Here is a 70,140-nt window from a genome sequence, read left to right on the forward strand (position 1 = left end):
CTGGAGTCTGTACCCGACCGAGGGCAGGCTCTGGGTGTTTGGCTTTACAACCTCAACGTCTACAAGGCCCCGGGCAATGCGAACGGCCTTGGTCACCGGTGGCGCCTTCTTCCTCCGGCAACAAAGTAGCCCAGTTCCAAAACCTTAAGTCTCTCGCAGTGTTTCAGGGAGCAGGGAAGCACCGCCCTCTCGCTGGGGTAGGCCCTCCCCAGCCTCCAGGGTCACCATCCTCCTCTGCTCTGTGCTGCCATCTACCGGTGAGCGGGAGCGCGACAGCGGCATGGTAGAAAGGAAGTGCCTGAGTTTCGAGGGCGCAGACGCGAGTGCACGCTGCCGTCCCCCGCGCCTCCTAGCCGTTCTGCGCCTGCGCACCGACTGCCAGCTGCAAGGACCGAAGAGGCAGGTATAAACCCGCTGAAGCGGTTAGGTGGCTGAGGGAGCCGCCCGGGAAGTAGCTTCCGGGGTTCGAGCCCTGCAGGTTCGGGGATGTCAGCGTTCGCTCCGCCTGGGTGACTCTGATGAGATCGAAACATCGCTTTTGCAGGGGGGCGTGACCTGAGCCCACTTCTTGGGGCTGGGAGTGGAGGAGGAGGGGGTTCGCTAAGGCCTGTTATTAATTTGGTTCACCTGTTTGTTCAGGAAGGTTTTTCTCGAGGAAGATACAGAGTCTGCAGATAGTGGAGAGTCAGGGGCGAACTGGACCAGGTGGCTGGGGCAAGTCCCAGGGCGGTGAGGAGCTGGACAGATGGGCAGAAGGCAGGCCCCATTACCCCTGCTGTATGTAAAGGGGAGAGCAGTGCTACAAAGTGAGTGTCCTGGTAGACATTGTGAGGTTGTTGGTCTCACACTCAGGATGGCAACCCTTAATTTGTGTGTGTATTCACTTTTCTTACAGAAAGAAGCAATGTGTTCTGTCGTGGCCCAGTGTGGACTCTAACTTGCACTCACTTGCCTCTTTTTATCTAGGACATGACACGCGTGGCACATCACGGCCATGGGATCTCAGCATTCTGCCTTTGCACATGCTCCCTCCTGCAAGCGAAAGAAAGAAGATGACAGGGAGGCTTTGCTGACTGATCTAGAACAGGAGGAAGCCATTGCTCAGTTCCCATATGTGGAGTTCACAGGGAGAGATAGCATCACCTGTCTCACGTGCCAAGGAACAGGCTATATCCCAACAGGTTTGAATCTGGTGATCAGGGAAGGACTGATTCCTGGTTAAAGCAGGGGTTCTTATGTCTGCCCTAACAGCTTATCTCTGAGGCATTAGTACTTTTATAGTCCCAGAGTGCCCTGATTTGAAACCAGCTCAGCTGACTTGATACACTTGGGCAGATTCCACAACTTCTCTTGGTCTCTTTATATTTGAAACCCTTTCTTTTCTTTACTTCCATTCTTTTATCCCCATGCTCCCCGCCTCTACTGTGGTTTGGAATATTCTTCTCATTCTATGTTATGGAGTTGTTTAGTATATGTCTTATTGTTCTTACTCATAAGGACTGGCACAGCTTTGTAGGTGGACCATCTTGGAAACTTCTTAATAAAGAAGCAGTTAGTGAATTAATAGCCCAAGGTCAGCAAAATGTGTCAGGTGAGGAGAAGTAAACAAATGTTCAGAAGAGGAGCCTGGGCTACCTTCAGGATTATCTATTATTAAGTAAGCCCTCAGAGAGTCTTTTAGAGTTTAGATGGAGAGTCACAAAGAGCTTAAAAAACATTTACTCTAACCCTTCATATTAAAGGTGAGTAAACAGTGGCTCTGAGAGGTTGATGACTTTGCCAAGTTGGCCATGCATTAAAACAGAATAAGATCCCAGGTTTCTCAACTTTATGCCACTGACCTGAAAGTACTTACAGGTGTTTTGTAATTTATAATATTCTTTATTAATTTATTTATTCTTGTTCATTAAACCTACCATATGAAATTAGTACTTTTTAAATATCTAATCCCAGGAAAATATTTGCTGTGGCAGGCTGCAGTGAAGTGCTAAAAAAAGTATTGCCAAGTAGGTGAGATTTACAAAATATGTGTTTCATTCTTTTCCAGAGCAAGTCAATGAATTGGTGGCTTTGATCCCACATAGTGATCAGAGATTGCGCCCTCAGAGAACGTGAGTTAATTGCCTCCCACCTGCTAATACCTACTCCTGTCCCTATTTCTTTTTATATGTTATGACTATAAGTTAATTCTGTGAAAACTACATCTGTTCTTGTAAATGACCCATTTCCTTTATTACAATTTGCTCAAGAAGGATATTTCTGCCCCATCACAATCTGGGGAAAGAAACTTGAAGCTACAAATGTTCTTGAGAGCCAAGTGAAGGGGTGAGATTGAAAGGAATTGGAGAAGTAGGGTGTCCTAGGAGTGAGGAAATTCTTTGTCCACGTAGCTCCTCCAAGCTTCACTTAACAGTGTCCAAACTGGTTTTAAAAGGCTTCTTCTGCTCCATCCCTTCTTGCTTGGTTTCTGGTTCCTGGCTATTTGTATTCTTTCACTCTCACCTTTGCTCCCCCATTTTTACATTTAATCTCTGTCAGTTGCACCTTGATCTGACTGCCCATTGGGGCATTTGTTATGTCATTTGCAGTAAGCAGTATGTCCTTCTGTCGGTCCTACTCTGTCTCCTGGCATCTGGTTTGGTGGTTTTCTTCCTGTTTCCACATTCAGTCCTCGTGGGTGATGATGGCATCAAAGTGGTGAAAGTCACATTTAATAAGCAGGACTCACTTGTAATTCTCGCTATCACGGTAAGGCTTAGGGCTTCACTGCCTGGATTGTGCATCTGCTGGTCTTGGACCAGGATGCTTACACTTGTTTCCTCATTTGCCCTGATGCAGGCCACCCTGAAAATCAGAAACTCCAACTTCTATCCTGTGACAGTGACCAGACTGTCCAGCCAGGTTCAGTACATGAACACAGTGGTTGGCACATATGTGACCACTAACATCTCCCCCATTCCACCGAGGAGTGAGCAACTGGTAAGCTGTTTTTTTGGGAGTCCCTGTCCCATAGTGTGGGAGCAAAGTAAGTGCTGTGAGGACACACAGCTTGTTTTAGTCAGCTTTTCCACTGCTGTGTCTAAAGGCTCTGACCAGAACAACTACAGAGAAGTCTATCTGAGGGCTCATGGTTTCAGAAGTCTTAGTCCATAAAAGGCAGCTCCATTCCTCAGGACTAGAGGTGAGACTGAACATCATGGCAGGAGAGAGTGGCGGAGGGAAGCAGCTCACATCATGGTGATCAAAAAGCAAAGAAAGATTCTACTCTCCAGATACAAAATATATACACCCAAGCCATGCCCCAATTCCCACCTCTTCAGCCACAGCCTACCACTTCAGTTAATCCCATAAGGGATTGACTGGCTGATTTGGCTAAGGCTATAACCCAATCATTTCTCCTCCAAACCTTCTTGCATTGTCTCACAGGTGAGCTTTTGGGGAATACCACATCTAAACCATAACACAGCTGCATTTCTTTTCTTCTCCTGGTTTCCACACATAGGCACTGATTGATGAGAAAGATCTAATGGGCTCTGTAATTATGAACAATTGTGGAGAAGGAGGAAGAAAATAGTTAGCATTTAAGAATTTGAGGAGCGAAAGAATTTGTAAGAGAAAGACTTGCTACATATCAAGAAGAGGTGGTATTATAATCTGAAATCCATTGACCTCTCAAAGGGGAAGAGGTCAGAGTAGTAATTAGAGGCTTATAGGCTATATCTGGGACAGTCTCAGGGACATATTTTATATGTGATGGAACCATGGTCCAGGGTCTGAGGGTTTCTGATAATAGTGCTGTCGTTGACCACTGACTGACTCCAAGTATCTTGTTTTCAGGTGAATTTTACGGTGAAGGCGGAGATGGGAGGACCATTTTCTTATGTGTAGTAAGGACAATGCTCTTTATATGTGTGGTCTTTATCAGAGGAAAGGAATTCAGAGCCGTACTCAGTTGTCTGGTGCCAGGTTCTGCCTTAAGTCCTAGCCTTTGCCCTGTAGGCTTCCTAGCTTTGGCTATCTTATGTTTTATTTGGAAGAGATATTGTTTTATATGTGACTGAAATGCTGGAATTTCTAAAAGAAACATTACCAAGCTCCAGCACTTTGGAAAAACAGAAAAGGATCACAATGGGGAAAGATGAGAATGACCCTTGTTGGTGGCTCAGAACTGGTGGGCCTTAGCAGCATTTGGGTCAGAAGGGTGGGTGTTGGGAATCACCCTAAATAATTTAATACTCGTCTATTGATTCTTCTATTTTTTTTTCCTGTTTTAAATCAAACTGCCTGTCTCTGTATTGCTGCTTGGTAGCTTCTTCTGTACATTACCTGACATCCTGGTGCACAACATAGTGATCTTCATGCGGTATGTCCCTTGCTTCCTTACCCTGATGGCTTGAACTATTGGACCCTGTGAGCTTACTGCCCTTACTCAGAGACACATAGCCAGAGAGATCTCAAAGCCCCTTGGTGTTCTCTAGATGTGGAGCTCAGATCCCCTACACAGGTCACCAGGTTCACAGTGAACTGTTGAATATGTCATTTTCTCTATGAAGTGGGATCTAGTTTAACTAAGAATACGCGATCTCTTTAGAATCCTAATGAGACCAGTAAAGAACAGAAAAGCTTTCTCAAGGTATAAGTACTAGGTATTTGACCAGACTTACTCTCTAGCCACACAAATTATCATGTGTCATGAAACTTCAGGATTATTCATGAACCCGTGACGTGACAGGTTTGCACGTGACAGGTTCTGCTACTGACATCTGAAATGTGAGGATTAGAGCAAGGGTTCTCAGCGTGGCACTGGTGATATTTTGTGCCAGAAACAATTTTTGTTTTTGTAGACTGTTTAACAGCATCCCTGGTCTCTACCAACTAGCTACTGGTACACTCAGCCCCATACTTGGTTGAAACAACCCAAAATGTCTCCAAACATTGCCATAGTGTCCACAGGGGAAAATCATTCCTGGTTCAGAATCACTTATTTAGAAGATCACCTCATGACACAGTATCTTCGGGTATAGAAAGATCCTCTGACCTCCTGGTTACATAACAATGAAGATATGTGTCTCGGGGGTATTGTTGCTTGAATTTGCAAGAAACTACGTGGGCAAATTTCCTTGCTTATTTCATTTCTTCTTGGTTTTCTTTTTCCTAGAACTTCAGTGAAGATTTTATATATTGGTCACATGACCCAGAGCTCCTTGGAAACACATCACTATGTAGATTGTGGAGCAAATTCCACGGCTGTTTAGCATCTGCTCATGGTTCTCCAGTGGCAATACCTGTAGAAGAGAGCCCAGCATCTGTTCCTGAGTTTCATACTGATCCCAGGTGGTATAAGAAGAGGACAAATTTTTTTCTTAGCCCACAGCAAACCACCCTCCTACCCCTTAGGGGGAACCTCCTTCCTATAGCACCATGTATGTTTCTCAGAACCAGCAGAATCACTGCCCAGTGCCTAGCCTGTGCCCAGCAAATAGTTGGCACTCAATAAAGTTTGAAGAATTTAATTTAGATCTTTTTAGCTGTTCTTGAGGCATTATAAGCTGAATCTATACCATGCTTCTAGGTTATCAAACCACAGAGTGGCATGAAGATAGGACTGTTAGTGCATCTGCAGATATATCAGTGCCTCATCTTCACAGAGTGGCATCAGGGTACCCTTGAAATACCTGAAAGAAGAGGGCATGGAACCACTCAATGTGTGCATTTGTTTGATCTGTTTCTAAATGCCTAGAAGCTTTTAAAAGAAAGATTTTCTTTCTTTCTTTCTTTTTTCCTGTAGAAATTCACACTTGTTTCTACCCAAAGTCTATGTGGGGCTTGGTTTACCCTTCATCCATTGGCTGGAACATGGATTGGGGGTTTGATTAAAAAAATAAATAAACTCTGTTTTTGATTCCTCTGTGTCTCTAATTGTCTAGATGCCTTTGTATGTAACCCTGAGGAAACCATAGAATAGTAAGTGAGTCAGCACAGGGTCCACTATGGGAAGGAAGTAAAAGGAGCCCAGACAACTTGCTGTCCCCATGAGTGTTGTCACAGCAAACAGCCTCACTTCATCTGCCTCTCCAGGCAACTGACTGCCCTATTACTCTTCCAGAATAAAGCACACAGCGCCCCCTGGAGGCTGAAAAAGTCAGATATGCCAGAGAGTGAGAAACTGCTTCCTGGAGGGGTAACCCCAATGTGGCTTTTGTCTTTACTAAGAGGAATTGGTTTGAGGTTGGAAGTTTCCTCAACTGTCTCCACCCTCTGAACCACCAGAGGATGGGCTGCAGGGAATCTATCAAATTATGGCTAAATTTCATGACTGGCTGAGACTGACCATCATCAAGGGTTGAACACTGGAGTTTCAGTAATAACCAGGTGGTATGAAGGGTGTACACATTAGTGGTGACAGTGATAGATCTTAGTGAAGGAATATCACTACTTGGACAGGAGCAAGTCATTTCTGAAAATGTTGCCCTAATCAGAACATGCCTGAACTCATGATGTTCACTCTTCTGTATCATCTCTTTAGTTTTTCCATTTTCCAAATAGCCTCTGTAGCATATTTTCTTAATGATTTTGGAAAAGCTACTCATATTGGTACTTCAGTTTTGAGTAATTTATTTTTTGTGACCTTGTGCCTCAGAAACATTTCTTGCTTCTTGATATTAACTTAAAATCCAGTTAATAATATTTAAGTGAGAGCAGTTAAATTTTCTAGACATATAGCAATGAGTCTGGTCTTGGTGTTGTGAGCTCTCATACCTAATTTTATTCTTAGCATCTCATACTGCACTTTGGAATGCCCTGCATAATTTTATTGTGGTGTCTGTCCATTCTTGGAACAAATACCCAGAATTTTTCTCTCAGCAATCCAAAATTAGGGGAAGTTGTTGGCTCAGATGTCATTATCATCACCATTGTTTCCAGTGGATTGAAATTTGCAAAGATTATTTCTTAGAGATGAGGCTTGCTGGAGATCATTTCTCTGTAGCTTCCTCTTGGCCTATACTGTGACCTGTAGATCTCTAACTATATATCATGTCGCTTAGTTGAAGAGTTGCTACCCACAGAAATCTCCATTTATTTGTAATTTATTCATTCCAGAAAACGCATTGAACACCCGCTGTATGCCAAAGATTGCAATTTTTGTTGTGTTTTTTTTTTTTTTTGAGTGATATAGCTGGAAGTCTACACAAGCTTTTAATCTTTATCAGGCCCATGTAGACCACAGTTTACCTCCACTAACTATTCTGTAGCCCTAGATACCCCACAGCAAGACCCCATGATCTCTGGGTCAACTATCCTAGGGTATATAGCCCAAAGTATGGAATAGTTATTAAAAGAATCAGCTGGGCCTGGTGGTACATATCTGTAATCCTAGTGATTTCAGAGACTGAGTCAGGGGAGTCACACGTTTGAGGCCAGCCTGGGAAACTTAGTGAGACCTTGTCTCAAAAAATAAAAAGGACTAGAAATGTAACTCAGTGATAGAATGCCGCTGGGTTCAATCCTCAGTGCTGGGAGGGTGAGGTAGAATCAGCCTATTTTTTTAAAAGCTGTACATGAAATAGGGTCCCAGATGTGTCCCCCACCCCAAACTACTGAGCAGAATAATGTTTTCCTTCATAAGTAAAATTTGTCATCACCTTGTCAGCATTCCTTTAATATGCTGTGTTCCTTCACTTGTTTAGAAGTGGACATAATTTCAGAAGTTGTTCTGTGATTTATCCAGGATTCAAGGGACTTAAGAGTAAGTTTTAGGGCTGGGGATGTGGCTCAAGCGGTAGCTCACTCACCTGGCATGCGCGGGGCGCTGGGTTCGAACCTCAGCACCACATAAAAATAAAATAAAGTTGTTGTGTTCACTGAAAACAAATAAATAAATAAATATTAAAAACATTCCCTCTCTAAAAAAAAAAAAAGTAAGTTTTAGCTGGAGCTCAGGCACTGGCTCCTAGTTCAAAGGCTTTTAGTGCCAGACACTTTCATAGAGAAGAGGAAGTTAAACATAGGAAAAGTAACCTGGCCCAGCCCTCATAATCAGTGAGCCTGCTCTGTTCTGCTTGCTCAGGAACTTGCCTTACATGTTATTATTTCGTAGAGACCTACCTTTCCTGAGGCATCAGGGATCTGAGAAATTAGCAATGATTCCAGTTACTTGGCTACTCTCACTTTGCTCTCTGGGGAGAGCAGCTGTGGGTGACACAACACTCATCCATGCCCTGGTGAGGCTTGCATTTCAAGGGTTTCTGTTCCACATCCTTGTGTCCTCTGGCTGAGTCTCTCCATTCTTTGTAGAGCAGCTGTTATTATTTCCAGGTTTTACTAAGCACCGAGGCAGTGGGTGGGTTGTGAGGAGTCACCTGGATACCTGGGACTTCTTTTGCAGAAATCTAAGATGGAGGTCACAATCTACCGAATAAGAAGCTCTGCTGCTGTTGCCGTGAATGGAGTGAGCAAGGAGGCAGTATGGGCTGCAGTTGGATTGACAGGCTAGAACTGAACTCAATTCTTCAACTCCACCTATTGTCTAAGGAACATTTTTCTCTGTATACATATATCTCACCTGCTCTCCTTGCTCTCACTAGGTAAGATAGGTGGAAGGGTTACTTGTACTTATGATAACTATTCTGTATTTTTAATTAACATGTTATAATTTTACTCTATTTTTCCATGAGCTAACCCCGGTAAGATACACTTTATTCAACTAAGTTTACTTCATAAGTTAAGTATAAATATCAATAAATCCAGCAAAAGTGTCTTTTATTTATTTGTAGTATTTATTGAAAAGTTGTCGACCTTAATCTAGAGGAAGTGGGCAGAGATGTTAGAAGCGGATAGAGAAAGCCTTGGCTCTCTGGTTTGTTAGCCATGCCAGATCTTTTAAAATTGGTTTTATAAAAATCATCCCAGGGACTTGGGGGTTGAGGCAAGAGGATCACAAGTTCAAGGCCAGCCTGGGCAACTTAGTGAGACCCTGTCTCAAAAATTTAAAAATTAATAAGAAGTAAAAATAAGGGTAGGGTATATAGCTCAGCAATAGAGTGCCCTCCAGTACTACAAGAAAAAGAAAGAAAAAAAATTGTCATGGATTCTGATTGGTTTCCTCTGCTGTCCACTTCACACATCACCACTACTGGGGCCCTCTAGTGGAGAAAAGAACAACTTGCTCACCTCTACACTGAGGCACTGGAAAGCAAGGGACACCTGGTAATAGTGAGAAAGGGAATGCTGTCCATGTAAGATGGAGGTCACAATCTTACATCTGGTGTTCAGAGGAGATGAGTGGAAGCTTTAAGTGCAGGTCCAGGAAGTGAAGAATGGGGGCCAGAAGGAGGGGTGGGAAAGAGGAATAAGGAGGAGCAGGAGGGGTGGAGATAACCCACTTCTCCTTGACCTAAAATTCGTACTGAAAGGTGCAAATAACCACCCTGATTACTCATGTGCACTTGTCAGGGGTCCCTTCTTGCCCTCCTTCCTGATTTTTCATCCCACCTTCTCTCCCACTCAGCAGTATGGCCCACACATGGCCTTGCTCTCTAGGTTCATGGTGCACCATGCCTCTTGCTTTACAAGAGCAAGGCAATCCCTCTGGGGTGTCTCCCTTCTTGTGTTCATTGGTTGCTTTCAAGAGCAAGGCAATCCCTCTGGGGTGTCTCCCTTCCCAAACTGTCATGCTATGGTTTGAATATGTACAGTGGCCCTCAAAGTTCCACGTGTTAAAGGCTTGGTCTCCAGACTAATGCTACTAGGGCGGGGCGGGGGGTGGAAGCTTGGAGAGGTGGGGCCTCGTGGGAGATCCTCAGATCATTGGGGTGTGCACTCAGAAGGGACTGTGGGCCTGATGTCTTCCTCTCACTCTGCTTCCTGGCTCATAATGTGGGAACTCACTCTGAGACACACTCCTGCCTTGATGTGCTGCCCTCACCAGATGCCCAGACCAATAGGGCTGCCTGATCTTGGATTTGAACCTCCAGAACTATGAGCCAAAATAAGCCTCACTTTATTTCATAAATAGCCTGTGTCTGGTGTTTTCATTGTAGTAACACAAAGCTGACTAACAGACTTAGTCTTTGATCCTGGTTTACCACTGGGTTCCATGCAGTGCCAAGTTGACAAAAGAGGCATATGGGAGGTCACTAAACCAGGCAGTGTGGCTTCAACCTTGCTCTCAGTTGAAAAGTCCACAGAAGGCAGCCCCAGGACCACATTTGGGCATGCATACAGAATCAAGGACTAATGGAAAACAAACTAAAGAACAAAGCACAAAGCAATGTGTACTTTCCAATAATTTTTTAATATCAATTGATGTTTTAAAAAATACAGAGGTGTTTGACACAGAATAGCACCATTGTGTAGGACACACACAGTTCCTGCGCCCAGCACCTTCAGGGGGTCTTTTTGCCTGGGCTGGGGGCAGTCACTCAGGGGGCATTTGACTCACACCAGTTAGTTTCCTGTCTCTGCCTTGACCCAAAGGTCTTACAGGAAGACAATAAATAAATAGAACATGAGATTTTATTTTGCAGTCTGCCCAGTTCAGGTCTCTTAGAGAGGGGAGAACAGTCCAAACTGTGAGAGGGGGAAATGAATGGACATCAGGTCAGGTCAGCCATTCAGTGCAGAATCCTAGAGTGACTGGGATTGGAAAGTACTTGGGTCCTTTGGGTTTGCAATGGATTGTGTTGTTTCTGGGTTTGGGTTTTTACAAGAAGCAGACAGGCCCTATGTCCACACCAAATTCTTGTTCAGGCCCTCCTATGTCCATGGGTGCAATGTCAATGATGGGGAGGCGTGAAGTCTTCTGTGACCGGTACTCGATGACAGTCTTGCCCCACTTACCGGTGTGTTTCTAGAAGGAAAGAGAAGAGATGCTATTCAGTAGATGTTTTGCAATCCAGTGATAACTTCCTAGGAACCCAAAACCGAACAACTACAGTGTGAAAGATACTCATGAGGCTCCCTAGACCTGTTCTTGGCTTGCTCAAGCCCTCTCTGCTTCAACTCCTATCCTTAGCAGCAGAGATCTCCTCCACCTTCCTGTCCTGTCCCTTCCTTCCCCATACCACAGTGGATTCCCCACCTGTGATTCCCTCTTTACTTGCTCTTGTAGGGCTGCCTATACACATTACATGAGCACTTCTGCAAAAGTCACTGAGCAGGCCAGGTAGGGCCTTATTTCTCCTAAGCCAGGAAGCAGACAAGCTGATAGAACAATATGTACCTTTCCCTCACCTGTCATTCAACTTGTCTTCTCAATACAACCCCTCAAACTCACATTTCTGATAATCTGTCACTTTAAGACTAGGACACTTGTTATAGGCCAACCCTCCCTCCATCCCACACAGGCAACTTCCAGGTTCTGGGTAGCTCTTCTCTCTGGCAGGTCCAGTCAGCCCCACTCACCGTGCAGCCATCCTTCAGGGCAGTGTACGTGAACCTGCTGTTGCCCTCAGCCCGGATCTCCACATCATTGGAGCCCTGGATGAGCAAGGCCTTCTTGAGGTTGCCAGCTGTTTCGTCCAGGTAGGCGATGCTGTTCTTACAGTGGTAGGTGATGTTCTGGGAGCCCTCAGTTGACAGGAGACGTAGGAAGGTCATCTGAACGTTGGCGGTGTTGGGAGCCAGGTTGTCATCTCCATAGCTGAACTGTGGGGCAGAGAGCCAGGGTATGAGGCCTGTGAGCTGGCATTGACTGGGGTCAGGGGCTTCAGAGATGTTAACTATTCAGGGATCAGAGGAGCTGAGGGAGATGTTGGGTGGTGGGAAGCTGAGAGGACATTTCTGCTTCCAGGGAATGGAGCAAGCTCAGAGGATCTATTTTCAACTCCAAATGGGGAAAAAAATAATCTTCCTCCTCTCTCCTTTCCCTCAAGCCCAGAGAAAAACTGATGAATGTGGGGAAGGTGCTGACAACATCCAGGGAAAAAGAAAGACCAAGGAGCCAGCTCAGGCCTGGAGCACCCAGATACTCACATGGAAGCCACCATTGATGGTTTCTCCAAACCAGATGTGCTTCTTGTCCTTGCTCTTGCTGCTCCACCAGTTCTTCTTGGGTACGTTTGCTGGGTTGGGGTAGACGCAGGTCTCGCCTGTCTCCATGTTGCAGAAAACCTTCATGGCGTCCAAGGTGCAGCCCTGATTGGGGTCAATCCAGTAGTCTCCTACAAGAGAAGAGGCAGCACCCCATCAGGCTAGGCAGACTCAGACTCAAAAGCCCAGGAGGGCCAGACTGACTGGGAGAGACAGAGGGCCTACAGGGAAATCGGGAGTTGGTGGGGAGGCTTGTGTGTGGCCTAAAGGGAGGGGAGACAGAAGAACATGTGAGGCAAGGAGATTGGGATGGGCCATCTAATAGTAAAGAAGTTTACAGGCATAAAGGTCAAGACCAGAGTAGGACAGAGTCCACCCTGAAGTCACTTCTGCCATGGTAGGACAGGTGCCAGGGCTGTAGCTTCTCAGCTGTGAAATGGGAGAGCAACCATCTGCCAGAACCTTCCAGGCCTGATTCTGCCCTGCACCAAGGGATGTCTGCCTTGCCACTGAAGGTGGCCATGCCCAATGGGCTGACCCTTCACTCTCTGGGGCAGGGGACTCTGTCCTCCAGGCTCACCGCTCTTCCATTCAGGGTGGCAGAGTTTCAGGTCCCGGCAGGTACGAGCAGGGTTCTTGCGGGAACCCTCGGGGCTGCGGATGCTCTCAATCTGGTTGTTGAGGGACTTGAGTGTGGCATCCACCTCGGCGTCATGCTGTCTTAAGGTTCCAGCTGCCTGGTCAGCCCGCATGTACTGCAGGGGGTCAGGGCCCTTCTCTCTCTGGCCTAGGCCAGCAAAGGCAGACATGTCGATGCCAGGGCCAGGGGGGCCTGGAGGGCCAGGGGGTCCAGGATTTCCAGGAGGACCCTGCAGTAGGGAACAGAAAGATCAGCCAGGAACCCAGGGGAGGAGTTTCGTGTCTATCTCTATTTGCAAAAGTAGACTAGAGCGTCCTCTTCCCAGTCCCGTGGCAGGGGTAAGGGAAGAAGCCCAGGACCAAGAAAACCGTAGCCTCTTCTAGCCTCTTCCCCATTTCTTCCTTAGCCCCTCTCTTTTGTTTCCCAGCACCCACCATTGGTTCCTTGAGCCCCTCAGGAAACTCTGAATAAAGGATGACTTCACCACTACCTACAGGCTAATGCCCCCAAAGAGACTCTGAGCACCAAAGAGATGCTGGGAATACCTCAGACCATAAGGAAGGAGTCAAGACACTTACAGCAGGACCAGTTTCGCCTGAACGTCCACGGGGACCAGGAGGCCCAATGGGGCCAGGGATTCCGTTAGCACCGTCTTTGCCAGAGGGACCAACAGGGCCAGGTGGACCCTGCAGGCCAGGAGAGAGAAGAAGTGGTGAGAAAGGAATGGACTTCATAGAGAAGGCTGAAGAGTAGCTGTAGCTAGTTAGGTGGCCATCATGATGGCACCAGCCATTCAGCCCCTAATTCTTCACATTGCTCAGCTGTATCACCCTAAATTGGCCTCTGTTTGGCCAAGGACCAGCAGATTAATACCATGGCTCTCTTATCCTCCTTAACTCTTGTTTTAAAGCCGATACTTAAGAGTCTGTCTGACAGCTGTGAGCTGCTCTTGTGATCATCATCACAAGTGTTTTTGTGGCCACAGTGATGCCAAGCTGGTCCTACCCCCCTCAGTGTACCTCCTGAGTGAGGACCCCTAAGCCCAAGGCTCCTCCACCAACCATTGGAAACCCTGGTCAGTACAATGGCCCACCCCTCCAGAAAGGCTCTCTCCATCTCCCAACTCCATCTCACTTACTCTAGGGCCAGAAGGACCAGCAGGACCAGAAGCACCTTGGTCTCCAGAAGGACCCTGTGTGGAAGGAAGTGGCAAAGGGCAGAGGTCAGCACACAAACACACACACACACACACACACACACACACACACACGCACATGCACATATTCCCTTTCTACCTCCTCAGTCACCCTGAGTTTGCCCAGGGAATTTCTGAGGATGACCCCAAGCTATGACAGCAGCAAGGGAAGCCCTGCTGCTTAGGCCTCTGAGCAGCAGGAGGCTTTGAGCAGACTTTTGCAGACAGTGACACTCACAGGAGGACCGGGAAGGCCTTGCAGACCAGTGAAGCCACGGTGTCCCTTCAATCCCCTCTCGCCAGGCTCTCCAGATTCTCCTTTGTCACCTCGGGGACCTTGAGGGCCCTGGGAACAAGATAGACATAGATTAGGCCAGGTCAGGGCCAGCAGAGCCCTATGTTTGTTCCACCTAAGCCAAGAAGTCTCAGGAACAACAGTGTCCCTGTTTTCTTCCAGCCCACCCCTGTCAGGGACCTAGCACAGGAGGTTCTAATACTCACTGGGATTCCCCGGGCTCCAGCCGGTCCTGAAGGTCCCATGGGGCCTTGTGCACCCTGTAAGGAAAGAGTGAGAGCAGAGTTAAGGAAAAGCCAGGACAGGGACTTCCCTCCTCCACATTTACCACTGGGCTGGGCACCAAGGCTGCTGCCCCCATGGTCCAGAGACCCCTGGATGCAGGCAGTTCCTCCAGTCCCGTGGCATGAGGGAAGGCCATCATGGAAACGCTCCCTGATCACTCAGCTCACTACCAGTTCTGCTGAATGAAGGATACTCACAGCTTCTCCTCTGTCTCCCTGCTTGCCAGTTGGGCCAGCTGGGCCAGGAGAACCAGGGGGTCCAGGTGCTCCGGGAGCACCCACGGCACCAGTCTCACCACGATCACCCTGTCAGGAGAGAGGGCTCAGACTCAGAGAAGAACATTCCAGAAGAGGTAGGGACAGAAGCTCCTTTCAGATTGAGACAAGGCTGATTCTAGCCTGCCAACCAGACCAACCTATCAGACTAAGTCAATGTCCTCTCCACCCAGCCCAATCAGAAGACACCAGATACTCACCTTGACTCCAGCTGCACCATCTCTGCCAGGTGGACCATCAGCACCTGGGCTTCCCTGGGCAAAGGGAAAAAGAATGTGCTCAGAGCTCTCTCTGACATCTCCCCTTGGCCCTCTCACCTTCCCCCTTCTCTGCTTGTCCATCTCATAGTCTCTGTGCTTTCCCCCTGCCCACCACATACACACACACAACTGCACCAGGCTCTTGGCCCCATCAGTCTATCCTGCCACTCACTTCTCCAGCACCCCAGGACTTGGCTGGACTGGAAAGAGATGCACCAACCCCATTCCCTGGTCAGGACCACCCCAGGGAGATTCCCCACTTACCTCCCGTCCAGGTTCACCTGCAGGACCAGTCAGGCCAGGAGGCCCCACAGGACCAGGAGGACCTCGATCTCCAGATGCACCAGGCGCACCCTGCTTGCCGGGCTCACCCTGCAGGGACGGACAAAGACCATGAGTGTACATGCTAAGCATCCCTGCCCAGGGACCCACCGCTCATTTTAGGGGATAGCCATGACTCAGGGACAATTCTGAGAGTGCTGAGTGGGTGTAAGCCTAGGACGGTAACCCACACTCACCCTGAGCCAGGCAGGGCCTAGCTAGGCTGGAGCGAAAAGCCTCTCTCACTCACCGATGGGCCAGGCAGGCCAGGGAATCCTCTCTCACCACGCTGTCCAGGTAGACCAACGATGCCCCTCTGACCAGCCAGACCCTGGGGACCTGGAGGACCGTCGACACCCTGAGAGGAGAGGTGGGAAATGAGAACTGACCCAGTGGCTCCACCTGGCCATGATTTTTCCTGCCCACAGGAGCTTCTTACACTCCTGTGCTTGGGGACCTTGGCACAGGCCTGGTGAGGGACTTACAGCAGGACCATCATCGCCGGGCTCTCCCTTCTCGCCAGGGGGTCCTGCAGGACCTTGGAGGCCAGGATCACCAGCTCTGCCAGGTGGACCAATGTCTCCTCGAACACCTTTGGGACCATCTTTTCCAGAAGGACCAGGGGGACCAGGGGGTCCAGGATTGCCCTAGGAGGAACAAATGCAGAAAGTGAGAATTTACCTCACCCTTCTCATCCAGGCTGCCAAAGCTACTGTAGCCTCAGCTCCTTTGAGGGGCTTCCCTGTTCCCCCACTCCATACACATTAAGGGAAGCTTAATACCTCTTTTTTCCCCCATGGAATCCCTCCTGCTTTGTCCTTCATCCTCAATTCCCCATTTCTAAAGAAACAGCCTCAACCTTGCTCCTTGGACCCCATGTCTTCTGCTTGACCAAGCCCTACTTCTTATTCTATTTTTTTTTTCTGGTTGTATACAAAGTATGTTGACACCAATTCATGTCTCCATACATGTACTTTGGATAATGATGACTATCACATTCCACCATCCTTGCTAACCCCATGCCCCCCCCTTCCCTTCCCACTCCTCTGCCCTATCTAGAGTTCGTCTATTCCTCCAATGCTCCCTCTCCCTACCCCACTATGAATCAGTTTCCTTATATCAGAGAAAACATCCGCTGAGCCCCACTTCTTCTGCACTTGGCATTGGTGCACTGACTGACTCTTCCTTGTAACTGATGTTTCCCCGCAGCCCCTGCGTGTCAGATTTGGGATCTGCTGGCTTCCTTATAAAGCCTGGAGCCAGGTGCACAGAACTTGCTCAAGAAATGTGTCCAGATTGAAGGCAGTCATGCCAACTTTCCTGCCCACTGAACCAAATATTTGAGGGGTGAGACCAGGCCTGTGTGGAAGATGTATGGTCCCAACCCTGCTCCCAGCTGTTTATGGGGACAGACTCTCATGGTCAATGAGCTCCTTCTCAGAAGAATGGGAATGAGCAAAGAGGAATGGGAACCAGCCTGGAGATCTCTTGATTCAGACAACTCCACCCCTGCCTGGGCCTCCTGGACTAGGAGTGGGGTAGATGCCTGCCAGGAGTGACACTCACATTGGAGCCTGGGGGTCCAACACGGCCAGCAGCTCCAGGGAATCCAGTGGCTCCCTATGTGAGGAGAGAAGAAGAGAGGAAAGCCCCTGAATACCTCAGTCCTCAGGAAGGTCAAGAGTCAAACTGGCAGGGTAGATAAGGGGTGTCTCAGAACTGGGGGTGGGCAATGGGTAAGGGGTCACAAAACATCAAGAAGGGATTAGAGGGAGAAGGGGCCCCACTGGGTCTGGCCATGGAATCAGGTAGGTGTGGCTCCTTGGTCTCCTGCCCATGAGGGCCATTCAGTGCTTCAGTGAGCCTAGGGCACCCTCTCTCCCACCTGAGTGGGGGATGGTCTTAGGCTGTGGCATAAGCAGTACTGAGAAAGGAAGAGGTGGGGACTCTTGGACACTGGCTGCCCCAGGAGCCTAGGGCCTAGCCTTCTTTGTAATTCAGGGGAGAGGAGACCTCACTCACCGGGGGACCTTGGGCACCTCGGGCTCCTTTAGGACCAGTCACTCCAGTAGGACCCTGAGAAGGAAAGAAGGAAACAATCAGGCCTGTGGACCAGGGAGGACAGTAGGCTTCTACCTGAGCCCCAACATCAGACTCCTGAGGGCTCGGTTTTCAAAGCACAGCTTCCTGCCAATATGATCCCATCCTGAAAAAGCTGTAACAGGCAGGCCAAACACTTGAGGTTCTGGCAAAAGGGCCAGAGACACCAGACTCTAGGAGAAGCCTCCAGGCACCTGTGGAGTTAGTCCCGGGTCTCACCTCCCAGGAAGCCCTTCCTGTCCTCTCACCCCTCTCCTCAAGAGACCAGCTGCTTGGTCCTGGCTGTCTGTGGCCAGTGGAGATACAGTCTGTACTTTGTGCAGGTCCCTGAAGACCCCCACCCAAGTACTTCACCCACCACACCAAAGACAGTGAAAATCCCTTCCAATAACAGACAGACTCCTAGCCATTCTCTGCCTGTCCAATCTACAGGACCTCTCCCCTGCACCCAGCAACCCTGCCTCTCAGAGACAGTTCTTGGGGAGCTCAGCTTTACCTACCTGAGGCCCAGGAGCTCCAGAGGGTCCCTGGGGACCAGGGGCACCGGCATCGCCTTTCTGTCCAGCCTCTCCTTGCTCACCCTTGGCACCTGGTTGGCCATCAGCACCCTGGAATGGGAGAAGGGGGTGAATAAAGGAAGGGCAAGCCAAACACTTGAGGTTCTGCCAAAAGGGCCAGAGACTTTGGGAGTATGTGAGTGTGCATGTGTGCCTGTGTGTGTTTATGTGTAGGTGTGTGTGTCCACTCTGAACCTGAAAAAGGGTCTAAGCCAGGATTGCTATAGTCACAAGGAAGTGTGAACAGAGAGAAGGAGAGAGAAAATTTCCCTCTTCCATAAACTCTCTGTTTCCCTCTCTCCCCAAAAGGCTAAAAGATGCCATTGAGTGCTGGATGGGGAGCTGGCCTGCATGCAGGGGGCTGAGAGTGGGGTGGACAGAGATTCTCACAGGAGGTCCAGCGAATCCAGCAGGTCCAGGGGGCCCAGTCTCTCCACGTTCACCCTGTGAAAAGAGCAGGCCCAGGGAAGATCAGCCCCCACTGCTTGCCCGATTCTGTTCCCTCCTAAGAGCGCAGAGCTCTCTGCCCTGTCCAGCCCAACTTCATGTCCAGTCACCCCCTGAGAGAAGGCATCTGAAGGTTATCTGATCCTAAACAAATGGACCCAGGGCAGAAAACCTTTCTTGACCAAAGGATCTGTTTACTCAAAGGCCCTGTGCCCTGATCACATCCATATCACCTCTCCCATATCACTTCTCCCTTCCCTTCCCATCTCTCCTCCCACCCCTGAACTCAAAGGGCAAGGAGGGAGTTGGCCCTGGACAGCCTGCAGGGTGAGGCTGAGGGATGGAGCTGGCATCCAGGCTCCTGGAGGCTGCAGGCCCAGCTCTGAGGGGCAGATACTCACCGGGGCACCTCGAGCACCAGCACTTCCCGCAGGGCCAGGAGGGCCAACTTCTCCCTGTGGGGGAAGCCAGGAATGAGGTGGGAAACCAAAGTGGGGTCTTCTGAGAGCCAAGCACATCCAGGAAGCCCTGATGTTGGGAAGGGGACTCTGGGGGCCTAGTATACCCAGCATATTTTCTCCCTGTGATTTCAGGCACCTCTACAGCCTCTTCAGGGCCTTCACGGAGGGCATTCTACCCCCAGTCCCACTGTTCCACCCCCCCAGGGCACACAGCCAATGGCTTCCCTACTGAGAAGAACCCCACCCTTCACTCCTCCAGCCCTGGTGGCTGGTTGATGAGTAAGGAGGAGACACAGCATCTCTGGCAGGAGATGAGAAGATGGCTTGCTGGGAGAGGGAAGGCAGAGCGAGGAAGGCCAGCCGCGACTCACCTTCTCACCATTTGCACCAGCCGGGCCAGGGGGGCCAATGGGACCAGTCAGACCCTGGGAGAGAGGAAGCAAAGGTTAAGGAAGCAGGAAGGCAGGGCCAGACACATGGGGGCCCCACAGGGACTCTGGGGCCCACCCCAGTGGGCCTTGGTATACTCCCAAGGTTCCCAGAGTTTCCGCTCACTGTCTGGCCCCCGCCTTTGACAGAAAGTCTCTGTGGGTTCTCTGTCCCAGCTTCTTCCCTCCTCTATGACAGAGACTTATGAGGTCCCCTCTATCTGTCCCCACCCCGATTCTCAAGTCTCACAACTAGCATTTACTTACTCGTCCACCGTCCTTTCCAGGGGCTCCCTCGGGACCTTTCTCACCAACATCACCCTAGGGGAAGAGAAAACCAGCTGTCTCAGATGGGCACTCCAGGACCCCTTGGCCATCTTAGTCCCAGCCTGGCTGGAGCTCCAGGGCTCAGTTCCTGCCCAAGAGGGATTTCCTATGGTCTCAGGGTGCATTTCAGGGAGTAACAGGACTAAGATGAAGAGATGGGGAGAGGGTGGCCCTAAAAGGCAGAGTTTTGGAAGTGGTGTCTCCAAGTTCTTCAAGAAGAGGGAACCAAGACTCTCATCCAGAGGGAATGGGAAATGAGTATGAGGGGCAGGAATGGGGCAGAGTCATGGCTCTGGAGAGAGGTACTTGGACCCGGTACTTACCCTGTCTCCCTTGGGCCCAGCAATACCAGCTGCTCCCCTCTCACCAGGCATTCCCTGTAGACCTGGAGGGCCCTGAGCCCCAGGGGGGCCAGCTGGGCCAGATAAACCCTGGGAAGAAGGCAAGAGGAATCTGTAGTGGGCAGCACTTCCCCAGGGCCTCAGTGTGTAGCTGAGAACCAGTGTCCCAAAGTCCTGTTTCCTTGCCTTCCTCCTGCCCAGACCTCCTTTCTAGTTCCATCTTCCACTTGCCTCTGCTACTCTGCATCCCCTCTGAGTGTCTCTCCTTCCTCTCCACCCTCAGTGGGCCCTCCCCAGGCTCCCAGAAGATCCCTGCAGGAACCAGCCTCACTTACTTTGGGACCATCAGTGCCAGGAGTGCCAGGGAGGCCACGGGCACCCTGGAGTCCCTGGGCACCGGGAGAGCCACGTTCACCTGGGAAACCTCGTTCACCCTGGGAGAAAGACACCAAGATGCCATCAGGCAAGAGTGGTGGGAAGGAGGCCAAGGCAAAGCAGGGATGCAGGAAGGGGAGTAGGACTCTCCAGAGCAGGATGTGGTCTGGGAAGCGTTGGCAGAACTGTACAGAGAGGGTAGACCCAAGGAGCCCCAGTAATGGCCAACAGGATACTCACCCTGGGACCCACAAGGCCGGGGGCTCCAGCTTCACCAGGAACACCCTGGAGAACAAAGAAGGATGAGAAAGAATGAAGACAGCATGAGCCAGAGCCTGGGTCATCCCTCCCCTGGGGATAGCCCTCCCATAAGAGGGCTGAACTCAGAATGTGTCGTCTGTAGAGAGTTGGGATGTGCATCTGGGACATTCCCATGTCTCTTGTTATCAGTTTATAGGCTCAGGTTATAGGCTCAGAAAGCTGCATACTCACCTGCTCTCCTGGTTTTCCACCTTCACCTGGGGGACCAGGAGGTCCAGGAAGTCCCTAGAAGTCAAAGTGACAGGGTTAGCAAATGAGTGAGTTTTCTGCCTCTGTCCTCCAAGGAGGCATAGCACTGGGCAGACCCAAAGGAAGAAGCAACAAGAACCAGGGTATCAGCAAAGCTGCAGTTCCCTGGCACCCCTTGACAGGGGTAGGTCCTCTATCCATGGTGCCTACTACTACCCCAGAGAGCCCAAGGTGTAGGAAGGAGCTGGACAGCTACCTACCTGGAACCCAGATGGCCCAGGAGCACCCTGCTCGCCTCGTTCACCAGCAGGTCCCTGCAGAAAAAAAGAAAAGATAGGCTAAGCTAGTGCTCCTGAGAACCCAAGAGCTGAGGCTGGCGGGGCCCTAGGGCGGTTAGCAAGGTGGACAGGATCAACGCCTCCCTGCATGGTCCTGTCAATGTGAGCACTCATTCCCATCAACTACCTATTCCCCTGCACCAGGGTGGGGTCCAAACTGCCTCCTGGGACACCCCATCTCAGCTTCTGGGTCTGATATCCTGGTTTAACCCAGATCTGAGTCTGTCAGCTCCATTAGTGGATGAGCCTGAGGATCCCCTGCTCCACCCCACAAGCCCCTGCCCACAGGGCCACTGAGAGAGGCTGTCAGGTACTTACAGCAGGGCCAGGGGGTCCTGCAGCACCTGTCTCACCATCTTTGCCAGGAAGACCCTAGAGGACAGAAAAAAAGGTGAAATAATGACTTACACTCATACATATACAGTTCCATAGCCCCCCCCCCCAGGACTGGGCAGATGCACTTTTTGACCCACAGTTTCCAGACCTCCATGATTTCCCAGTTGAACTCATTTCCACCTCTTTCTGTCCCTCCCCACTAGCCCCCACCTTTTCTTTACTGTCTCCTCATAGAAGTCTTCCCTATTTTCCCAGCCTTCTGACCTACAGCAGCCATGATCCCAAAAGGCCCATCCCAGCATGGGCTCAGCCACATGGGATCCCAAGATTACACCTAGGGGAGTCACCCCCCATACTTAGCAGGTGTCCAGCAACACAAAGGTACAGGCGGTAGGGTGGGGTACTTACTCTTAGACCAGGAGCACCAGGCAGACCCTTCTCACCAGCTTTGCCAGGCTCACCCTGGAGAAAGAAGAGAGCAGAACCATGAAGTGGCGTGTTATAGAGAATGTGGCCAAGAGGGTTTGGTAGCTCTGGCTGGGGAGAATGGGGCTTGGGGCCATATCCTGATGAACAACAGAGGATGAGATCAGGGATCAGCTCTTCTCTTGTATTCGGAGACAGCTAGGCCATGGGCACTGCCCAGGGCACAATGTCATGGCCGTGACATCCTGAGGTCTAAGAGGCTCTGTGTCTCCCCCATATCACACATTCTCCTGCAGGATGTGGAGGCCAGAACAGCCCATGGCACAGAGATCCCACTCATTACTTCTTTGAGTTAGCTTTGTTTGGGTTCTAGTGCTTTCTCCAAGAGGCAAGGAGGGAGACCACACCACATGGAAGCAAATAGAAGAGCAAATTATTACTTACATTGGCACCTTTGGGGCCAGGGAAACCCATGACACCAGGCTGTCCACGGGCCCCCTGAGGACCTGGAGGTCCAGGACGGCCATCTTCACCAGGGGCTCCCTGAAAGAGGAAATGCCATTCTCAGAACACAGACCTCTGACCCTGTAAATCCATCAATATCTACCACTCGCTTGCTATGGAGCAGGCACAGAATGAGGCACCAGCCATATACAGGATTGACCAAGGCTGCAACCAACAGGTCACACCATATACAAGGGCTCATCTGTAACAAGGTGCTGCTAAGTTCAGAAGTCTGTCCCTGAAAGTACACACTGGACATTGTCTCATGCCCCCAGGAGAGACCCAAATGCATGAAGGGGTGGTATTTTTCAAAGCTCATGGTTACTGCACAGGCCACACATGCCTGAACTTATCATCTATCCCCTGACCCAATTCTCAAATTTCAGGGTATTCCAGGCTTCCTTCACCCACACTGCTGTATCTCTTCCCACTACATCCCCAAAGATACCCTCCACTCTCCCAATAGTTCCAGGATGATGGACTTACTGAAGGGCCAACTTTGCCTTGAGGACCAGCATCACCAGGGCGACCAGTGAGACCCTATGTTCAAGAGAGAGAAGAGGGTATTGTCGGGACAGGCCCAAGACCTCCCAATCCTGGCAGCACAGGAGGGAGGGAGGCAGAGTGTGAGGTTCAGGGTCTGAAGCCAAGGGCAACAGAAGTTCCCCTACTTACCCGAGCTCCAGGGAGACCAGGTTCTCCAGGACGGCCAGGGTCACCGTTGGCTCCCTTGGGACCAGCAAGGCCACTGGGCCCTCGCTCTCCAGGGGCTCCCTATACCAGAGGAGATGGAGTAAGTAGGATGTCTTGTAACCAGAGATGCAGGAAGAGCCCAACCCTTCTTTCTCCACTCACCTTGGGACCTGCTAGACCATCCTGACCTGGGAAACCACGGTTGCCAGGAGCACCCTGGAAAGAAGCAGGAAGGAGGCAGTGAGTGAGAACATTCCTAACACAACAGTCCCTGGAGAGAGCCCAGCCAGGCTCCAGGGGGTCCATCCCATCGACCCACCAAGACAATTTCTTTGGAGCAAGATTCTGAAAGGTCAACTTCTTGACCCTGCCCCTGCCTTTTGAGGAAGGAGCTCACTATTTTGTGTCATCCTGGGGTACAGGGCACAAATAGGATAAGGATGACACTCTGGTGGCGAATGGAGTAAAGAGGAGTTTGCTTTCAGTAAAAGTCACGGGACTTGGTAAGAACACAGGGCCAGATCTGAGATGGGGACTTCTCGCCCACTTACTCTTTCTCCGGGGGGACCAATGGGCCCAGCACCACCAGGCTCTCCACGGGCACCTCTTTTGCCTTCTTCACCAGCAGGACCAGGGGCTCCCTGAGGTCCAGCGGGACCCTGAGAACCAACACAAAGAGAAACAGGGTGAGTCTTTACTGATGCTGGGGCAAGTACCAGCCCCCAAGTGGAGGAAGTGGCCCTGGAAATGTTCTAGGGCTGGGGAACCTGAGAAAGAGGGGCCATACAGGAAGGGTAAAGTGGCCCAGGAGAGAGATGGTATAAAATTCAAACTGGGAGCAGAAACTTCTTCAGGGTTCTCTAAGCCCTGTTAACTCCTCCAGGCACATGGGAGAGGGCCTAGATGGAGGATGGGCTCTGGGGGAGGGACACAGGGCTGAGGGGATGCTCCCACCCCAGGACAGTAGCAAGGAAGACAAGAACTTGTGGACATATACTCACAGGTTCTCCCTTGGGACCTTGTTCACCTTTGAAGCCAGCAATACCAGGCTCACCCTAAATGAAAGAGAGAGGCAAGTACTCACGCTGGGTTCTCTCCCACCTGCAGAACCCTGCCAGAGGACACTGCCAGGTCAGGCCTGGAAAGCACAGGAAGGACAGGCTCGGGGTCTGACTCCAGGAATGTAGGTAGGACTTGGTGGTTACTTCAGGTTCTTACCGTCTGACCTTTTGGACCAAGAGGACCAGTTGCACCTTGAGGGCCAGGAGGACCACGGGGTCCAGGGAAGCCAGGAGCACCAGCAATCCCAGGAGCACCCTGTCAACGTGAGCAGAAGAGGCGAGTCAGGGGAAGGCTGAGGAAGAACTGAACCCACCAGAAGCAGCCCCGGGGCAGCACTCACAGCAGATCCTTTGGCTCCAGGAATGCCATCAGTTCCAGGGTTACCCTGAACAAGAAGATAGTGTCATTGTGAAATAAGCAGCAAAGAATGAACCCTAAATGCCTCCCAGCCCACCAGTCCCCTTTCGGGGGTCTGGGACAGGTCCACTTCAGGGGTACATTGTTTCAAGGGAAAGACTAAAGACACAGACGTGTCTGGAGGTCAGAGGGCAGGCATTAGGCTAGAAAAAAGGTCTGGTGACTGGGGTCCTCACCACTCAGAGGGCCCCATGGAGTCAGGATTTACAAGGCTATAGACCCTGGACCCTCCAGGCCAACAAGGAGCTGCACTTACCGAAGCACCAGCAGGCCCAGGGGACCCAGGAGTACCAGGTTCACCTCGAGGGCCTTGAGCACCTTCAGGACCACGGGCACCGGTTGGGCCAGCCTCACCCTGGAAAGAGAGCAGGAGGATGAAGAGAAGAGGGTACCACAGCAGGTCAGGGCCGGCTGTGTGTACCCACCCTTGTGTGTGAGCACACATGTCCATACCTGCTCACATATGGGCTTTGTTGTCATTTTTGTCCCCACCTGACTGAGCTTGATGACTTGATGACCTCCCACCTCCTGTCTCCACATTGTCACAATCACACAAGTGCCTGCTTGGTTACAGCAAAAGGCAGCTTGCTGGGTCTGTCTGCACCCATCAGAGAAGCCTGGGTTAGAGGAGCTGCCTTCTAGCAGCAGAGGATGATGGACAGAGGGTCTGGATGGAGAGGCACTGCTGTCTTCCACCACCTTCTAGTTTTCTATTCCATGAAGGAAAGGAGTCTTAGGGAGGTGAATTTCCAGTTACCTGGACCTCTGCTTCCTTGAGCTTCTTAGCTCAAAGTGTTATTGCCTCCTACCTGGCTGCTGGGGGACCAGTGCAGCCCAGATTCTGGCCCAAGCCTGTTTGAAGTACTAGAAAGGCAGGGCAGAAGCAAGCTGAGACAGGAGACCCAACTCGCCTTTTTCCAGCCCTAACAGCAGCCCAGCCCCCTCCCCTGCAAATAGCCTCTGTTTTTCTTTTCTTTTTCTTTTTTTTTTTTTTTTTTTTCCTGAAAGTTACAACTTGCTGAGATCTGGGCTGTCTGGATGGGGAGTCCCTGGGGAGGGCTGCTGACCTGGAGAGAGGTCAGAACTGCCTCAGGTTTCTTCTCAACATTCTTGCTTCACTTTTGTAATTATTGTTTTCTAAAGGTCAGACCCCCTCACCTTCCGCTGTCCCTCTTCACAATGGGTCTCCTTCACCGGGCTCCTGGGGCCTCAGACACTGTCTGGTTGCCATGGAAACCCCCAGGAGGGGAAAAGCAACCTGATGCCAGTGACACACGGAGGCTCCTTATTCATTCCCAGGGACGTTCACACTGGAATCCCTCCTGGGCTGCTGGGCCTTTCCCTGAACTGGCTGGCCTCCCACTGGCCTCTATTCATCTTTGGAAGAACTCCATTAACATGGCTTAGAAGAGCCCAGCACCCCAAGAGAAGCAGAAACAAGAGGGGCCAGAGGACAGCAAGGAGCAGTCTACTTTGCTGGTGCCCTCTTCCCCTGCCCAATTCCCTCCAGCAGCCCCTGGGTCTGCCTAGCTTTTGGACCCCTCCACCCTTCTCTCCCTACTGTTCTTCTTCCTCCAGGGATTCTGGGGTCCCCCCATCTTTCTCTTCTGTCTGCCTTTCCCCACTCTGAAGCTGTGACAGGACCTCCAGCTTCCATCACCCCATCTTCCTCTCTCTTCCAGTGGGTCACTAGGTAGATACTGGGCCTTCTTCCTTGCTTTGGTGGGGAGCCACAGTGGATGGGGTGGGGGAGACTTCTCAGAAGGGAAGGGGCATTGTCAAGGGGTTCCTTGCACAGGTGACGGGAAAGGGAGTTTCTCAGCCCTCCAGACTCCCAGCAGGGCACATACCTTGGCACCAGGAGCACCAGGGAATCCAGGACCACCAGCAGGACCAACGGGACCCTGGAGAGAAGAAGCAGGAGAGGTGAATGCAAATCCATCTGGGCAGAATCTCTTCAGACCCCAAAGGGAGACACCCCACCTCAGACTCCTTTCCCGCTTTGTACTGATTTTGCTCTGTGTCCATTGTGGCTGAAAGTTCCTGGATAGAAATTATGCCCACTGCCTATGTCCCCTATGAACTCCACAGAGATGCCTTGCTTTGCTTATCTTCAGAAGGCAAAGCAAGTTTCTGAGTATATACCTGGTGAGAAAGCAGTCATTTTTTTAATCTCCTAGCTTAAAAAAGATTGCTGGAAAGTGGCAGAGAAAAGTGGAGCTTCTAAGCTTGATCAAGTTGCTCAAAGAAGATTCCTTCTCCCTCTCCCTCCTTTCCTACAATAGTCAGCTGCTGCTGTGGTACACCAGGACAATGTGCACCCTGCAGTCTTCGTGGGCTACTCAATGGGACTGAACAGGCTCAGCCTCCTACTGAGGACAAAATGGACTTACCGGAGGCCCAGCGGGGCCTGGCTGGCCATCATTGCCCCGGGCACCCTGCAAGTAAGGAGAAAGAGGCAGCCATGTGAGAAGTGTCCGTAGGTTCAGTTGTTCCACTCACAGCCCACCCTCACAGAAAACATGGGAGACAAGTGCAGGGGCATCACAGGGCTGAGCATGAGGAAGGCTAGGTATGAGCTACAGGAAGCCTGTGAGGGATCCCCTCTATGTCATCTGCACCTGTGGGTGTCAGAGGGCAGCTGTGAGCTTATTCTCATGTTAATGAAGCTTAGGTGATTTCCCAAGTAGCCCATCATTTCTTCATCACCGGCTTATAACCCAAATATTCCCAGCTTTAAGTCTGAGTTATCAACAACACACTTGGTGAATTGGGTGAAGGGAAATGAAATAGTCCAGCAGTGCCCTTGACTCAGTCTGTGCTGCCTGTGCACAGAGGAAGCACTTGCAAGGCTTGATTAGGTATGGTTAAGGCATGTTTAGGTCTTGGTTAAGGTCTCCTCTTGGTAAACTCCAGGCTGCTGCTGTGCTCTGGCCCCTCCCCACATTACCTGATCTTAAGAAAAAAGGAGCTCAAAGGATGTCTCCTGGTGGCCCAGGAAGCAGCAGCTCCATGATGGAGACAGAGCTCCTGCCCTTGGAAGACTCAGCTTTGCAGACCAAGGCAAGGCTGCCAGTTCCTTCTCTACAGCACTTGCAATTTGAGGGTTTCCCAGGTAATGAACACCTTCTAGATCCTCTCTGTCAAGGCCCCATAGGGTCCAGGGAACTTGATCCTAACTCCAGGAGCCATCTAACTGGGCAGAGCCAGGCCTGGGACCTGGTCCTTGGCAGGAGCCCCCAGCAGGTCAGGAGGAGACCTTGCCCTAGCTGAGCATTGCCTGCCAGTCTCTGTCCGTCCTCAGAAGCCAAAGGAGAAGGATGCTTTGTGAGGAGCTCTGCTGTAAATAAGATTCAATCTTCCTCCTGACTATGGTCCATTTCTCCTGCCTGAGACTCTGGACTGACAGTCAACAGGAAAACAAGACAAGACTTAACCAAAGAGATATCAGAGGAACACACAGCCTCAGGATTCCTGCAGCTCTTTGGGCTGCCTGGCTGCTTTGGAAAACTGTGTTCCTGGGGAAGCCATGGGGCACTCTTCCTCCAGGGGTCAGCCAGCAGAGCCCAGGGCATTAGCAGAAGGGAGCTGCCTCACTGTCCTGAGAGACCAAAGCTAGGCCAGAACCTGCCAACTTTCCTTGCAGCAGGGCTGAGAAAAAAGGTACCATCTGGCCTAAGGAAGGGAACTCATGAGACAGCATGCTACCTTCTGGAAGTCCAGACTCAGAAAGCCACTGGGATGCCTCAGAGTGGAGGCATAGGCAGTGGGAGGCGGGGCAAGGAAGGGCTCAAAAATAATGGTAGTCAATCTTCTAAGCCAAATCTTAAACACTCACTGCCAGTCTGACTACTGTGGGGACCAGAAACAGCAAGGAGAAGAGAGACGCAAGGCCCACTATACCCAGCAAAGAGGGAGAACAATATCAGGGGATGTCATCTTTATCCCTCATGTTTGAGACACTGTGGCTCAGAATCTTGCTTAGAAGCCCCCAGCCAGAATTCTGCTAGTCTGTTAAGCCTCAGGGTTTCTTGGCAAGCCTGATACCCTCTCATCTTCTTACTCAAAGTGACCCTGGGGCGAGGCACTTGAGTACCTCTGACTGACCAGTGGGGGTCAAGACGGCTTATTATTTCACCCATCTGCAATTGAGGGAAGTTTCTGCCAAATAAATACATCGTATGGGCAGCAGCACCACTGAGTGAAGCCATGTATTTTGGCTAGCCCTGGGAGGAGGGGCCTCTGAGCTTGGGTGGCTGGGGTAGGAACCAACAGAAAGCTTAATCTTTCCTAAACACGGCTTTCATCACATCACTCGCCTGACCAAGCACCTACAAGGCCTCTCTATTGCGAAGGGATCCAAGCTAACCGCCTCCATCTGGCACCTGCGCCCTCCATTGACTGCCAATCCCCTCGCTAGTAATTTCCCACATTAACTAGAGGCCAGCAGAGTCTGAGGCTGCAAAGCACCATTTGTCTTAAGCTATTTAACCTTTCTGTTTCCTCTTGAATAAAATAAAGAGAAGAATAGAACCTACCTCACAGGATGTGGGGGAAAATTAGATGAAGAAAAGCATAAAAGGTATTAAACATAAGAAGGGTCCAGAAGATGGGAGGCCACCGGTATCATATAGCACCACTAGTGGCACTATCAAGTGCACATGCCCATGAGTCAAAGCTGGACTCTTGTTACTCTTTTCTAAGATACCATCATCTGAGCAACCAGGAACAGCAGAGCTAGTTAAGTTTCTCCATAAATTCCAATTGGAATGATTGGGGAGTGGTGGGGGATGCTGAGGGGTTACCTGAATAATCCAGACTGATTAAGAGAGAACCCTGCTCTCACCAACCAACCCTCCTATATTCCTCCCTGTCCTCCCACTGTGCAGGCCCAGCCTGGAGATTTTTTTATGGGCACAATCAGGATGAATTCTTCTGGGATTACAATACTCCCTATACCTTGCCAAGTTGTTTTGAGGGTCAAGTGTAATAAGCATGTAAACCCTAAAGTGTTGGCATATGGTGGCATTTGGCTTTGTTGATTACTTACTGCAGCACCAGCAGGGCCAGTTCGTCCTCTCTCACCAGGCAGGCCGCGGGGACCCTGGAAAACATAGCCCAAGTGGGAGTTAGCTTAATAATGCTCTGTGTGATGACTTCTGCCTGCAACGCCTGCCCACGTCCAGGAGGCTAAGGTGAGGAATTGCTGATGGCACTCCCTTCCTGGCTAGCCCACAACTCCCCAGAGCACCCACAGGGTTTTCTGCCATAAAATAGAACTCAGGAGTGCTCCTATTGCTATCTATAGAGAACCTTGTTATGGGCACTTCTTCTTAGAATAGATGAGCTTCCAAAATGGTGAGAATAAACAGAATTTTAAAAATTGAAATATAATTTGAGTGTGTATTCACAGTGCTATTACAAGGAAATGCTGGTGAAACCTTGAACAAGCCATCTATCTAGTACGTGTTGCTTTTTGCTCATAATCAGATTAAATCTACAAAGCTGGGATACCTACTTTGCACAAAGAGAAAACTGGTGTTTGAAGTAAAGCCATCTGATAGGTATTAGGAAGGCCCTGAGGATATCTGGTGGCCTTCCTGCCAGTGACGTTCATACTCACCATTGGACCTGGAGAACCATTCTCGCCAGGGGAACCACTCTCACCCTGAAAAAAAGACACACAGGGTCAATGTCTGGAGCCTCGGCTTCCAGAAAACTCCCAAGAAAGCCACTGAAAAGCCTGGTCATCTCAGCTAGCACTGACATACTGTAACAACTTCAGTCTTCTGAGGGACAATTCGCAAGCCGGAGAGCCTACCGTTCATCCACCAGGAAGCAAACTTGGGTATTCCCAACCAACACTGTTCTAATGTTCTAGCTCCATAAATTCTGCAACATCTCCTTGGCTGGAAAGAAAGGCTTTGTGTTTTGGCTATCCCTTGCTATGTACTTTCTAGTCCCTTACCTTTACACCCGGAGCACCAGCTTCTCCCTTAGCACCATCCAGGCCTGGGTAACCCTAAAGAATGAAAGAAAGCATTCAATCACACTTACAGGAACTCAGGCAGGAAGAAATGCACATTCTTTTCTCCCAGGCAACCCTGTTCTTGCAACTCCCACATCCATGATACTTACTCTGTGACCTTTGACACCAGGAAGGCCTGGAGTTCCTGGGAAGCCTCGAGCACCCTGCAATCCAAGGAAGAGATGCTCAGCACAGAGTAGAATGGGTGAAGGCTACCCTGGACTGCTAAGAGCCTGCAAAGCCAGCCCATTCCAGCCACCAAAGAGGCGCATGCACCTCAGCATCTGGATGGCTTATTCAACCAGACCCTGAGCCCTCACCCTTACCTCCCCATCTGTGTTCACACAAACAAGATTGTAAGCATAAATGTGTGACACAGGCAGGCACCACCAGTACTTGATTTTAGTTGGAGATAATTGAGTTGCATGTGCTGGATGGTGCAAGAAGGGAGACTCTGGGAAAGATGTTTGAGGCCAGGAGAGGTGGGGCTTTACCTGAGGGCCAGGAAGACCTCTTTCACCAGATTTTCCAGGTTTTCCAGCTTCGCCCTGAATGAAGAGAGAGGACTTCATTTTTCTTGGAAGACATGTTAGCACAGCTGGCCTACCCCAGAGCAGCATCTCTCCCTAGCCTTCCGTGCCTTTGCCCACCAACTTATTCATGTCACCCACTTTCCTCAGATTCCCATTCCTCAGATGCCTCTCATGGTCACAGTTTATTCTTTTGCAAGCTCCTTGGTCCTTGTCAGCCTCCACTTTCTCCTGGCTGGCTCTCTTTCTTCCCCTGGCTGGGCTCTGCTGGCTGGGCTAGTATACCCTAACCTCAAGAGATGTTACTATCTAATGCTATTCATAAAAGCAGCTTGAAAGTACCAACTCTTGTCTCTTCACTTTATTTGCATGCTTTGTAGACATCCTGACTCAGGCTGAGCTTTTTCTAACTCATTTACAATTGAGATAATGTTGGGGCGTTGAATGATTTCTCTCTTTGTTTGTTCTTCTCAACATCTTTCCGCCTTGTGTTTTTCCTCTCCCTTCTCAATTTCCCTTCCTGAGGCTAATGATGTTTTCATTATTTCCTTTCTCATTGGATCCAAACAGTCTCCAGGAAACTTGAAAGCTAAGTCTCAAGTGGGCATGCACAAGGAAGGTAGAATCAGAGTTTTGGACTGACTCTTCTTGTTCCTCAAGATGCTTCCACCCAAGTGCCTCCCTATCACCCCCCAGAACACACCCTGTCGGGGTCTTTTCAAAGGAGGCAAATTCCCATTTGACAACCCGGGTATACTCACATCATCACCAGGTTTCCCAGGGGGGCCAGGAGGACCACGGGGACCCATGGGACCCTACAAACAAAGTAAAGATGGTTAGAGGGGGAGACACCCAATGGTGGACAAAACTCAGGGAGAGTAGTTTTGAAAACCCATTCTCCTATACAGAAGAAAAGATCAGAGTCAAGGTGCAGAACAGATCATTGTCCAGGAAGTGATGGACAATGCAGGCTAGGGCAACCCCCAGAAAGAGGACTGTCATGTCAGAGTTCCTGATGGTCTGGCCACATTTGGTTCTCTTTCAGAGTTCTTCCATAGCCAGGAAGTGACATCTTAATTTTCCCTGGGCCATCTCACTGTGGGAAAGAGCTGGCAGAACCCAAAAGGGGATGGCAGCTAGGGTCCGAGGGGTCTATCATCAGAGGCTCTCCAGGGTACAGTGGGGCCCCTGCTGCTACTCACAGAGACGCCAGGTTCACCGGGTTCACCAGGGTTGCCTTGAAATCCTTGAGGACCCTAAAAAAGAAAGTGAGGATATCAGGCTGACCCCCACAAACTGTGCTAAGATACCAGAGAGTTTGACAGGCACCTACAACACCCCCAAGAGGAAAAAACTCAGTACTTACAGGAGCACCAGCAGGACCTGGAGGTCCTCGAGGTCCCATGGGGCCCTGTATTAGAACAGAAAATCAGAGGTTTACTTATATATACTTCACCAGTGGCCTCCAAGATGCCACCTTCTCCCAGTCAAACGCCTGGACAAAAGAAGATACTCTATGGGCAGGGGCCCTACAGTGGCTGCTCCCTCTTATTTCCCACTCCTCACAAAACCATCCATTTTTATTTATAGGCACCATTTGGATAGAGAAGTTGGCCTTGCTTTCTCCTGGATAGGAGCCATGTTTACTAAAGTCTGAGTTTCATTTAGCATGTGCCAAGTCAGGACTGCAGGGCTGATATTTCCTGCTGGAAGTCTTATGGATGCTGGAGAACAGTGGCTGCTGTCTGCATTCTTCAGTTCTCATTCCAAGAGCAATAGCGACTGGCCTTCTAACACATCAACTATATGTATCTCTCCATCCTCCTTTTTCTTAGTCACTCCAGTGCATCATTAAAACTGGCATCCATCACCATTAAAAAACAAATATGTTGGGCTAACTAAAGGGTCGGTTACATAACTGAAGGAGAAGAGCTGCTCTAAGCAATTATCTACAAAACAGAGATTGTCAGACTCTCTGGCTCTGCTAAGGGCCACCTCCTGCCATTTGGGCTGCAAAGAACTGTTGTCTTTTCTTACCATTGGTCCTTGCATTACTCCCATCTGGGCACCACCAGCCTTCTCATCAAATCCTCCAGCCATCTGGGCAGCAAAGTTCTGCAAATCAACCCAACAACATTAGGAGGTTGAGAAGAAGTAGGCTCTTCCCACTTGCTGGGCAGCTGTATCAAGAGATAAAGAAGTCTACTTGGATAATCTCTGTTAGAGACTAATCTGGCATTAATCAGAATTACCAATGATACCTGAGAAATAGTTTTGGGAATGTTACTAAGTGATAGTGGCAACACTTGATTAAATCCTATTCTTTTTACACTTGAAAAAAATTACAGTGGCAAAAACATTTCACTAGAAGAAGTATTTGGAGAAGCGTCAGTTCCTTGTATTTCATTGTATAGAATTATTTGTATACCCTAAAACATTACATACACTATTTAACATATATTGAGAAATATAGCTAAAACATCACTTTTAAAGGTGGTCTTTGTTCTCTAATGCCCAGCAAAGGACTAAAATCAACAGTCTTGAAATATTTCAGTAAGGGATGTAGTAGGCGTCTGTGAGCCCGTTTAAGTTTGAGAATTTAAAACACAAACATCAAAATGGCAAACCTGCAAAAACTGGGCAATAATATAATTTGTTGATTGGTTTAATTCCAAGCACGACTTTAGCCTACACACCTTTACTCAGTGGGGCTCTTTCATGCGAATGAATAGTTGCTTGGAATGTACTTGGCAAGGACCAAGAATAAATGTCTTCCAAGGACAGTGGTCACTCCTCTTCCAAAAAAATACAAGTGCCCAGTCATCCTTTCCCTAAGCCCCTAAACCCACCTCCAAGAATCAACCACATGGCACAGACATCAGGAAGCCAGGTAACTGAAAACTTTCTTTACAGAAACCCAGTGTGTGTGTGTGGGGGGGTGTCAGCCTGTAGCACCGCAGTCTCATTCCTAATATGTGATTCTATGCAATTATAGGGCTGGGGGCAAAGCCCAAGGACAAGCTATGTACACACTACTGGCAGCCCTGGGAACCATCCAGGTAAGTGCAAGTAGCAATTTAGAAGCCACATTTCTGGAGGCACAGCCTGAGGGAAGGGGAAATAAGGATACTTACTCCACCAAGACCGAGGCCAGAGGGACCGGGAGGGCCAGGAGGACCAGGGGGGCCAGGATTACCAGGGGTTCCAGGCTCTCCATCTCTGCCACGAGGTCCAGGAGCACCCTTGGCAGAAAAAGAAAAAAAGGCATCAATGGAAAGCAGTGTTTCTTCAAGAGCCATCTGATTATAGGCAGCTCTTGAGGACATAGTCAGGCACACATAGGCCTTGAACGACATGGGGAGTCTACAGAGGTCAAGCAGTGTTGTTCTCTACTCACTTTTTCACCTTTGTCACCACGATCACCTCTGGGTCCTTGTTCTCCTGCAGGTCCCTGAAGATAAAGAACATAGATGACCACAAGTTCAGGAACCTGCAGATCAGTAACCCAGATGCAGCTAGGGAGGGATGGGGGAAGAAACTTCTTTCTTTCTTACCTGAGGCCCAGGAGGTCCTCTGGGTCCTACGATCTGTGAAAGACCCACAGACGGATGGCCAGTTAGAGGAGTGTACAGGCAACAACCACTTAGAGCAGCAGATGCTCATGATATGAGAATAATTTGTACTTACATCCTTGATGTCTCCTGGTTCTCCTTTCTGTCCCTGAAACATCAAACATTCACAGGATTAAGCTGAGTAAACCACTAAACCCCATCTAAAACCGTGCCCAGCAGTCCCAGTATTGAGGTGCCCTCTGAAACAGACATCTTCTGATGTCTAAAGAAATAATCAGGACTGGGGATGCAGCTCAGGAGTAGAGCAAAACCCTGGGTTTGATGGCTAGTACCATTAAATAAATAAGTAAGTAGATAATCTCAGACTGGATCAGCCTAGCATGGCTTCTGAAGAAGTACAAAAGGAAATGAAAAAAGCCTTTACCTTTGGTCCTGGTTTTCCTGCAAAGGAAAAAAAAATAGAGGAGATGGTAAGATTCTTCAGATGGATAAGTTCTTGTCACTCAGACACTCTTTTTAGAGGATCAAAGGACATAACCAAGGAAAAAGGCTGCTTCTTGTTACTTCACTGAACCTTTCTATTGGAATGTTAAGGTCACAGTGTCCCTAGGGTTGTTGAGAACCCATGAAGAATAAAGGTGTCTCAGACTTTGCTATTCAAAAAGCAGGCAGCATGCAAAAGAACCAGCAGGGCAAAGAGAAAAGAAAGAGCCCAAGATGGAATCAGCCACCAAGGAAGAAAGTATGAAAAATTCTCTTTCCCCCAAAGGGCCAGAAGCCCTTCTCAATGCTAAACCCTCCCAGAAGAAGAGTTAGGAACTTAGAAAGTCTTACATTAGAGCCGTGTCTCCTTGAAGCAAGCACAAAAAACAGTAGGACACAGAAGTTACCAAAAGCACTGCAGCCAGGGCCATCCCAAATCCCAAGTCAATCCCCCTCCCACACCACAGCAGCAAAATCCTAGGGCAATCAACACTTCACTGGCCTGGACCCCTCAGAAATGATGGGAAGTCTGTACTATACAAGGAGCCTGTGGTAGGGAAGTGTTAAGGAAAGGCAACTTCTCGCTCCCTTTTCAACTGTCCTTTCTGAAAGGAACAGTGAGGGCTACCCAAGAAGCCTAGACATGTACCACCACTCACTCTGCAGTGAGCCAGGACATTTGTTTGAGTGCTAGGGAGGGGTCCCCTGCACATATCATCATCCACCAGCACTGGTTTGAGCAGGGAGTAAATAACTACCCACCAGAGTGCAGGCACATGGGGTTCTACCCTGGATCCATCTTCACTCTTTACCACTGAACTCCAGAACCCAGCCCCTCCTCCTCCTGTTAACTTTTTAATTGGTGGTCAAGTTCAAGGGAGTTAAAAGCAAAGAGGAAATACCACCAATGTTTCATACCTCAAAGTAGAATCCTCCTCCTCTGTCTCCCTACTCACCCACAGAGGTTTCTCCATACAGAGGACCATATGCATGGAGGTCTATAGAGATACAAGGTGTAGGTGACAGAGGAGGAATTAATTAACTCATGGTTTGGCTAGAGTATTTGCTCTCCATTGTGGCTCTAGTAATTTGCAGATATAATTTCAGAGAAGGTACTTTTGTGGAATTACATCTGTATTTCCATATGTGTCAGAAGCATAGTTTTTGGAGATGTTGGGTGAGGAAGGACCCCTCTAGTGTCCCGGATTCACTGGGTTTCAACCTGCAAATGAGAAGTGGCCTTTCCTTTCTGCCCCTTTCTGCTGCTGGGGTCCCATGGATAACAAGCCCTTCTGCTTTGCAGAGGTTACCAACATCCATGGCAGGGGGGGGGGGTATTTGCTGTGCCTGCAAGTAATTTATTTATGTTAAACAATAAATAAATAAATTACGACCACTGGTAGTGGCGAAGTCAGCTGGGCAGATGGGGCAGCATTCTCCGAAGGGGATCTCAGGGCTGAGGCAGTCTTTCACGTCTTCACAGATTATGTCATCGCAGAGGACAGTCCCAGTGTCACAGACACAGATCTGGCAGGGCTCAGGCTTCCATACATCCTTATCATTATACCTCTGCCCATCCTGCAAACAGCTGCCAGCCTCCTCTGCACCAAGTGGGGTGGAGCAAGCAGAGAGCGAAGGGCAGGTGGGGTGGAGAGCCAGAAGAGAAAGAGAAAGAGGTTGCAGTCAACTTGACATCACTCAAATCTGAAGAATGTGGACCACAACTAAGAAAGAATTTATAAATTATTTTTTCGAACATATCATTCATTCTTCCATGTATTCCACAAATATTTAGTATGTGCCTTGTACTCTGCTGTTTATTCACAGTGAAAATTCTGACCCAGCAATTAAGATGGAGGGGTGGGTCAATGTACTATATTCTTTTCATCCATCCAGTATGGGGGAGATCTGGTGATGAGGGTGATTTGGAAGGTGTGCAGGAAGAGGACTCTGAACAGTAAGCCAAGGAATTTAAAAGTAGAGAAGACTGGAAAATGGTGAGAACACAAAGCCAAAGTACAGAGAGGTCTTCTTTTTCACCTTCCTTTAGGAATCGTGGAATTTGCTAAATACAGCTGACAGCTAAAATTCAATGAGAATGTAGAAAATTCGATCCACAAAAATTAGAATCTATGAACAGCCAGGCTCCACAAAATGTGTATATAAGGGAAAATGGTCAGGGAAAGGAGGGGCTATTAGAATTAGAATATTGCCACATTGTTTACACCATGTTAGCATTAGGACCAATTTAGGAAGAAGAACAGGCACATTTGAATAACACACTTGGGGCCAGGGCAGACAAATAAATGACTTGAAAGATAAGCCCGGCTGAAGGGACCCCACCCCACCCCAGTGCTGACCTCTAGAGTGCCCCCCCCCCAGAGGCCCTGTCTCCATCTTCAGACAGCACCTCAATTTGTGGACAGGAGGCTTTAAATGCTCGGCCTGGGCTAAGATTGGCCTGTCCGGTCTTGGCCTCCTCCAAGAATGCAGACGAAGAATAGCACCGGACTGGTCCCTCTCCACCAGTGCCCTGCCGTCTGGAATTCATGCTGCAAATGAAACCTGTGCTGACAAGAGCAGTCCTTAGAGCGCCAAGGGCTGAAGAGCACGGACCACGTGCTAGGGAGCGCCCAGCGCTGTTTTTCTCATCAAAATCCCCAAAGCAAAGGCAACAGCAGTGGATGAATAATAGGATAGAGCCACAAACCCAGTAAGCGTGGAGAGCTACGGACCCGCCCACTGCTCTTGAAGGAGAGAGCAAATCTCAAGATAAATGTTTCTCTTTTCTTTTTCACTAGAAGAAATCCATTTACCCTTTAGGTAAGATAGTCATCGGGATGATGAGGGGATCCCAAAGGAAACATCGAAGCTGTTGGGTCACACCCACCGCTAAAATGAAGGAGATGAGCAAGGTGAAAGAGGAGAGGGGGGTCGGTAATGGTGCCCATTCTAGACTATGGAAGAGCCCACTCCCACCCTAGAGGGCTGGGGAAGGAAAGGGGTGCGATGCCGGGAGAGGCGGGTGCGTTGAAAAAGCGGATCAGATTTCTCCAGGAAGAGCTGCCCGCTGGATGCGCGGGCGCAGGGGCGGGGCCGGGCAGCGTTGGGTGTGAGAGCCACTGGCTGACTCTTTGTGGCTGAGGCTTTGGACGCGGCTCGCCCGCAGACACTGGGAGAGTAAAAAGTGGGATTAAATGACTGCCCCTGAAAGGAGCCAGCACCGTAACTGGATCCCTTAGGTGTGGACGGAGGAGAACAGCGCTACCATAATTGCTGCACGAAAACGGCTGCAGATAGCATCCCAGCGCGCCTGATCCGGTTCCCTTCATTACCCAAGCGCTCTATAAGTGATTCTTTGTGGCAGGCCAATTAAAAAGCTACCTCTTTCGGGGAACTGTTTGCTTTGCCGCCTCTTCGCACAGGGCTGGAGCCCGGGAGGTGGCGGCTGGCTGGCACAAGGGGGGGGGCATTGTGGGAGAGGGGGTCGGGGAGTCCCGGGGAACCCACCGGACCTAGCCTCTCATGAATGGGGCTTTTCTCGAGCGCATACAGAGCCCAATTCACAGGTCTCCGCGAGGAACCAGTTTAAATAAATACGGGCAGGCTTTCAGCCCCATCTGGAAGCCATCGCTGCCAATCTCCTAACTCAAACAGCCTTACAAAGGAGGATTGAGGTCTCTCCCCTGAGCCAGGGGCGCTTTCAGAGGCGAGGGCTGTGAAATGCAGATGTGGGTCAAAGAAGCCGACGCCAAGAAGTTTCTCAAACTCGTGGAAAGATGGGGAGGAGGGGCGTGGCAGATTCGAGGTTTCTGACATTCCTGACGTCCACGCAGGCTGCGCTTTTCCCCCACGTCACATCTTTGGATCTGCGGACCCCAGGCGGCGCCGAGGTCGGGGGTGCGCCCTGAGTAAACGGGACGAGGCAGTATGTAAAATCAGTGGTTCAGATGCTGAATAACTTCCCTTGGGAGAAGGAGCGGCGACTGGAAGGTTTGGACCCAAAGAGTTACGGAATTCACTCTGTGCCTGAAAAGATGCGGCAGTGAACGTTCTGCCGCTTAACCGAGCCCCGATGATCTCAAATGAAAACTTGGGGAATTATTTTAGTCACCCTGTTAAATCTCATTGGGCACTAAAGCGAGGTCAGTCAGGAAGACAGATTTGTTGGATGTGTGCTTGCAAATTTTGTTAAAAAAAAATACAGTCAGTCTGAGCCTGGACGCCGTATTCCCCAAATGATTCGGAGCGGGACTCAGCTTAGTAAACTACAGGGCGATGCAGCCAGCCTTCTGCCCCTGGCTTCCTGCTGCATCGCGGACTCCAGCCCTGCCCCCGCCGGAATCAGTAGTTCTAATGAACGGAAAGTCCGCCAGGGTCCGCCGCCTTCCAAATCATCTCTGGCGACAGCCTGGTGGCAGGCGAGAGCGCACAAAGCCGACAAGGCAGAGAAACTTTGATCTCCCCTCCCCCCAAAAAAAGTTTCACCTGCGATTGATTTACAATCTGTAACATACAAAGACGGGGCTGGAATCCCAGCCATCGGAAACGTGCCCAAACACGTGGAAAAAATCCTCTTTACCTAATACACTTTCCAGGCTTCGTTTGTCCTGAATATAATCCCAGACAGTGGACTTTTTGAAGGGGGCAGTGGAAAGGTGCGGTCCGAACTGCCTTTGGACCAAACTGTAAAACTGCCATCTCTAACTATATTCCGCTGAAACAGTCACAGCAATCAACCAGCCATGTCCCCTTACACACACACACACACACACACACACACACACACACAGCAGCCTGGCTCAGTGAGTTCCAAAAGCTTAGAAAAGTATCTCATTGTAAGTACCTCTGGAAGGAATAGGGGAAGAAGACCTCAGTCTTCTGGGGTGCTATTTTCAGGGCCATTTGAAAAGCTGGTCTGGTTCGAATGTTATCGCCTTTCAGAAGGCCTCTCCTACGGAAAGTTTCTGTAGCCTTCACCAGAAGAGGAAAGGGAGGAACCCGAGATGAGGGCTGCACCTTACTCTGGGTCCAGCCGGGAGGGGAGGGAACTCAAGAAATGCGCCGAGGTCCCCTAGCGCCTCTCCGCAGCCTTTCTTTGTGGCCTCAGATTTCAGCCCACCAGTGTCAGAGTTAGTCCTCTTTGTCTAACTCCTCTTTGAACCCCTTAACCTCCAACCCCTAGAAGGCTACGAAGTCATCCTTTTCGCTTCCTCGATCGATCTCTTTCCTAGTTCTTCTAAATTCGATGGGCCATAATCTGTTTTGCTGAACTCGAAGTGCATTAGAAAGGCGAGCTGAATGCTTGTGGACCTATCAGAACTGATGGAAAAGAGCACGTTTACATCGGTGCACAAACTTCTCGAATCCGACACTTTACAAATTCAATATTCTCGCTCAGTATAGAGACCTGCAATTGCCTCCAGCCGCGATCCGCACTGAGGACGCTGGAACGGAGCCCTTCACTTGCAGAACTCGGCTTAGTGAGTCCCTCATATCCTGCGCCTAAATCTCGAGGCTCAACCACTCTGAGAGCCTTTCTAACACCGACTCATCCGCTCCGGAGCCACAGCAGACTGGGGACGAGGATGAGAAAGGACGCACTGAAGGGAAGCAGGCAGGGACTTGTGGGCTACTTACGGACATCCTGGCCCTGACACCGAAGGACAGCGGCAACGAGCAGCGTCAGCAGTACCAGCGTCTGGGGACCCCCGAGGCGGATCATGGCTCACCGCGGGGCCTGGCGGAGCCGGGCCCGGGCGGAGAGCGGCGAGGCGGCAGGAGCGCGGCGCGGGTCCGGGTCTCTACCGCGCCCTCATGCAGAAGGCCCTTGGTTTAGAAGGAGAAGGCGGGAGACCCGGCAGCCCAGCAGCGCTCTGCGTCTTCTCCCGGCAGCGGCGCCCGTTATATGCACCCGGTCCCTCTCCAGGCTGGCAAATTCACCCAAACCGCGGGCCGCCCCCCCCCCCGGCCCCCTGCGGGGCTGTAACCTGAGACCCCGCCCCCGGAGCCCGCCCGGGCCCAGCCAGAGCCCGCACCTGCCCGAGCCGGATCCCCCTCTGCGCCCGCCAGGCTTCTTGCCCCCCACCTCTGTGTGCCCAGTGGCCTGATCGGGCGGGGCGATGAGATGGTCCCCAGCTCCCCCCCTCCACCTGGGACTGTGACACTGCCCTCTCCATCCACAGGCTGGAAGGGGGGGCCTCTCGGCCCTCCCCTCGGAGGTCTACCGGGGTTGGAGGGGAGGGGGTTGTTTGCAGAGGCACGTGCCACGAGCCCTAGACCAGGACCGAAAGGACAGGGAGGAAAGAGGAAAGCAATAGCAGTAGGGGGAGAGGGGCACCGCGTTGGCGTTTGGAAGTGGTGGCGGAGGGGAGCCTACGAATTGTCCGGGGTCCTAAATCTTGAAGACCGGTTGGTAGAGCCACTTTTGGAGATTGCCCCGACCTATCTTCTAGCACTTTCCGGGTGTACCTGGCTCTGGACTCCCACCTGGAGATTCAGAGCGATGCCCCCCTCCCCAATCCCTCCCCCATCTAGCTAAGCGATGAAAGAGTGTCCTCTGGAGACTAGGCAGACGTTGGCCTGAGCAGACGGCCAGGAAAGGGGCCTGTGTGTTCCTGCACAGAGAGACCTGTGTGAAGGTGTGGGGGCAGGGGCAGGCCCTAGGAAGGGGCTGAAGGAGCCGCAAAGAACCTAGGGAGCTGAGACAAAACGGTGCACGGTGCACGCTGCCCGGATGGAGGAGGGGGCACTGTCTACTTCCAGGCTCAGACGTGGTGTCTACTGTTCCTGGCGGGGGTCCGGGAGTCCCCGCGGGGGAGTGGGCACTTCTAGTAGGACTGGCCAGGGGCGGTTGGTCAATGTGCAGCCCAAGCCAGGGAGCCAGGAGGCCGCTCCAGCTGGACCAAGTTCTGTGAGCTAGGGGAGAAGCGCCAGCATTTCCTAGTTGGTCCCTTGGCCCTCTGTTTCCTACTTCACCTCGCCTCCCCCCAGTGACTGCCTTCCCGCAGCTTAGCCCAAACAGCTTTTTCCCCAGCCCAGCTGATTTCCTCTTTCGGGCCTTGGAGTCTCCTTTGCTACCAACGAGGAACATTTCCCGTACAGACCTTCTTCCTCATGAATGAGATGGTGCCCAAAGAACTTAAAGCAAAAATGAAATTCAGAGTTTAGGGTCTTACTAAAGCAGACCTTTCCTCTCCGGGGAACTGGGTTCTGTGGAGGTTTACTCCTAGACATCACCAACCGGGTTCACGTTTGCAGGAGGGTTTGGGCTTCCCCCCTTCCCACCTCACCCTTTGAAGATTCTCAAACTAGAAACAGAAGTTCCAAGTGTGTGACAACTTAATTTCTGTGCAAGTATGCTGGCTGGAGAGAGGAAAAAAGAGTTCTATTATTTAAAAGATGATTCTATGTTTTGTACAGTCTGGATGGAGAAGTTGAAGGATTAGACCAGTGTAGAACATCTCCTTTATCTGTCATGAACCTTCCTTGCCTCCCAATCCTTCTGTCTTCAAAGTCTTGCATTCAGCTCTAGGCCCTTCCCCAGTCCTAGCCTCTGCTAGAAGAAAGCTCACTTCAAGCTGCAGGGTCCCATGTTCTTCTTGGGGCCATGGGTCCCATCTTCTCCACCTAGAAGGTAGAATAACCAAATTCTGCATACTTGTTAAGAGAAGGCTTTCCCAGTACCTATCTGTAGAATGCCTTGTTTCCCTCCTTCTTGGTTCCCTCTGGCATCTATAGCCTATATCCACACCTGTACTCTAAACTACCTACATTTTTTGTGTGGTTTTCATTCCCCCCTCTTATTTTCACTGGTCTTGTCTCACCAGTGATCATGGAAGCTCCTTGGGGACAAGGACTGTACCTAACACAATTTTAGCACATAGTTAAGACCTTTTGGTTTTGTTAGCACATAGGTAAGAACTTGTGGGCTAATTAATTTAGATGCAAAGTAGAATTTATCTTATGATACAACCAATACATAAGCAACTATAAGCCAGGTGTGGTGGTGCACACTTGTAATCCCAGCAGCTCAGGAGTCTGAGGCAGGAGAACAGCAAGTTCAAATCCATACTCAGCAACTTGGTGAGGCCCTGTCTTAAAAAACAAAAACAAATATAAAGAAGGGCCAGGGATGTGGCTCAGTGGTTAAGTGCCCCTAGATTCAATCTCTGATATAAATAAATAAGCAACTTCAAATATAGACATTCAAACAATTGTTCTTAAATACAAATGGTCAAAAAAATTCATCAGGAAAAGAAAAAAGAATTTGGGAGAAAACACTAAAATATATGAAAAAAATGGAAATTTACCCCCAAACAACTTAGGTTATTGAGCAGCAGAGTGATACATACTTGCATTACTAATGTGCTCTTAATTTCCTTCTTTAACTCTGTAATTCATCTTTGCCAATAGGCTGTATCTACATATAAGTGCTCTGGATTCTTTCCAATAATCATAGTCCATCTGTAAAAGTCAAGTTTAGTTTCCTACTTCTTCATTGAAAGATGAGAACCCTGGGGACTATAGAATCATTAATTCTGTACCCTGTTGACCCTAAGCTCCTATATTCCAGATTCATTGGAGATGGGAATTGACAAGAGCAAAAAAAAAAAAAAAAATAAGTTGAAACAGTGAAAATAAACTATTGAAATTATTTAAATTCTAAAGCCGACTAAACATCAGTATTAATGTTATCTGTCCATGAATTCAAGCAACTACAATTTTAAAACCTCTAATTTGTGATTCAAACTAGAATTAAGCCTATGTGTAGCAAAAAAAAAAAGAAAAAGAAAAAAGGAAAAAAAAGAAAAGAAAGAAAGAAAAATGAAAAATCACTGATTTACTGATTTGAAGATGTTTTATCTAACCATTTCATTATCCAGTGCATTCCCATGAGATCTAAAAGAAGGGGAAAATAATCCTCTGAGTAGCCACAATTTATGTTACACACTAAATCTTATGCTTATGCATTTTATAGAATAAGTAGAATAACTTTTACTGTGTCTGTGAGTCCATAGTTCACATAATGTATTAACAAGTAGCATCATCTGACCTCACTGATTTGAGGCAGACAATAGACAAAAGATAAGAGAGCAGTTTGGGGAAGACAGTGCAATAAAAATGGGAAGGAGGGACCAAAAGAGAGGAGACAGAGGAGCAATATGAGGTTGACATGATGAACATGAGAAATGGAAGCCTAGGGTCAATAGGGCACAAAGTCAAAGGCCCTATCGTCCTCATTTACAGCATCTGCTACAGTCCCTGTGGCTGATAATGATGAACTTAAATGTTCAGTAAAGTGTTAATTTAGGTTTAATATGGTCTTTCAGAGGAGACAGGGGAATATGATTCCATTTTAAACATTATGAAATTAGAAGGGCGGTCAGTAGAGTAGAGGAAGGGAATGAGCGGAAGAAGCAGGAGGAAAAGGGAAGGTACTGGGGACTGAAATTGACCCAATTATGATATATGCATATAAGAATTGTCACAGTGAATCCCATTATTATGCATAATTATAATGCCCCAATAAAAGTTAATTAAAAACATAATGAAAATAAGTGTTCGTTCATTTAATGTGCAAAACCTTATACGAGGGTCAGATAGTTGAGGAAGTGTCACAATTTCTGGAGCTATTGTACTTAAAATAAAGCTCTCTGTCTTCCCTGCTTGGTAGAAAATGGACATGAATGTCTGAGGAGAAGATCCAGATGACCATGATCATTCACTTACCTCTAAGCCCAACATGCATAACAGTAGGTACAACAGTTAGCAGTTAAACAGATACGATAGTGTCAAATCAGACAAACTCAGCAAAACAGATGGATTAAATCACTACTAATTCTGTGATGGGTAGACAAAAATAACCATTTCATGATTTTCTCTCTCTTTTATAGGCATATTAAATTTAGACTCTCATAGACACAGTCTTATTGAGAAAGATTTTTGTAGGCAAACCCTAAAGAAAAGATCTCTTTCTCTTCCTCTACATAAACCCCATTTAAAAATAGTGATAAAGTGAGGAAGGATTCACATTCCAAAGAGTTAAAACCACCCCAAATATGGCAGGTGGTGAATGCACACACTTCACACAGACAGCCCAGGAGAGGGGGTGGGCACAGCCCCCTCTCTGACACCCAGACTCTGTTGGTTGGGCTGGATTCAGACAGCCTTTCAAGATGTGTTTATGTTTTTCTTTGGCATTTTTGGGGGAGAGTAACAGGATCAGGACTGTCCAGGATAGGTTTTTCCAGATTTATGGTGTACATTCCATTCCATAGGAGCATAAATGTGTTACTATGTATTCTCAAATGCAAACAGCATTAAGAATCCCACCCAGTCTCTTTAGTCCTGTCCCAGTGCCATACAAATTCATTTAGCATTTGTACTAAACACCCACTTCTGTGTGAAATGGGGAAACAGAGAATATTCAGATGCTACCTCCAAATCTCTAGAGGGTACAAGAGGAAAATGTTGATGAAAAATATTGCAAGAAAGATACTCTGTGTAAGAGAGAGGGGGAAGAGGAGAGAAGGCATTGATGGTTAAAGAAAAGGAAACAGAGGGGAGAGGAGGCTAGAGGAGGGATGAAAAAGAGGAGTAGGGAGGAAGGAAGGGGGAGGGGAAGAATAAGCTGAGGAAGGTTTTCTGCGAGAGACTCCAAGGATGAGTGGGGTTTGCAAAGGCAGAGATATATTGAGAGGGTAAAACAGGTCCTGTTGGAGTCCAAACAAGTGCCAGAGAATGAGAAGACATGGCAGGGGTTCCAGAACAGTGCAGAGTCAGCCTCAAGGCCCCTGGGAATAAGACACAGAAGTAAAGATAAAATCAAGGCCAGACATGTAAGACTCGTTGAAGGGTGCTAGTTGTCACTGCATCTGGCTCAGACCTGCCTTACTTCTTGCTTTTCCCTTTTACTTATCTCCTATTAGGTAGGTTTTGGGGGGCTATGAATAATGATGTCTGGGTTTGTTAGATTTACTTTTTGAAAACTGGCTATATTTTTATCCATAAATGATCTCCCCATTTCATTAAAAAATTCTTTCCAGGCAAAATCTTGCATTTTCTTGAAGATCATAGTATCTGGCTTTAAGGAATGGGTCAGCTCTTAATGGTTCTGAAGTTCAGGGAAGAAAATAAATGCCTCAATGCAGAGATGTTCAAGCACTCTCAGCAGAGTTCCATATGAAGCAATGGGTTCCACATCAGACTACAGCCATTTCCAAGAGCCAGAGAGCACCAAGCAATGGCACAGTGAACACCTTTGAGGGGTCAATTACTCATGAGACATGGCAAGATGAGTGGCTTCTACCTCCTATCTGTCTGGCTTTTTCTCTTAATGAACTTGTGTACAACCAGTACCATGAAGTTGTGCCTTAAGTCATTCATGCATCTATCCATCCATCCCTCAAATGTGTAAGAAACCCCATGTGAGTCTATTTGATTACCTCCTGGAGAGCAGGGTCCATAACTTAGAAACCAAAATTTACCCTACAAAGTCTATCTGCACAGTGCTGTCACCTAGTGAGTGCTCTAAGTTCTGCAAATGCAAGTTTGGGCCATGGACCAGCAGCATCAAACTACCCCGGGTTAGAAAAACAGAAGCTATTAAATCAGAATTAGCTTTTACCAAGTTTTCCAGATAGCTCTTCTGTGCATTAAGACTAGAGAAATCATAGGCATCATGGCACACACCTCTAATCCCAGCCTTTTGGGAGGCTAAGACAGAAGGATCAAAAGTTCAAGGCCAGCTTCAGCAAGTTAGTGAGGGCCTGAGCAACTTAGTGAGACTCTGCCTCAAAATAAAAAACAAAAAGGGCTGGGGACATGGCTCAGTGGTAAAGCACCCCTGGGTTTAATCCCTGGTACCAAAACACAAAGACTCAAGAAATCTAACTGCTGGTGGATGAATAGATAATATCTAGCTTTTAATAGAAAGAGTGTGGTTGACATGGCCAGCAGTTAGGATGCTTGGCCTCATGTGCCCTAGATGCAGGCAGCTCAAACAGGGGGCCTGGGTTTAAGGTAGCAGAGGGTGATAGGAGTTAGGGAGAGTGCTATGTTTTGAATATGGCTTCCCTGACTCCCCTGAAATTTCATGTTGAAATTTGCCATATAAAGGAGTTGGGAGATGAAGACTTAGGAGGTGATTATGTCAGTAAGTGGATTAAATGTTTTTCTTGCAGAAAGGAGTTCATTCTTGTAAGTGGGTCTTCTCCTCCTCCTCCTCCTTCTCCTCCTCCTCCTTCTCCTCCTCCTCCTCCTCCTCCTCCTCCTCCTCCTCCTCCTCCTCCTCCTCCTCCTCCTTCTGTCTTTAAAGCGAGACTGGCTCATTTGTTCATTCTCTTCCACATACACCTGCTTGCCTTTTCCTTTTCCACCATGAGATGAAGCAACGTAATGCCCTCACTAGCACCATGCTCTTGGACTTCCCAGTCTCTAGAACCATGAGTCAAAATATACTTTTTCCTTATAAATAACCCAGTCTCAGATATTTTGTTACAGCTCCAGAAAACAGACTAAGACAGAGAGGAATGGAAAAGCCTGCTGCTGCTGCTGCGTGTGTGAATGTGTTAACTCTCAGGAGATTGGCTCCTTCTGAAGTGGGTAGGAGGTTACTTTCCTACATTAGTTAGGAAATGGGATTATACTAGGAAGAGACTGGCCCACAATTAGAACGTGACATCTGGATTCCATGGGAAGTATCAAGGCAAAGCTGGGAGGGAAGTGGATGTGCTACCTTTCCCTCCTTCCTACTACCGCCTTAATTAATGTGAAGTGGTGCCCTTCAGGGACTCCTGACAGTTGAGTGCTCCTGAGTGGGCAGTAGCATTGAAGGCATGGAGTTGACTGGATCTTCTTTGGTTCTTGCAGGTTATTCACTACTCAGAGAAAGCCAGCTGGCCCCTGGAAACCAAGTTTATCCTGCTCTGTGGGGTGGGCCTGCCCTCCAGGAAGTCCCTGAAAAGCTCAAGGGAACATGTGAGAAGTTTCTAGTTGGCTCTGCTGCCAAAAACAATCTGGAGAGGGAGTAGAAGGACAGTGTGTGCCACAAACTCAGTGAGGGACCTTGTCTGCCCCCACCAGAGACACCTGTGTGGGGCAGCCAGGTCATCGCTGTCCTTTGTACCCCCACGCCCCGACTCCAGCCTGCGGGCCAGCTCCTCAGCTCACAACCCACCCAGTACCCTCACTCCTTCTCTTTGTCTCCCCCACTTCCCTCCTGTCCCCTTCCCTGTCTCATTCCTCGGCCAGCATTCCTTTAGCTCCGCTGTGCAGAGCACCCTGTGAACCAGTAATTGAAGTAACATGAGTGAAGCCTCAGCAGAATGCTTTACCTGGAAGGCACAGAGTAAAGGTTTATTGTCATTAGTGTCTCATTCCTGGGTCTCCACCCTATATATTTACTACATGCCTACCATAACATAAGGAGACAATCTCACACAGACACACACACACACACACACACACACACACACACACACACCAGTCTCACTTCTCTGTTTTTAATTTAGTTGGGTCCTGTTAAAATTTTTGTCTGAACAGTTATGTTTTATGAATTTGGATTACAACTGATAGGCTCTGGGTTGATGGATGGATATCCTGGAATTTAAGGTATGAAGTTGAAGACGTTTTAATTATTGTGAAGTCAGTAACACAAACTCTGGATTCACAAACTTTCAATATTACCTGGGAAGGAAACTTGGCACTGAAGATAAATAGACCCAATATTTCAGCATGACTTTTCCCCAATTAGGAAAACAGGACCTCCTAAGTTTATCAGGAAGCTTAGGTAGGGAGACAGATAGCTATCAATAACTATCAGCTTAAACCAACGGACAAGTTGGATATATCATGGAAAGACCAGTATTTGAAAGAAAACTACCCGCAAGCCTTTTTTTGTGGGATGGGTACCAGGAATTGAATTCAGAGGCACTTGACCACTGAGCCACATCCCCTATTTTTTATTTTATTTAGAGACAGGGTCTCACTAATTAGCTTAGCACCTCGCCATTGCAGAGGCTGGCTTTAAACTTGCAGTTCTCCTGTCTCAGCTTCCTATAATCCCAGGAGCTCAGAAGGCTGAGGCAGGAGGATCACAAGTTCAAAGCCAGCCACAGCAAAAATCAAGGGAGACCTTAGTTAAGCAACTCAGTGATACCCTATCTCTAAATGAAATACAAAAAGGGCTGGGGATGTGACTTAGAGATGAGTGACCCTGAGTTCAATCCCTGGTACTCCAAAAGGGCGGGGGGGGGGTGAGACCATTATGTAAAACTTTTTTAAAAATAAAAAAAATATTACTTAACAGTCTTTGTTGTCAGATTAAAATGCACAGAATAGCTGGGCACAGTGGTGCATGCCTGTAATCCTAGCATCTCAGGAGGCTGAGATATGAGAATAATGAGTTCAAAGCCAACCTCAGCAAAGTGAGGTGCTAAGCAATGCAGTGAGACTCTGTCTCTAAATAAAATACAAAATAGGGCTGGGGATATGGCTCAGTGGTTGAGTGCCCCTGAGTTCAATCCCCAGTACTCCTTCCCCTCCAAAAAAAAGATACACAAAATACTCATGAATATATGCTAAAATTAAATAGTCCAAATCAAGGCATGTCATTTCTTCATGAACATTTTTCTGATCTGACATATTAACATATTGGTTGTTAATGATTTATGCATTGTAGTTGAAATATTACACTTAAGAAGATTTACTACGTTGTTGAAAACTATGGATTTGCAAAATTTAATCTTGCGTGTCTGAAGATTCTGTATTGCCACCTGGTTTCCTGATCTGGCATGCTGTCCTCAGCACCATGCATACAAGATGTGTTTGCATTAGTTCTGCAGAGCACTAAACAAATCATGCAAGTCAGCTTTCAGAATCTGACAACGCTGAGAATTCTGGGGATGGGGGCTCTCGGTGTACTAGAAATCATGTGTGTTATATGCTACTGGTGAACACATTGCTGCTGCTCTGTTTATCTTTTAAATGGCATAATGAACAGAATCATACCATGTGACGATGACTTGATGAAAAGTTATAAATCAATTTTTGGACTGAAAAAACAGGGTGCAACAATTATGCCATAGTGACAATAATGCAGTGAAATATAATACAAATTTATATTTATTTTTATTTCTATTCTACTTGAGTGTTTATACATTCTTGAAAATCTCTTGGGCATAGAGTAGCGAAAAGAACACTGTCCCCGGGGTCAGGAAATCTCAATTTCATACGTAACCTGCTGTGCGTGATCTTGATCATATTGCTTTCTTCTGTGGACTCCAGTTTGTCTTCAGTAAAATGGGTTGGCTGCATGTGATGAGAAACACCAGCTCTAGTTTCCTTTCTACTACTTCTCTGATATTAGCAGAATTTAGTTTTATACCAATGATCCATGATTGAACCACTGTGAAGTTAAAACGAGAGATCACTTGGCTGAAGGTGTAACTTTCCCACCCAGTATGACTACAACAGACGGAGCCTCCCTGTGCTTCTGGGACTCAGCATCCTTGTCCAGATATATCTGTGTCCAGTTGCCCAAGAAGAGAGTACAGTTACCCAGGAATGGAAGCAAGCCTTCTCCAGGCATTTCCCTTTCCCAAGGCCCAGGAAAAATGCCGCAAGAGACACAGAGAGAGGGAATGTCTCAGTTTTTCTCCTCTGAATTAGACTTGAGAGATGAAGCTGAACCTGGGCAACTTAGCCACTTCCAGGGCTATAAAATGATGAATGGTGGGCAGATGATCTGGTAGGGGAAACCTCATGCAGCCCTCCTTATTCTTGCCTGAATCCTGGGCAAGTTAGGTGTAAGGGAAACATTCCCATTGCAACATAGTCACTTACTGGTTTGGGGTGCAGTTACAGTGTTGCTTTATAATAGTTATCTAATATGCAGTCAACTTCAAAACTGCTGTCTGACAAGAAAACAGGTCCATTGAGCTTTCCTGAGTACTACTCCATGGGAATGCTGATACCCAAACAGACATCAGTTAATCAGCTAGTGCTTACTTTGACAGTAGTTCCTGTCAAACATAAATGCCCTAACCTGATCTAGTATTAACTGAGCACCTATTATGTGTATAGTGTACAGGCACTATGTGATCAGTACAAAAAAAAAAAAAACTGTTTCATATTCCCTGCCACCAAGAAAGCTTCCATTCACATTCCAAGATGTGGCAACTTGAATAGAAGTTCAGAGACAAGCAGCTGCTCTAAGGTCTGTCTAACAGAACTTTCTGGAATGATGAAAATATTCTCTATGTGTGCTGCAAAATATTGTGGCTTCAACCACATGTGACTGTGAGCACTTGAAGTGTGGCTAAGGCAGTTGAGGAAATGAATTTTTAAAGTTTACTTCAATTTAATTGCTTTTAATTTTAAGTAAGTAGCTATATATGGTTGGTAGCTACCATATTGGACTATGCAGCATGTCCTTGCTACTCAAAGTTTAGTCTGCAGACCAGCTGCATTACATCACCTGGAGCTAGTCAGACATACACAAATTCTGGTTCCTCCTCAGACCTACTGAATCATAATCTACATTTTAACAAGATCCTGAGATCATTTGTTTGTACATTGAAGTTTGAGAAGTGTGGATCTAGGGTAGTGGTTCCCACAGTTGACTGCATATTTGGATCACTTGGAGAACTTTTTAAAAATCCCAATGTTGTGACTGTACCCTAAACCTGATAAATCAGGATTTCTGGGAGGGGGGACTCAGGTATCAACAGTTTTTATGTCCCCCAGGTGAATCCAACATATGCCCAAGGTTGAGAACTGATACTCTCGGGCTTCTGCAGCCAGCTAGGGTCACACTCTGATGGATGAGTCCCTGTGAAGGCCAAGGACTCACTTCTCAGTCTCTAACTTCACTTGTTGGGTCTGGCTGGTTGGGAAGCCAGAGGGACTTATTCATCCCTTAGCAAGTGTAAGAATTGGCTGCAGCTTATGTTTGTTTCCAGCGTCTAAGCGAGATGTTCATTAGTTTTTGACAAAATATGTCCAAATACCACACCACCAAAGGGGACTGAAGGGGCCTGGATGGCTGAAGGTCGGGAAGGGCTGATTCACTTCCTCGCTCTGGGACCTGCAGAACCCTGGCTCCCAGTGCAGTCCCCATGAAGGGAGCTATTCTTCCCATCCAGGGTGGAGGCCACTGCTTTTTCCATTGCCATGTGTCTTTAGCTGCCCCTCCTACGTACAGCTCAGCAAGCAGCTGAGAAACACTAGGGCCAAAGAGAAGAGGTGGGTTTTCCTGAAGAGATAGATACTCTTGCTGTTCTAAACAGGACCATCAAATGTGATGTGATGAATGACATTGCAGAGTTGAGTCTTCATCTCTCAGCTTGTGAAGGTTCAGAAACTGTGTACATCTGAAATAGGCTCTAAGGAAATTGAGTCCCACGAGCAATAAGGCTGTCCCAATGGGTGGAGCATCAATTTACAGAGTCTCACTGAGAACTTCATCTTGATTTGGGTGATGTGGAGGTGCAAGTGATTCACTTTGAAAATGGGATTCCCCAACTACGTGATTATTAGCTGATTTGTCTTGACATAGCCATAGAATTTCGTAAGCTTTGTGCTCACAGATCTTCTCATGTGTCCATGTCATGCCAAACTTAGAGGGTTCAGTACAGAAAGCAGTGTCTTCAGGTCAGGAAGGATATGAGAGAGTAAGCCATGATGTTTTGGTCATCCCTGGGCAAAGGAGGAGGGTGGACAAGTACTGGTTGCGTCTCAGGATATCAGAGCAAGTTACCTCTGCAGCTGCCCCTCCATGGGCAGGTTACAAGCACCCTGCAGATAAGCTTGGAAAGCTTTGTTAGCCACAGGCCCTGGGTCACAAGCCACACCTGAATGAACCTTCTCTGGTTTTAGACTGAATATAAGCCCAGCTCCAGAGCAGAGTCAGGAAAGGAGAGCGAATCGTCTCCCTCCCATTGCTGGTGACCTGTGCCGAGTGGGAAACAGCAAGAGAAAGCTGGCCAAATGTCTTTATCTCCTCCAGCTGCCTCAACCTTGTTGCTGTCCCTTGCCTCCACTAAGATGCTCTGTCACCCCACCAGCACTGTTGTCTGGGCTACACAATTAGCACTTTGTTAAATGCTCTCTCATTATTCAATGGCACTTCATTACCAAGCCATAAACATCAGGACCCAGCAGGCTCCTTAGTGGTCAAATGCCTTAATCCTCTTGACTTAGAGATGGGGAAAATGAGACACGGGGTTGAGCGGGGTGGGGTGGGGGGAGAAGTGCTATGTCCAGCCAAACTGGAGCCCAAGCAAAAGGAAAAATCAGTAACACTGACCTGTCTATTTAAAATGTTGATATTTCGTTCATCATGGATTTTATGCATTCGTTTTTATCTTTGAAATGTTATAATAAAATCCTCTTAATCTTGATCACTGAGCTTTTTGGTGCCCCTTCAAGTTTCCACTCTGGACCCTGCCCTGGCAGGATTCTTGTCCAAGGAGTACCTAGTTTGGGTCAGAGATAAAGGAAAGCTGGGGCCTTCCAGTTCGTCCACTTTCTTTCTTTCTTTTTTTAAGAGAGAGAGAGAGAGAATTTTAATATTTATTTTTTAGTTATCGGTAGACACAACATCTTTGTTTGTATGTGGTGCTGAGGATCGAACCCGGGCAGCACGCATGCCAGGCTAGCGCGCTACCGCTTGAGCCACATCCCCAGCCCTCACTTTCTTTTTCTCTGTCCGCTTCAAGTGCAGTCCTGTTTCTCCAGGTAAATGGAGTGCTCTGAACTGGTGGAATGGTAACACTCGTGCATGGTTACTGCCCAGCCACAGAAACAACTATGTATAAAAATTCAATATGGGGCAAATCTCTTCCCTGAATAAGACATTGATGATAAATTAGCAAGCTAACAAGAGACCTAGAACACATGCCAAAATGTGGACCAGTTCCCAGCTGAACCCTCTGTCACCAGCACCACTTTGGAAACAAGGAAGTCCCTTCTATTCCTGCCAAACCCAGTTAGCATCCTCTAAAGAGCTTTGTTTCTTTGATCAAAATTTATACACTTGTGTTTCTTCTACGCACCTGCTGCCCACGGCACAGGGCACAGTATATACAGGGTGAAGAACAGTCAACGACAGATCACAAAGATCCCCTCCTTTTCTAAGTAATGGCCGCACAGCCTGGCCTTCCTCATGAACCATGATTTACCAATGGCCTGTTGGTGGATTTCCCATTGCTTTTTTGGCATTTTCCCTATCTCTCCTTAACTTTCGGACCATGCCCTCTCTTTTTCCCCCTCACGGGTTCTCCATGGCAAAGCTGGTTCAATCCTCCCAGTTTTCAGAGAGGGTACAGTGCAAATGCTTTCTGCTTTAAATGGTCATATTTACCATTTTATTTTATTGTTTGTGGTTTCATTCATAGACATTTTGAAAATTCTCATTTTTTTTTAGTTGTAGATGGACAAATACTTTTATTTTGTTTATTTATTTATTTATTTTTGTAGTGCTGAGGACCGAACCCAGTACCTCCCACATGTGAGGAAAGTTCTCTACTGCTGAGCCTGAAAAAATGCTCATGGTTCTTTTAATTAAAGGGTTTAATTTTTACATTTCAACCTTTGATCCACATACAATTGATTTTATTTTATGACATGAGGGATGAATCTGAATTGACACCACCCCACCACCATCCATCCCCATGTTTATTCAGTGGTTCTGGGATTTTTTGGAAAGTTTCTTTCTTTTTTGGCGGATGCGCTCTTCATTCGATGACAATTTTGGAGTATATCAATACACATCAATGGCATTTCCTCATGTGGCATTGACCCACATATCCCTGCACCAGCTCCACACTTTCTTTCTCTTTAGGCACCATGTGGACTTGTCCCTGAATCTTCAGGCATGAGGTTTATAGGCTCTGGGGGTAGGACATCGATGGGGAATAGCCAAAGGAATGGGCATTCAGGTGGGATCACTGCTTTGCTATCTTGGAAGAACCCCACACTTCTAAAACAGCATTGTTCCCATATATTGTCTCAAAAGAAAAACAAAACCCAGAAGTTCGTTTCCTCGTTAAAAAAAATCTGACCTTTATCCAGGCTCGAGGGAACCCCTCTCCTTTCCTGGTCCATCTTGGGCACCCATGAAGGCCTCGAAGGCCTCAGAGCTGTGGCTTTGTTCACTTATTGAAAAGGCATCTCAAACAGCTCCTTGCGCTCACTCCCAACCACTCTTGAAGGTCATGGGTAAATCCACCGTCTTTGTCTTAAAGACTTTATGAGGACCTTAAACACACACCTTAGCAGCTGCTGAGAGCTCTCACTAAAGCCGGTCAATAGAAAACCCAGGAGAGCTGCCACGGAAGAGGTCTCCTTTCTGGTGCTCACCCAGTGGGCTGATGGCTGTGAGTGCATTGGGATCACTGCTGGCCTTGACCTGCTTTCACCATTCCCCAGGATTGCCCAGGACAGTCACTGCACAGTCAGTAAATACTGATTGCAACTAAAATAAGAAAGACATTTCCTCCAAAGGCACAGTTAACAGCTCTAAAAGATGGAAAGGAATGCTTTTCTCAAGAGCTAGTGATTCCCTATGGGCTTGCAGTTTTAAATCTCAAGTCAGTGGGTGAACTTCAGAGGTTCCCTGAGTCCCTGCAATGATTTGCAAAATTTACAGCTAGGCTCAGGTGCCTAGCTGGGGTGGCTGTTGGTGAGGTGGCCCATGCCTGAAAAAGCTAAGGCAGGAGGATTTCAAGTTTGAGGCCAACAATTTAGCAAGGACCTAAATAAAAATTTTTTAAATTTGAATAGGTCTGAGGATGTTGCACAGTGGTAAACACCCTGGTTTCAATCCCCAGCAGGGGAGATTATCTATCTAACTATCTATCTATATCTGTCTATATCTATATCTATATATCTATATCTATAGAGAGAGCGAGAGCGCACTATGTCTAGAGGGGCATTTTTTCTAAGTATGTAGAGATGTAGAGTGGGGGAGTTTCCTTAGTGTTCATGAATTCAACACTGAAACAAAAACTCAATATCTGTGGATTAAATGGTATGATGGCTGGGATTTGCTGCAAATATTCCAGGTGGGGGCTGGGAGTGGGTGGGGTGGGTGCAACTATAGATTGAATAGGATTGTTCATGAGTTGACTTCTATTGAACTAGTCATGGGTATTTGGGAGTTCATTATATTAGTTTCTCCTAAAAAAAAATAGTATAAGATGGAGGGACAGAGGAAAGAGGGAAGGAAGAAGAAAGAGGGAGGAAGGTATACACACACACACACACACACACACACACACACACACACACATATCTAGTTGTAGATGGGCACAATGCTTTTATTTATTTATTTATTTTTATGTGGCGCTGAGGATTGAACCCAGTGCCTCACATGTGCTAGGCAAACACTCCACCACTGAGCCACAACCCAAACCCCTAACCTGTGCCTTTAAGAATCTCCCATTCTCTTGGTTCTGGCTTTATAGGAACAACTGTCCAGTGGTCTCCCTGATTAGTGTCTAAAACGTGGAAAATTTGCAGGTGCAAAGGCAAATTCTTTCCTTCACTATCACCCTATGGTTCTATCCTCAGCATCACCCAGAGAGAAGAACCAGAGCCCCTGAGGCCATCTTTGACCATCTGCACCCTCTCTTGTTAAACCTCTATCACGCCCACTCCAGGGCTACTTGGAGGCAGGGAAGTGGTCATTTGAGGTCTTTGCACTGTGTGAGGGCACAGAACCTCCACTGCCTGGGTGAGCTTGTGCAGAAGGGGCTAGGGCTGCACCTTTCGAATGTGCTTGGAGTAGAAAATTCACAAATTCCAAGCTCTGCTCCCAAAGCAAACCTCCCCAGCCCAGGTGGCTGCATCCCTCTCTTTCCCTCCAACAGCTCCCAGGCCTGTGCCGCGGAGCCAGAGGCTTTGAAAACCCACTTGTGTTTGAGCTGTGAAAGCCCCAATGTCTTCAGTGTTTGTCCAGCAGAGAAGAGGCATATTTTCTCCCTTCCAAATGCAAACTCAGAAGATGCTCCATGGGTTTTTCTTCAGACTTTCCACAGGAAACATAAATAAGGAAGAAAAATGACTGTAGGTGCTGAGACCTGAAGCGGAATTTCAACCCTGAAGAAATTGCTTGGAACAAGCGCTGTCTGTCCTGGTGAAGCCTTTGAGGGCCTGGGTCTGAGCTGCTTTCCCTCCCAGCAGCCTCCACAGAAAAGGCAATAGGAGTAACGGGACCAATTCTTAGGTCTGATTCTCAGCCAGGTCTTCACCCCATCCAGTGGATGGCCTGTGCCTGGGTTCATCAGCTGCTGAGATTCCCTAAGAGCTTCAATTTTATCTTTCTTGATTGGGTTAGAATTAAAAAAACAAAACAAAACACTGGAGTGCCCCCAACTCAGAGGCCCAGCAGCACTGCTAGCCCAATGTGAAGTATGGACAAGTACCTAGTGGAGCCTATTGTTGAAAGGGTGTTCTGGTTTATGATCTTTGCCCTGGGGGGGGGGCAAACCCAACATAGGAGGCGTCATAAGGCAGAGTTTGAGTGACATACATATCTGCACCTGTGATTCAGGGTTTCGAGAAATTTTAATGGGCAGAGAATCACTTGTTCATAGGTGCCAATTGATTGCTTCTGGGTTGGATGTTTTCAAATTATATATCAATAGACCAACATAACTTGACGAAAAGCTCCAGAGTTAAGAAATATGGAGTTGAAGTCAGTATGGCTAGTTCTGGTGGTTGAATGCAGTGAGCTGATTGATTCGTTGTGAGCTACACAGATAGAATGAATGCTCCAGGCTACCACTTCTGTCTCTCAATCACTGAAGAACTTTCTCCTTGAGGCATTTTTCCTTTCCTAGAACATTCTGTCTTTGTATAGACCCAAGAAGATCTTTGAGTGTCTTCCCTTCTTTTAAAAAATATTATCAATGCATATAGTCCTTGTGATAGGTCAACCAAACAAAGCAAGGAACACTGTTTAAAAGTGCTTCAGAGAAATTCATGTTTCCAGCTAGAACTTGGCTTTGATGAAAGACCCCAGAAGCTACTGCCTTTTTGGCTGAGATTTATTTATCCTGTTTATCTGAAGCCAGGCCAATAATCCAAATGGCTTTCAATGGCTGTATTAGACTAATCAATCTGTCTCATTACAGGACAGTCAACTGATATGAGAATAACATGCACTATTCATGAGTAGGGCTGCTCATGGAAGGTGGTGCCTGGGGAGAGGCACTCTCAGAGGGAGAGGCACTAGCTGAGGTTAGCTTTGAGAAGAGAGGCAGAAGAGGAACAAGAAGTGGGGTGTGCTGAGGAGGGTGAGGGAGAGTGTAATATAGCAGGAGTTGCCAGGGTGCAAGTAGCTCAGAGCTTGAGCTCCATAGTCACACAGATCTGGGTCCATGAGCCTAGTGAGGCCCTTCTACTTTTTTACTGTGCAATTGGATGTGTTTACATGTTTCCTGATGTGTGAAAGTGACACAGTACTAATACAGATTGAGTATGTCTTGTTCAAACAATTCTTGGGAGCTGAAGTGTTTTTGATTTTGAAATTTTTCAGATTTTGAAATATTTACATATACATAATGAGACATCTTGAGACTCAAGTCTAAACATGAAATTTATTGTTTCATATAGACCTATATGCATAGATAATTTTTTTTCAGTGCTTGCAATTGAACCCAGGTCCTTGCACATACTAGGCAAATGCTCTACCACTGAGCCACACTCCTAGCCTCCTGAAGATGATCTTATACTCTATTTTTAACACACTTGAATTATGACTGCTACCTATCACATGAGATCAGGTGTGAAATTTTTCACATGTGGCGTCAGCTCGGAGCTCAAAAATTTTTCAGATTTGGAAGCATTGCTGATTTGGGATTTTTGGATTAGGAATGCTCAACCCATATCTACCTTTTGTTTGTGTCTTTTATTTGCTTGTTTTTTTTTTTTTTTGATTCTTTCCTTTGTTTGCTTTTGTTCCTACTTTTTCGAAGTGCTTGTAAAGATTAAGTTAAAACAGAGAAAAAAACTTAATATAGTGTCAAACTCACAGTCAGCACTCAGCAATTGGAAGCTGTTCTAATCATGATAAAAAGAAAGGACAAAGGGAGGGAGGGCAAAAAGGAGGGGATGCTGGGGGGAGGCAAGGAGCCCTGCCTCACAGCAGCCCCTCGTCCAACTCCACCTCTGGGTTCCTGGGACAACACAGCTCCCAGTGCAGACAGACTGCTCTGATATTTATGAAGAAACCAGCTATAAAAGTTATGGGGAGCTTCACATCTGCAGTGCATCTCTGCATACCGCCTGGAAGCCACAGCCTCAATAGGGCCTCATTTACTTCTCCAGAGTACACTCTCAGCTTCCCTGTCCTCTCAGGTTCACACTCACCCAGGTCCCACAGGACCTTGTTTACTAGCCCCCACCCCACGGTGCCTGCCCCCCTCCCCCAATCCCTTGCACTGAGCAACTTGCCCTTTCCTAAAGTGAAATCTTCAAATGAGGTCACTTCAACTGAAAGAGCCAGTAACCAGTCACAAGGCAACTTTTCAATACAGAGGTCCCAGGGTGATTTGGCATGGATTCTGGATGGCAGTTTCTCATTTTAATAGTTATGGTAAAGCAGAAGTGAATAAGAAAGTTGATTTAAGGAAACTACTAAGTCAAGAGCAATCTAAGTAGTCCTTGGATCTGGCAGATGGATCTGGGAACATGGCCCACTTGGTTTCAGCCCTCAGTTGAAGATGCCTGGACATGGTAGTCTGATGGACAGATGCAGTTTTGATCTAAACAGGAAGGGACTGCCCTGAGCTGCACAGAGAGAGGGCTGCTAAACTTCTAAAGAACTCCAGTGATTTGTCCTATCTTGCTCCGCATGGTTGTCCTATCTGCAGCAGCCAGCTCTGCTTCCCTAAAACACTGTGCTTATTGCTATCAGGAGAGAGGGCAACTCCTCAGACCAGGATGGCCCTTCTACTAGGTCTAGGGCATGACCTGCACAGGACAGGGGGCTCCTGCCTCTGGCGAGTCCTCTGCTCAGATAGCTCTGTTAGTGTGAATTGTCCAACAGCCTTTTCCTATTCCACCTTGACTTTCTCCCTGAAAGTGGGACAGCTAGTACAGCACATGCTCAAAGCCATCTGTGAGTGTGATCCTAGCGCTACTGCTTGCCAGCCATGTGTCCTCTCCATTACTCTGTTGCCTCATCTGTAATGAGGAGTAACGGTAGCAACATCTACCTCCTCCCAGGTTTCTTAAGAGACCAGAATGACATGATGCTCCTGGCATAGAACCCAATACACAGCTAAAGCAGGCAAACAGAGGAGGTTGTGCCTTCATTGAACTTAGAGTTTAGCTCTTGCCAAATGCAGCCTTTTAAAACTCATTTTTCAGAGAGCAGGTATTTGATAAACACTTGTTGACTGCTTGTGGAATTGTGATGCATTTTCTACATATGTTCTCTTGTCAGAGGCTCCAAGGAACCTGACAGCAAACTCCATTTCCTGGGCCTAATGGCCCTTTGGAGACTTGAAGAGTATCTATTCCATGCCACTCACAGTCTTCTGGGCACAGCTATGTTTGTTCTTCAAGGCTCTTTCTGGAGCTGCTTCTTCCATCAAGTTTAACCTAATAGCCAGAGTCTTCCCAGGAGCAGGCATGGCTGGTGGAGGTGGCGTGTGAAACTTCCCCAGTACAGAGGGACAGAGATTGTACCTGCGGATGCACAGAGCCATGGGCTCTGAAGCCACCTGCATGGACAGAATAGAGAGAGGCTATCAGCACATACTTACCCAGCATCTCCTTGTGCCAGGCACTGAGCTAGGTATGTTCCACAAGGACAGGCCCTGCTTGATCCTGGCTCCTTCAGCCTTTACTCAGGTGGCTACGAAGTGTGGGGGTTGGGATGAGTTCCCCAGGTACCAACCCGTGGCCACCCTGGAACATGCCAGAGGGAAAGCAGGGCTTGCCACATACATTCCCTCCCCCACCCAGCTCCCAGCCTTTTCTGAAAGAAACTTTGTGTCCCTCCCTTCCCCCTTGCCACATCCCCTTCCTCCCACAGAGCCCAGGTCCCCCAGGCTGCAGTCCAGCAGTTCCTCTGTGAGCAGACTTCCAGTGACACATGGCTTTGTTAGAAACCTCATTAGCAGAGGCAGAAACGGGGGAGGCAGCTCAGCGAGGCAATGCAAAAGCTAAGAGGGGCAGCAGGAGGAAAGGCCATTAAAGCAAAGCTAAGGTCAGCTCCCAGTAGAACAAAACATAATAAACAGAGACCTGGGAGAAGGTGGAAGGTAACTGGAGAGTTCACAGGGGTGTTGCCCCCTGCTCGGGTCTGGGAAGGAAAGAATCCAGATTCTCAGGAGTGGGGAGGGGCTGCCAGCTTCTCTTGCCTGATTCTGGCAGTCCTGGAGGCAAGATCTGACCAGCTTCCATGGTGGAAACTCCAGAGGATGGTGTAGGCCCAGGAGACTCTCCAGCACCCAGCCCAAATTCAGCATAGGCACCCCCAAATCTTGAAGAACGAGGATTAAGCTGAGGGTAGGCCAATAGTTCTGACACGCTGAGCACTCAGGTCAGACCCTGTGCTTAGCACTGTCTATCTCTAAGCTCTTAGTAGCTCAAAGATGTATTATTAGCTCCATCTTAAAGATAAAGAAATGTAGATACCAGAAGGTTATTTTGGGGCTCCATTGACTCTTGGAGAATTCACTGAAACTCTACCTATGATGATACTTGGAATTTCTGAAGCAGGGACACATTCCTTCATTCCATGATTAGTCATAAAAAAGGCCGAATGTGTGTTAGGACGGAGGCCACACATTAAAACTTGCTCCTATTGAAGGGCAATTAGTGTGAATGTCTGGGATCTGGAATGCCTTGTCCTGCCGAGGACGAGGGGAGGAGGGCTCTCTGGAGTGAGGGGACAAGCCTGGCTGAGGGAGGCTGAGGACAGTGGCCAGTCTGTGTGGACTCCCAGGTTGCTCCAGGGATCTCTATTTGCCTTCGCTGGGCAGGGCCCACAGGGGCTGGGTATTTTTGTCCTGCCTGACGGGGAATGCACATAATTTATGAAGTTTTTTTTTTTTAAAACTCAAGGCTTCCTCATAAAGGAGCTTTGAGAAGACTACAGTAAAGTTAGTTATGAAAGGCCTTCCTTTCTGGGACTCTGAGAGGGGGTTTTGCTGACTGCCCACGCTCAGGATTAGGGAAAGAACTGTGTGGGCCCCACCTAAGTCTGCAATGTCTGGAGAGCCCAAGAAAATTGCCCGTGGGTTTGTGCTCTTTCCCCTATCCTCCTCTCCATCTTCCTATCCCCCATTCCCTCAGCTGAAATTCCTACCCCAAGAAACCTGACTCAAGACATCTCTGATCCCAGACTCCTTAGCTTCACAGGCATGAGCTTCCCTGGACAAGTCACTTAGCCTAAAGTCTCAGTTTTCTCAACTACAAAATGAGGATAAAATCACCTGCCTCTATTTCTTGTACTGCTGTATGGAGTCAAGGGCTCTCCCACAAGTTGGGAAGCTCTCGGAGGACAGCCCTCCCTGTCTTGTTGATTCTTGTCTCTGGCACCTACAATAGTACGAGGAGCATAGCAGTGACTACTAAACAGCAATTTGTAGAGCTGAATTCTACTGAAGTCAGTGGATGAGGAATATATGATATGTATTTGAAAGCTATTACAGTGCCTGGCCCTTGGTCAGCATTTAGAAAATTTGGGTTAAGATTGCATGTGAATGTGACTCTCCCCTACAGAGGCAGAACTTGGTCCAGACTGTGAGGTGCCCCCCCCCCCCCCCGCCAGGTCCAAGGTCCTGGGTCTCTTCCAGCCTGCGAGGGGAAAGCAGACTCCCCACTCAGGCTCCCCTCCCCCAGCCTGGACCTCCTGGCCTCTGGGAGCAGCAGCCCGCATGGCCCCTCTGGGGCGGTGGGCGTCCCTGTGTCGGCTCAGTCCGGCTGGGCCCCTCTCCAGGGAAGGGGCTGAAGGGTGTGAAGGACTGGTGTGTGTGACTTTGTTTATTTTCTCTGAAGGATCCTGCCTGAGCCCTGCTATAAAAATAACCTGCCTGGAAACCTCATCTCTGAGGGGGAGAAAGAAGCTTTTGTATCCAGGGAAGTGGCTCTGACGGCCTCCCTGTGCCTGCCTCAGCCCCAGGCATCAAGGAGGGGCGCCTAAGGTGATGAAGGCAAGCCCAGGGAGTGGGCTGCAGAGGGGGAGGAGCTCTGGGGAGGACTGCACAGAAGCCCCTCTTTAGATCTAGAGGGTCCAAAGGAGGAACTGAGGGAGGGAGAAGAAGAGAGAAAGGGGAAGCCAAAGAGAGATAACAGCCCATACACTGAATGTCAAAAGAGGCCAGGAGGCAAAGACAGTCAAGTTCAACAGAAAGAACAGACATGGGGAGGGTCGGTGTGAGACTGAAGGAAGAGGAGAAAGAAAACCCTGAGATGTGTACACCCAGAGATAGGGAGAGACATGGTGCTCAAGGAATCAGAAAGAGACTCAGGCCATGTTTATAGGTGTGGCTGAGGATTTAATCCAATTTCTGGGAACCCTGCTGAGTCCCTGCCACTGAGGAGAAGGCAAGGCAGGGGCGGGGTGCTCCCACTGCCCACTGGGCTCCTGCTCTGCTGCACCACCCAGCTCTTCGAAAGCTCACGCTCAGACAGAAAAGACAAAGATCCCCAAGTACCAGGCCAGGACCAGGGCTAGGCATGAGATGCCACTGACTCGGTTTCATAAGTTTCTCCTTTCCAGGAACCAGACCCAACAACATTGGATCCAGAAGACCTAGATTTGAGTCCCAATTCTAGGTGTTCTTTTTTTTTTTTTTTTTCCAATGCTGGGGATGGAACCAAGGGACTTGAACATGCTAACCATGTGTTCACCACTGAACGACCAGCCGTCCTAGTTGGGTGATCTTGAACAAACCACTCAAAGCTTTCCAGCCTGGTTTTCTTATCCGTTACTATAAATAATAACTCCTTGCCTACTCACTGGGAAGATCTGTGTCAAGGTCTACATGGACTAAGTTGTACGGTGCCAACAAGACAAGAGGGATTGCCCCACTCAGCCATATTTCTCTAGACGCTGGCAATAAGCTGTGACAGCCTAGAAGCTTAAGATACCTGTGCTACTTGTGCCCTCAGAAAGCTGCAGGACAGGCTGACTCTGATATACAAGAAGACCAAAGAGAAGGCCACAGAATCACCATCTGGAAAAGAGTGGGTTCAACATTAACTATGTACATGATTTCTTTGCTTATAGAACTCTTCCATAGTTTTTCACCTCCAAAACTTGAGAGGGAGCCATATAGAATTAGAGGTTGATAAGGCATGTACCCTATGCTCCTGAAACTTCTGTCTAGAAAAGGTTAATCTCCCCCCTTGGAGACAGTGGGACCAGCAGAGGGTGGGGCTTGGAGCTGGGTCTCAGTGACACAAACTAAAGGAGAGAACAGAGCTGGGGCTTGGGATGCCTTAAAGCAGCTCTAGGAGGCAGAAATTAAAATTTTGAGAAACTATAAAGGAAGCTACTTTGAGGGTACACACACAGGCAGCACCACTGTCCACTGAATATGGCAGAGGGCTTAGGGGTTTCAGAAATCATGATCAAGAGTGGGCTGGTAGAGCCAGGAGCAATGGTACACACCTGTAAGCCCAGTGGCTCAGGAGGCTGATGCAGGGGGATTGCAAGTTCAAAGCCAGCTTCAGCAAAAGTGAGGGGCTAAGCAACTCAGTGAAACCCTGTCTCTAAATAAAATACAAAATAGAGCTGGGGATGTGGCTCAGTAGTCAAGTGGCCCTGATCTGAGTTCAATCCCTGATAGCCCCCCTCCAAAAAAAAAAAAAAAAGAGTGGGCTGGTAGAGCCACAGACCTAAAGGGTTTCCAATGGCCTGAGGCTGTGCAGATGGCCAAAAGAGAAAGAAATAGGGAGGGAGTTGCAACAATGGGCTTCTATGAAATAGAAAGGTGACCAGAAGAGGATGAAGGGATGAAGAAAATGTGGTATCTACACATAATGGAGTATTAATCAACCAGAAAAAAACAACATCTGGTCATTTACAGTAATGTGGATGGAACTAGAGGAATTATGTTAACTGAAATAAGTCAAGCACAGGGTAAGGTCCTTGCTTCGCATCTGGACAGCCATCTTAAGCGACAGCCATCATTTTTTAAAAAATTTCTTTCTGAGAAAGGCTCACCGCTCCCTCATACCAACCCCACCCACCCTTAACCACCTGCATTAGGACCCGCCCGGCTCTAATCCCTGAGCCTGCCCCATAAAAGTCCCAGAACCCCAAGCCTGTTTTGCCTCTCTCTGTCTATGGAGAGATGTGCCTCTGTCAAATAAACTCTCGTGTGTCTCTCTACCTGGTCTCCGTCTTCCATTTCTTGCTTGCCCATCTTGCAGTTTCTCACTTTCCTTTCATTGGTGCCAAAACCCAGGATAGGGTTCCGGGTGTACCCGCTTCCATCTTTAAGGGTCACTGAGCCTCGAATCCAGATTCCACTGTGGGACCAGGCCCTCCATTCTGCCAAACACCCTCTCTGCATCCACCACTGGACATTCCAGGTAAGACCCCTGTCTCCGGTCGACTTAAACAATCTATGGGTCCTGGGAAGTGACTGTTGATCATCCAGCACTCCTAGGGTTACTATGTGGTCGGGAGCACCCCCAGCCACAGCTTTCACAGCTACAGCTGATCCCTACTGTCAACCAGGTCTATAGGTGGTCTTTTATTTGGGTCCTGTGTTTTGAGAAAAACCACTGAGGGTAAATTCTTTAGGCTGATTCCTGGCTAACCTAAGATGTCTCTCTCTCACCCCGGCAATCAGATCGGCTCTCAATATTCTTTGGGCTCTAAATGGCCGTTTAATGGCACTCTAGATGGCAGGGATCTTTTCAACTATTGTAAGTGTTTGGGAAAATGGAAAGAGATATCATACATCTATGTTCTAAGCCCTCTCTCTGCAACTCTTGCTCTCCCAAACAAATCCTCTTAGCTCTTACCTCCCCTATGCCTGCTTTCAGAGGAACAGAAAATCCTACCCAGGACTCCTTTTCTCCCTTAACCCAGTAGATGAGTCCTCGCCACACCACAATTCCCTTTCTGATGAAGCCGTCACGGCAACTGTCCCCTTGACCCCTCCACCCTTCTCTCCTCCTGCTACATGCTCAGAAGTTGCCACTGCCCAACCTGCATCTCTGTGTCCTCTGTGTGAGATGGCTGGGGTAGATGGTATAATCTGGGTTCATGTGCCTTTCTCTTCATCAGATCTCTCATAGATAGAAAAGTGGCTTGGGTCCTATACTTCAAGCCCCACCACATATATCAAAGAGTTTCAATATCTGACCCAATCATATGATTTGACCCTCCTTGATGTTCATATGATCTTGTCTAACACCCTCCTGCCCAAGGAGTGCAGGCAAGTTTGGGAGCAAGATAGAAATTATGCTGATGAGGTACAACAGTCCTCTTCTGCCCATCTGATTGGCACTGAAGTGGTCCCTGATTGGAACCCCAACTGGGATTATAACTCACCTGGAGGAGTAACTAGTAGAAACCAATTCATTACTTGCCTCATGGTAAGACTTATAAAGGCAGCCTATAAGGCTATCAATTATGGAAACTCCAGGAAGTCATCCAAGATAAAAATGAAAACCCTTCAGCATTTTTAGATTGCCTGACCAAGGCTTTATTACAATATACTAATATGGACCCTGAGACAACTACTAATGACCCCAAACTCCCAGGGTTTCTTTGTTATTAAGGCCAAACTAAGGTGTCTCAAGGGGAGACCCTTAACTCCCCAAGCTGAGGTTCTGGGAGTGGCTTTTAAGTAAGGTGTATAATGGGAGAGATGAGAAGTCCCAGAAGCAGAAATATCAGATGCTCGCTCAAGCCATCCATGCAGGCTCAGCAGCTGTCCCTGGCCTATGGAAGGGTCCCAGGACCACCTGGACCCTGTTTTAAATGTGGTCAGATGAGTCACTGGGCTCGTACATGTCCCAAGCCTTGCAAGCTTCCGGGCCCTTGTCCTAAATGCCATCAGGAGGGACACTGGGCCATTGACTGTCCCCAAGCCCATAGTGTCCCCCAGCCATCCAGCCCTTCTGGTTCCCTTTTCCAACTCTTGGAAAGGACTGATGGGGCCCATGTCCCCATCACCTGACCACTACCATCACTCCATGGGAACCCAGGATAACTGCATATTTCAGGTGTCTGTCTCCTTCCTCCTAGACACCAGGGCTACATGTTCAGCTCTCAAGGAATTCTGGGGGCCTACTACCAATTCTTACAGACACCTAGCCTTGTTTGCACTTTTGGCTCTCTAATTTTTACCCACTCCTTTTTGGTTATTCCACAGTGCCCTGTTCCCCCTTATGGGAAGGGACATAGTTGGAGGCTATGCTTTCCTTTTCCCCTCATAAATGCTTCCATCCAGACTCACTTGGCGCTCCCCTGATCCTCACCCTTACCTTAGGACCATCCCCTATTCTGTCTGCCAGTGCCTTCCCATCACTCCCTTCTAAGGTGGACCCCTACTGTCTGGGATGTTTCACGTCGTTCCATTACCTCACATCAGGAGCCCATTCACATCCATCTCAAACCCCCCTCCATTTTCTGGCCCAATCACAATACCAGCTGTCCCTGCTTGCGGCTGCTGCTGTCTCTCCTGACAATAAACCCGCTTCTTATCCCAGGTGTGTGTGTGATTAGTCCTGTGCCACTTGTCTTTCATTGGTGCCAGTGACTCGATCACGTTCTCCCATCAGCTTTGCTCTCCCCTCTAGGGATTTGAACTGCTTTGGGATCCTGGCCTGAGGGCCCAGGATAATGACCACACACCTTCCTCCATTACCCAGTGCTCTTCTTCTTCATCCACGCTCTGGCCTCATTTGGGTACAAGTCTCCTCTCTAGAACTTAGATCTTGGCCCAGCACCAAGATCCCCACCTATCCCTTCCCCTTGGCAAGTTCACTCCTACTCTCCATGGGGATCTTCCAATCCTTTCCCTTGGTGAGTTCACTCTCAGGTCTTGGTTCTCAGCTCCTCAGCAGAGCTCACGAAAGCCCTGGCCAGGCTACCAAGACTCTGGGCTGCCTGGGACTAGGGAAGTAGTGGGTGACTCCCTTCTCTCAGTCCCAGACTCCAACTTGCCATGAGAAACTCCCAAATGCCATCTGACTCACCTCTGGGCTGCCTCCTCACCCACTTATCCCCACTCCATTTGGCTCCCGATCTAAAGGCCCATGGACCAATTCAATCTTCCAATATAACTTTTGCGAGGGCTCAGGAAAATGGAAGAAAATCCCATATGTGCAGGTTTTCTCCTTTCTCCATTCTAAGTCTTCCCTTTGCTCTTCTTGCTCCCTTGCCCAGCTTCTAGTAAAGCTCTGGATTCCTCCAGAGACCCTACTTCTAGACAAACAAAGGACCCAGAACTCTCCTACATTGTAAAGCCCTAGGCAGCAATCTCCCTGGCCAAGGCCACACTGAAGCTAACGTTGAAACACAAAGGACAGACTCAGCAGGCTTGATAAGAGGCCTAAGGAAAAAGAAAAAAAAAAAGTGTCAATTTAACTTTTCCCTTGGCTACATTCCATGACTTCAAAACTTTCTCTCTCTCTATCTCCCAGATCTCACACACCCATTTCACCTTTATGCAGCTGAAAAGCAGCAATTTGCTCTAGGGATCCTCAGACACATGCTGGGGCTAACCTTTGCCCCTGTGGCTTATCTATCAAAGGGTCTTGACCCTACTGTTCAGGGATGGTCCCCCTGACCACGAACATTGGCCATAGCCTCTCTACTCATTAAGGAGTCAAGGAAACTCACCTTTGGGACCCCACTCATCACCCTGGCTCCCCATCACATAAAGAAACTCCTCACTTACAAGGGTTTACATTCCTTACCCACCTGTTGCCTTTTATCTCTACAGGTTTCCCCTGATGGAAGATCCCAGATTTCCACACATGCTCACCTTTGAATCCTGCTACTCTCCTTCCTGTTCCTCAGGACTCTTCTACCTCTTCTCCTCTTACCCATTCATGCACTAAAACTCTAGAGGAGTTTCTTCCACATCTCTCCCACATACAGAAAGGCCCTTTGCTCCAGGCAACATACACAGATGGCTCCTCCTAACTTCAGGAGGGAGTTCATGGGGAAGGGTATGCTATAGTCTTTCTATCCTTGGTTGTGGAAGTAGCTCACTTCCCCAAAATTATATCCAATCAGCAGGCTGAACTTGTTGCTCTCATAAGAGCCTTTACTTTGGCAAAGGAGCCTTCCTCAATGTCTACACTGACTCTAAATATGCTTTCCACATACTTCTTTCCCACTCTGCTATTTGGAAGGAGCACGGATTCCTTACCACCAAGGAAAATTCAACTACTAATGCCCCTTTTATCTCTCATCTCCTTCAGGCCTCAAAGCTTCCCACTGCCATTGGAACTGAAGGAGGGCAGCTAAGTAACCCCCTTCTCCAGTGGGCACTTCCCTTCCTGACCTCTCTCCTTGTCATAGGCCTTTTGCTAATGCTTGCCCCCTGAGTCATTAGATTTATTCAAGACCAGATTCAAAGGATCTCTAACCAAACTGTGAACCAGCTTCTGTTACAGGATTTCCAACCCCTCACCAAAATTGGGCTGTCTGGAGTCAGCATTGCCCAGCACCTCCTGACCATCACCATTGCCTCATACACCACACGCACCTAACAAGGGTCCAGATGCCACCCCTTCCCAGCAGGAAGAAGCTACAGAAGATTGATCTACTCCCCTGTCTCTTAAGGGGCCCAATAACAAACAAAAAAGGGGGGAATGTAAAGTTCTTGCTTAGCATCTGGACGGCCATTTTAAGTGACAGCTGCCATTTTAAGAAAAATTTATCTTTCTCACCCAAGGGCCCTTCT

General features: G+C 48.3%; 2 protein-coding genes across 5 annotated transcripts; one reads left to right on the forward strand and one right to left on the reverse strand.

Moving 5' to 3' along the window:
• The first annotated feature begins 274 nt into the window (after positions 1-274).
• TMEM106C (transmembrane protein 106C) lies at positions 275-5,904 on the forward strand. 4 transcript variants are annotated; one of them, XM_081311594.1, is made up of 8 exons: positions 275-403; positions 967-1,181; positions 2,048-2,111; positions 2,589-2,748; positions 2,839-2,979; positions 3,838-3,887; positions 4,310-4,363; positions 5,159-5,904. In XM_081311594.1, exons 2-8 carry the CDS (start codon positions 995-997, stop codon positions 5,253-5,255), a joined length of 753 nt encoding a protein of 250 aa, XP_081167720.1. In that variant the 5' UTR covers positions 275-403; positions 967-994; the 3' UTR covers positions 5,256-5,904. The 4 variants fall into 4 exon arrangements, with proteins under 4 accessions (XP_081167720.1, XP_081167722.1, XP_081167719.1 ...); XM_081311596.1 differs by having other exon boundaries at positions 290-399; XM_081311593.1 differs by having other exon boundaries at positions 384-478.
• Positions 5,905-10,428: 4,524 nt separating this feature from the next.
• COL2A1 (collagen type II alpha 1 chain) lies at positions 10,429-41,177 on the reverse strand. Its single transcript, XM_081309374.1, has 54 exons — positions 40,877-41,177; positions 36,631-36,837; positions 35,178-35,194; positions 34,869-34,901; positions 34,736-34,768; positions 34,579-34,632; positions 34,316-34,423; positions 33,219-33,296; positions 32,548-32,592; positions 32,384-32,437; positions 31,943-31,996; positions 31,146-31,199; positions 30,762-30,815; positions 30,592-30,645; positions 30,247-30,291; positions 29,674-29,727; positions 27,017-27,061; positions 26,474-26,527; positions 24,880-24,978; positions 24,547-24,591; positions 24,363-24,461; positions 24,146-24,199; positions 23,696-23,803; positions 23,307-23,360; positions 23,127-23,225; positions 22,938-22,991; positions 22,392-22,490; positions 21,930-21,983; positions 21,504-21,557; positions 21,108-21,161; positions 20,830-20,883; positions 20,578-20,622; positions 20,298-20,396; positions 19,945-20,052; positions 19,562-19,615; positions 19,238-19,291; positions 18,807-18,860; positions 18,349-18,402; positions 17,902-18,009; positions 17,324-17,377; positions 16,868-16,921; positions 15,787-15,948; positions 15,552-15,659; positions 15,245-15,352; positions 14,921-14,974; positions 14,643-14,750; positions 14,367-14,420; positions 14,104-14,211; positions 13,809-13,862; positions 13,249-13,356; positions 12,611-12,899; positions 11,974-12,161; positions 11,404-11,646; positions 10,429-10,849 (listed from the first exon to the last, which is right to left on the reverse strand). Exons 1-54 carry the CDS (start codon positions 40,959-40,961, stop codon positions 10,703-10,705), a joined length of 4,470 nt encoding a protein of 1,489 aa, XP_081165500.1. The 5' UTR covers positions 40,962-41,177; the 3' UTR covers positions 10,429-10,702.
• Between the last annotated feature and the right edge of the window lie 28,963 nt (positions 41,178-70,140).

This window comes from Spermophilus citellus (assembly GCF_964194105.1).
Source record: "Spermophilus citellus genome assembly, chromosome: 10".
Taxonomy (NCBI): Eukaryota; Metazoa; Chordata; class Mammalia; order Rodentia; family Sciuridae; genus Spermophilus; species Spermophilus citellus.

Bases quoted from the DNA above. Each gene is read 5' to 3' on its own strand.
- COL2A1 (XM_081309374.1), bottom strand. From the start codon at position 40,961: ATGATCCGCCTCGGGGGTCCCCAGACGCTGGTACTGCTGACGCTGCTC. The intron at 36,838-40,876 runs GTAAGTAGCCCA...CACTTGGTGCAG, and splicing joins GTGTCAGGGCCAGGATGTCC to AGGAGGCTGGCAGCTGTTTG. The intron at 24,979-26,473 runs GTATGTGCCCTG...CTCTCTTTCCAG, and splicing joins CTGGTGCTCCTGGTGCCAAG to GGTGAGGCTGGCCCAACCGG.
- TMEM106C (XM_081311594.1), top strand. From the start codon at position 995: ATGGGATCTCAGCATTCTGCCTTTGCACATGCTCCCTCCTGCAAGCGA. The intron at 1,182-2,047 runs GTTTGAATCTGG...ATTCTTTTCCAG, and splicing joins AACAGGCTATATCCCAACAG to AGCAAGTCAATGAATTGGTG. The intron at 2,980-3,837 runs GTAAGCTGTTTT...TCTTGTTTTCAG, and splicing joins CACCGAGGAGTGAGCAACTG to GTGAATTTTACGGTGAAGGC.